Genomic DNA, 72,089 nt, shown 5'->3' on the forward strand with positions numbered 1-72,089 from the left:
AGTATTGAGTACACAATCGCAGTTCCACAATCCTGACACCTATTGCTAATAAGTAAGAGTAAATGAAAGAGTACATGAAATGAACGTGGCATCACTGCTGTTCAGTGCACGGACCACACTCACATATGCACCGCTTGCCCATACATATGCATTGTCAGATAATGATATACCCTGTAATTCTGCATATCCGATAAGGTAATGAGCCCTACTATGGCCTTCAAACTTTTTATTTATTTTATTATTCAGTAGATATTTTCTGCCTGCTTAAACCAGAAGAGCTGATGTTTATTTAACTGGCTATTATTGCAAAGTAATACAAATGTACAACACCATCCTCAGAACATGCGGAGAGCCTGCAACTGACAGCCTACCACATTCATTTTGGCAGCAAACACTGACATCCCTATCCATTAAGTGTGTTTTACCAGCTAGTTATAAAGCCAAAATGCAGAACAGTTTGTCCTTCTCAGCAATGAATAGCTTACAGTGTTAGATCACCGCAGCAGATATGGGCCTGCACGTTAATACATCTTCAAGAAATAATGTCGCCACTGCCCTGTGTTCAAATCAATATTCAGCGCTACCTAAGCAAGCCATAAATCCAGGAAAGTGATCTCCATAAGGTGAAAACATATGGAGCTAACTTACCCTATCCAAAAAGATACTCAAAATACAGATGTAGCAAACATTCTCTTGATCCCTGGAGCAATAAGATATAATACTGCACTTCTGCAGTTTAGATAAGTTTTTATAATGCATAAGGCTGTGTTCACATCTGTATTGGACCTCTGTTCGGGGAGCTACTTCCTTGAATCCGTTTAACCCCTTTCCGCCCCATGGCGTACGTGTACTGTACATCATGGGTTGGGTGAAGAAGTATGTGAAGGCTCAGTAGTCAGGTCCGTTGCATAACTGGTAATTGGATGCTGCTATCAGAAATTGACACTGGCTGGAAAATTACAGCCATCGGTGATCATGCTGATGTCTGTCATTTAACTGTTTAGATTACATCAGATTTAATCAGCAAATTCTGCACATTGTTGGTGTCTAGAGGCACCACCCACCACCCTCCCGGGACGTAATTGTGGGGTACCAATGGTTTGCCATGGCAGTCTAAGGCCTTACCTTGGTGTCCGTGTCTTCCATGACTTGACAATTGTTACGGCTTGCCTATGTCAGAAAGAGTGACGATCTGATAGATCAATGTAATACAATAGCATTACATTACATAGTAACATAGTTCATAAGGTTGAAAAAAGAACAGAGTCCATCAAGTTCAACCTATATCCCTAATGTGTCCCTACTGAGTTGATCCAGAGGAAGGCAAAAAACCCTCATACTAAAGGGAAAAATTCCTTCCCGACTCCAAATATGGCAGTCAGAATAAATCCCTGGATCAACGTTCTGTCCTTATAGATCAAGTATACATAACCAGCAATGTTATTATTCTCCAAAAAAGCATCCAGACCCCTTTTGGACTCTTTTACAGGGTTCCCCATGACCACCTCCTCTGGCAGAGAGTTCTATAGTCTCACTGCTCTTACAGTAAAGAATCCCCGTATTTGCTGGTGTAGAAACCTTCTTTCCTTTAGACGTAGAGGATGCCCCCTTGTTATAGATACAGTCCTGGATATAAATAGATCATGGGAGAGATCTCTTTACTGTTAGATCTCTTTACTGTCTCTTTACCCTGATATATTTATACATAGTTATGAGGTCTCCCCTAAACCTTCTTTTTTCTAAACTAAATAACCCCAATTCTTATAATCTTTCTGGGTACTATAGTCCTCCCATTCCCTGTATTACCCTGGCTGCCTGTCATAAAACCCTCTCCAGTTCCACTATATCCTTCTTGTACACTGAACTGGTGCCCAGTGCTGTACATGTGTGGTCTGACTAGTGATTTGTACAGTGGTAGAATTATTTCCTTTTCGTGGGCATCTATGCCCCTATTGATGCACCCCATGATTTTATTTGCCTTGGCAGCAGCTGCACAACACTGGTCACTACAGCTAAATTAACTGTTAACTAAGACTCCTAAGTACTTTTCCACGTCAGACATCTCAATTGTTCTCCCATTTAATACATAACCCCAGCCTGGATTTTTCCTCCTCATGTGCATTACATTACATTTATCAGTGTTAAACCTCATCTGCCACTTCCCAGCCCAAACCTCCAACCTATCCAGATTCATTTGTAACAGTGCACTGTCCTCTATTGTGTTGACCACTTTACAGAGTTTAGTATCATCTGCAAAGATTCCTACTTTACTATTCAACCCTTCTACAAGGTCATTAATGAAAAATATTAAATAGGACAGGACCCAAGACTGACCCCTGTGGTACCCCACTAGTAACAGTCACCCATTCAGAATAAGTACCATTAATAACCACCCTCTGTTTCCTATCACTAAGCCAGTTACTTACCCACTTACACACAGCCTCCCAAGTCCTTTTCTACATCAGTCATCCCAAGTGTGCTCCCATTTAATACATAATCCCAGCCTGGATTTTTCTTCCCCATGTGCATTACCAGTACATTTATCAGTGTTGAACCTCATCTGCCCCATCCCAGCCCAAACCTTCAACCTATCCAGATCCATTTGTAACAGTGCACTGTCCTCTATAGCGTTTACCGCTTTACAGAGTTTAGTATCATCTGCAAAGATTGCTACTTTACTATTCAACTACTATTACTTACCCACTTACACACATTCTCCCCCAGTCCCATCCTTCTTATTTTATGCACCAATCATTTATGTGGTGCCGTATCAAATGCTTTGGAAAAATCCATGTATACGACATCCAGCGATTCCCCCTGGTCCAGTCTGGAGCTCACCTCCTCACAAAAGCTGATCAGTTTAGTTTGACAGGACAAATCTCTCAGAAAGCCATGCTGATATGGGGTCATACATTTACTCCAAAATAGCATCTCTTAGAAAAACCTTAAACAATTTGGATACAACAGAGGTTAAACTAACAGGCCTCTAATTCCCGGGGTCACTTTTTGTCCCTTTTTTAAATATTGGCACCACATTTGCCATGCGCCAGTCCTGGGAACAGTCCCTGTCACTATAGAGTCTCTGAATATTAATATTAAAAATAGGGGTATGTCTATTACATTACTTAATTCCTTTAGAACAGAGGGGTGAATGCCATCTGGACCAGGTGATTTGTCAATTTTGATTTCTTGTAGACAGCACTGTATTTCTTCTTGGGTTAGACAGGTGACCTGTAAAGGGGAGTTTACCTTATCTCGCTGTATTTCACTTGGCATTTCATTTTCCTCTGTAAATACAGTGGAGAAGAATTTGTTTAATTTATTTGTTTTTCCTGATCCCCATTTATAATTTCTTCTTTACCGTTTTTTTTTTAAATCTATTATAAGCATATTATTTGCAGTTGACTTATTGCTTATGGAAGGTTCCTCCTAAAAAAAATTATAACATCCCTTTTTCAAGTTTAAAAATAAAACACTGTAAAAAAAAATATAAATAATATAAATGTATTCGTTTTTTTTTGCCGGGTACAAATTGTCCAAACTTTAAAATTATTACATTCCTAATCTTGCACGGTCAATGGTGTAGACGCCAAAAAAATTCCCACACATATATCACAAGTCTAACACTTAACACATAACTTTCCATCATGGGAGCAATAGTAAAAAGTTATTAAAACTTGGATAACCCCTTTAACCCATTCAAGATAACTATGGCTACATCTGTAAATAACATAGTTCTCCCCTAGAAGAAATAAAACTGTCTCTCTAGTGATGCCTATAGATCAATAACCAACTTTTAAAGCCTGACTTGGGTTGTCATCAAAACCAGAGATAACAATGTAGACAGTAATGTTTTGGAGTCATAGCTCTTTGTCCGTACTGAGGGCCCTAGTTGGTTGTGTCAAGAGCTGCATTCACAATTCTGCCTCTTGTTAGAAGTCTGAATAAATTTTAGATTTTTGTATTTATATTTAGAAATCTAAGGGCTAGGGTTTAAAATATTTTGGAGTCTGTTCTGGGGTAAAATAAAAATGTTCACCTCTGTGGTTTGTGGTCTTAATTTATTTTGGGGGTGGGGTCTGAATTTATTTTAGGGTTTAGAGTCTTAACTTCGAGGTCTGGGACCTAAATTAGTTTTCGCTTCTGCTGGGAGATCTACATTTATTTTGGGATCCAAACAAAGTCTGGCCCGGGTATTAATTTATATAGTAGTCTGATATGGGATCTAATTTATTTATTTGTTTATGTTTTCTAAATCTTTTTTAGTTTTCAGTACAGACAAAAGAAATACAATCATCAGCAGGACTTTGAAATGTTGAATTTACATGATATACATAAGAACAAACATATGACATGATATACACTGCTCAAAAAAATAAAGGGAACACTAAGATTACCCATCCTAGATCTGAATGAATGAACTAATCGTATAAAATACTTTCGTCTTTACATAGTTGAATGTGCTGACAACAAAATCACACAAAAATGATCAATGGAAATCAATTTTTATCAACCCATGGAGGTCTGGATATGGAGTCACACTCAAAATCAAAGTGGAAAACCACACTACAGGCTGATCCAACTTTGATGTAATGTCCTTAAAACAACTCAAAATGAGTCTCAGTAGTGTGTGTGGCCTCCACGTGCCCGTATGACCTCCCTACAATGCCTGGGCATGCTCCTGATGAGGTGGTGGATGGTCTCCTGAAGGATGTTCTCCCAGACCTGAACTAAAGCATCTGCCAACTCCTGGACAGTCTGTGGTGCAACTTGGCGTTGGTGGATAGAACGAGACATGATGTCCCAGATGTGCTCAATCGGATTCAGGTCTGGGGAAAAGGCAGGCCAGTCCATACCATCAATGCCTTCCTCTTGCAGGAACTGCTGACACACTCCAGCCACAAGGTCTAGCATTGTCTTGCATTAGGAGGAACCCAAGGCCAACTGCACCAGCATATGGTCTCACAAGGGGTCTGAGGATCTCATCTCGGTCATCTCCTTCATGTCTCCTGATGTACTGGCCTGTCTCCTGGTAGCACCTCCATGATCTGGACACTACACTGACAGACACAGCAAACCTTCTTGCCACAGCTTGAATTTATGTGCCATTCTGGATGACCTGCACTACCTGAGCCACTTGTAGACTCCGTCTCATGGGGATGTAGACTCAGTCTCATGCTACCACTAGAGTGAAAGCACCGCCAGCATTCAAAAGTGACTAAAACATCAGACAAGAAGCATAGGAACTGAGAAGTGGTCTGTGGTCACCACCTTGCCTATAATTTCCACCTGTTGTCTGTTCCATTTGCACAACAGCATTTGAAATTGATTGTCAATCAGTGTTGCTTCCTGAGTGGACAGTGTGATTTCACAGAAGTGTGATTTACTTGGAGTTACATTGTTTTGTTTAAGTGTTCCCTTTATTTTATTTCAGCAGTGTAGAAAAGACGATACCACCCAACAATGCATTTTAGGATCAAGGCCCAAAGCAACATAAACAGTCCCAACTCCCCCTCCCCCAACCCCAAATTCCACATCCATTTTAGCAATAGAACAGTATATAATCCCATTTAGCAGTCGTAATCGGGGAATGAACAGTATCTCATAATAAAATAGAGTAGTATGGCCCTCAAAAGGCCTCACACATTGCAGCCCGATTCAGATATTGGTTAATGAAAAGTCCCAGCAGCTCCCATTGCACCAGCCCAAGGTGATTATTGGGCAGCTGCAAGCGATTAATTCTTTTTTAATCTGGGCTTGGGACAAAATTCATTTAGTTGCATGGTCTGAGGTTTGAATTAATTTTTAGATCTGAAGTGGGGTCTAAATTAATGTTTTGGCGGGGATTTGTAATTATGTGGGGGAAATTGTCTTAAAGGGGTGCTCTGCCCCTAGACAACTTATGCCCTATCCAAGGTATCAGGGATAAGATGCAGTGGCGTTGCTAGGGTTGGTGTCACCCGGTGCGGTAGAAAATGGTGTCACCCCCATACCTCCCCCAGTAGGTTTTTAGCCTGTTGTGACAGACACCACGGTTGTAGCGCATTGTGAGAAATTCCAGTATAATAATCAGATATACCAGTTGCCACAGAATGGGAAAGTGTTAAATAAGTTTTCACCATTTAAATATACAGCTCCCAGAATTACTTAAAGGGGTACTCCACTGGAAAACATTTACTTTTATATCAACTGGTGCCAGAAAGTTAACCCCTTCAGGACCAAGCCCATTTTGGCCTTAAGGACCAGAGTGTTTTTTGCACATCTGACCACTGTCACTTTAAACATTAATAACTCTGGAATGCTTTTAGTTATCATTCTGATTCCGAGATTGTTTTTTCGTGACATATTCTACTTTAACATGGTGGTAAATTTTTGTGGTAACTTGCATCCTTTCCTTGTGAAAAATCCTAAAATTTGATGAAAAATTTGAAAATTTTGCATTTTTCTAACTTTGAAGCTCTCTGCTTGTAAGGAAAATGTATATTACAAATAAAAAAAAATTTTATTCACATATACAATATGTCTACTTTATGTCTGCATCATAAAAGTGACGAGTTTTTACTTTTGGAAGACACCAGAGGGCTTCAAAGTTCAGCAGCAATTTTCCAATTTTTCACAAAATTTTCAAACTCACAATTTTTCAGGGACCAGTTCAGGTTTGAAGTGGATTTGAAGGGTCTTCTTATTAGAAATACCCCACAAAAGACCCCATTATAAAAACTGCACCCCCCAAAGTATTCAAAATGACATTCAGTCATCATTTTAACCCTTTAGGTGTTTCACAGGAATAGAAGCAAAGTGAAGGAGAAAATTCACAATCTTCATTTTTTACACTCGCATGTTCTTGTAGACCCAATTTTTAAATTTTTACGAGGGGTAAAAGGAGAAAATGTATACTTATATTTGTAGCCCAATTTCTCTCGACTAAGCACATACCTCATATGTCTATGTAAAGTGTTCGGCGGGCGCAGTAGAGGGCTCAGAAGGGAAAGAGCGATAAGGGGATTTTGGAGAGTACGTTTTTCTGAAATGGTTTTTGGCGGCATGTTGCATTTAGGAAGCCCTTATGGTGCCAGAACAGCAAAAAACCCTCACATGGCATACCATTTTGGAAACTAGACCCCTTGAGGTACGTAACAAGGAATAAAGTGAGCCTTAATACCCCAGAGGTGTTTCACGACTTTTGCATATGTAAAAAAAAAATTTTTTTTTTCACTAAAATGTGTGTTTCCCCCCAAATTTCACATTTTTCCAAGGGTTAATAGCAGGAAATACCCCCCAATATTTGTAACCCCTTCTCTTCTGAGTATGGAGGTACCCCATAAGTTGACCTGAAGTGCACTATGGGTGAACTACAATGCTCAGAAGAGAAGGAGTCATATTTGGCTTTTTGAGAGCAAATTTTGCTCGGGGGGCATGTCGCATTTAGGAAGCCCCTATGGTGCCAGAACAGCAAAAAATACCCACATGGCATACCATTTGGGAAACTAGACCCCTTGAGGAATGTAATAAGGAATAAAGTGAGCCTTATTACCCCACAGGTGTTTCATGACTTTTGCATATGTAAAAAAAAAAAAAAAAATTTCCACTAAAATGTGTGTTTCCCCCCTAATTTCACCTTTTTGCAAGGGTTAATAGCAGAAAATACTCCCCAAAATTTGTAACCCCATCTCTTCTGAGTATGGAGGTACCCCATAAGTTGACCTGAAGTGCACTATGGGCGAACTACAATGCTCAGAAGAGAAGGAGTCATATTTGGCTTTTTGAGAGCAAATTTTGCTCGGGGAGCATGTCGCATTTAGGAAGCCCCTAAGGTGCCAGAACAGCAAAAAAAAACACACATGGCATACCATTTTGGAAACTAGACCCCTTGAGGAACGTAACAAGGGGTACAGTGAGCATTTGCCCCCCACTGGTGTCTGACAGATCTTTGGAACAGTGGGCTGTACAAGTTTTCATTTTCATGGAACACTGTTCCAAAGATCCGTCAGACACCTGTGGGGGGTAAATTCTCACTGCACCCCTCATTACATTCCGTGAGGGGTGTCGTTTCCGAAATGGGGTCACATGTGGGGTTTTGTTTTTTTTGCATTTGTCAAAACCGCTGTAACAATCAGCCACCCCTGTGCAAATCACCTCAAATGTACATGGTGCGCTCTCCCTTCTGGGCCTTGTTGTGCGCCCCCAGAGCACTTTGCCCTCACATATGGGGTATCTCTGTAGTCGGGAGAAATTGCGTTACAAATTTTGGGGGGCTTTTTTCCCTTTTACCTCTTGTGAAAATGTAAAGTATAGGGCAACATCAGCATGTTAGTGTAAAAAATAAAAAAATTTTACACTAACATTCTGGTGTAGACCCCAACATTTCCTTTTCATGAAGGGTTAAAGAAGAAAAAGCCCCCCAAACCTTGTAACGCAATTTCTCCCGAGTACGGCGATACCCCATATGTCGCCCTAAACTGTTGCCCTGAAATACGACAGGGCTCCAAAGTGAGAGCGCATGTGCATTTGAGGCCTAAATTAGGGATTTGCATAGGGGTGGACATAGGGGTATTCTACGCCAGTGATTCCCAAACAGGGTGCCTCCAGCTGTTGCAAAACTCCCAGCATGCCTGGACAGTCAACGGCTGTCCGACAATACTGGGAGTTGTTGTTTTTCAACAGCTGGAGGCTCTGCTTTGGAAACAGTGGTGTACCGGACGTTCTTATTGGGGGAGGGGGGCTGTGTAAGGGTATGTGTATATGTAGTGTTTTTAACTTTTTATTTTATTTTGTGTTAGTGTAGTGTAGTGTTTTTAGGGTACAGTCACATGGGCGGGGGATTACAGCGAGTTTCCCAGCGCAAAATTTGCTGCATCTCAAGATGCGAGAAACCCACTGTAAAAGCCTCGCCCATGTGAATGTACCCTGTACATTCACGGGGGTGGCGGGGCGGGGGCTTGCATCAGCTGTTGCAAAACCACAACTCCCAGCATGCATGGTCTGTTAGTGCATGCTGGGAGTCATAGTTTTGCAACAGCTGGAGGCACACAGGTTAGGAAACACTGAGTTAGAAACAGACAATGTTTCCCAACCAGTGTGTCTCCAGTTGTTGCAAAACTACAACTCCCAGCATGCCCAGACAGCTGAAGGGCATGCTGGGAGTTGTAGTACGGCAACATCTGAAGGGCCAGATGTTGCTGAACTAAAACTCCCAGCATGCCTGGACAGTCAGTGCATACTGGGAGTTGTAGTTTTGCAACAGCTGGAAGAGCACAGATTGGAGACCATTATACAATGGTCTCCAAACTGGGGCCCTCCAGATGTTGCAAAACTACAACTCCCAGCATGCATGGTCTTTTAGTGCATGCTGGGAGTTATAGTTTTGCAACAGCTGGAGGCACACAGGTTAGGAAACACTGAGTTAGAAACAATGTTTCCCAACCAGTGTGTCTCCAGCTGTTGCAAAACTACAACTCCCAGCATGCCCAGACAGCTGAAGGGCATGCTGGGAGTTGTAGTACGGCAACATCTGAAGGGCCAGATGTTGCTGAACTAAAACTCCCAGCATGCCTGGACAGTCAGTGCATGCTGGGAGTTGTAGTTTTGCAACAGCTGGAAGAGCACAGATTGGAGACCATTATACAATGGTCTCCAAACTGAGGCCCTCCAGATGTTGCAAAACTACAACTCCCAGCATGCCCAGACAGCCAAAGGCTGTCTAGGCATGCTGGGAGTTGTAGTTTTCAGACTCCTAGAAGCAGCAGTGAAGATCTTCACTGCTGCCTCTGAGGACCACATACTTACCCGTCGCTGCTCGTCCACGTGGCCGGTCCCGCGCTGCTCCTCGGTCCCGCCGCTGGATCAGGTAAGTCCGCCGGTCCCCACGTGTCCCCCCCGAATGCCGCAGGTCCCCGCGAGCCCCCGCAGTCTTCGTCCCCCGTTCTGCCCGACTTCCAGGGGTGTGCGGGGGATCTGAACTTTCACCCCAGATCACTGTGATTGGTCCACAGGGACCAATCACAGTGATCGCTGACCAGGACCATCAATTGATGGTCCTGGGGGTGAAGCAGAAGTTGTCCCCTGCTGGAAACAGCGGGACTTCTGCCAGTTAACCCGTGCGATGCTGCGCATCGCCGGGTTAACTGCATGTCATTTATAAACGCCGGGATGCGCGAACGCACTGCACAACCCGGCGTTTATATATGACATTCTGCGGGAAGGGGTTAAACAGATTTTTAAATTACTTCTATTTAAAATCTTAATACTTACAGTACTTATAAGCTGGTGTATGCTCCACAGGAAGATGTGTAGTTCTTTCCAATCTGACCACAGTGCTATTTGCTGACACCTCTGTCCATGTCAGTAACTGTCCAGAGCAGGATAGGTTTGCTATGGGGATTTGCTCCTACTATGGACAGTTCTTGACATGGACAGAGGTGTCAGCACAGAGCACTGTGGTCAGACAGAAAAGAAATTAAAAAAGAAAATAACTTCCTGTGAATCGCTTATACAGCAGCTAATAAGTACTGGAAGGATTAAGATTTTTAAATAGAAGTAATTTACAAATCTGTTTAACTTTGTAGCACCAGTTGATTAAAAAAAAATGTTTTCCAGTAGAGTACCCCTTTGAGCAGTGGTGAGGTTATGCTGGGAGTTGTAGTTTCACTGACCATAACTGTAGAACTGACAAGCGACTACAGCTCTGATAGGACATAGTGAGGAGAATGTACAATGATATCAGTGACTACAGGGGACGTCTTCTCTATAGTGAGGAGAATGTACAATGATATCAGTGACTACAGGTGACGTCTTCCCTTATCTAATTCAGATGGTACATACCGCCTGGTCCAGCTAAAACTTCTGTCTGTAGAATGTGACGCCCAGACGTCTCCTCACTATGTCAGCGCATTCTCATTCTCTATATGAAAACAAGTATTATTATAAACCTGACAGACACCGTACCCACTGAATATAATAATACCACACACTGTACATTCTGAATATAATACCATCACATATTGTACCCTCTGAATATAAATCTGCCACATACTGTACTCCTGAATATAATACTATCACATACTGTACCCTCTGAATATAATACCAACACATACTGTACACTCTGAATATATTACTACCACCCACTGCGCCCTCTGAATATAATACTTAGAGATGAGCAAACTACAGTAAATTCAACTCGTCACAAACTTCTCGGCTCGGCAGTTGATGGCTTTTCCTGCATAAATTAGTTCAGCTTTCAGGTGCTCCCGTGGGCTGGAAAAGGTGGATATTGTCCTAGGAGTATCTTTCCTATGAATGTATCCACCTTTTCCAGCCCACCGGAGCACCTGAAGGCTGAACTAATTTACGCAGGATAAGTCATCAACTGCTGAGCCGAGAAGTTCGTGACGAATCGAATTTACTGTAAGTTCGCTCATCTCTAATAATACTACCACAAACTGCGCCCTCTGAATATAATACTACCACCCACTGTGCCCTCTGAATATAATACTACCACAAACTGCGCCCTCTGAATATAACGTTGCCATACAGTGCACCCTCTGAATATAATACCACAACCGCAGTAACACCCCTCAACATCCATTAGCTGATGCTATTACCACGGGAGGGGGGTATTGGTGGTGTTGCTAGTGGATGATCGGGGTGCTACTACTGGGGGGGGGGGTGTTGCTGAAGGATGATGAGGGTGCTACTGGCCATCCCCCCTGGCAGTATCACCCCCATCATCCATCGGCAGGATCATCCTCCTGGCAGGAGCACCGCCATCATCCACCATCAGGATCTGCTGATGGAGGTGCTGCTGCTGGGGGGGGGGGTAGTTGCTGGCGGATGATGAGGGTGCTACTGCCAGGGGGGGAAGCATTAGGTAGGCAGCAGTTCCCCCACATTAGGTAGGTAGCAGTTTCCCCACATTAGGTAGCATTTTTCCCCACATTAGGCAGCATAGATTCCCCACATTTGGTACCAGTTTCCCCATGTTAAGTAGGTACCAGTTACCCCACATTAGGTAGCAATTTCCCCACATTAGGTAGCACAGATTCCCCACATTAGGTAGCAGTTTCCCCACATTCGGTAGCACAGATTCCCATTAGCTAGCATAGACTCCCCACATTAGGTAGCATAGACTCCGCACATTAGGTAGCATAGACTCCGCACATTAGGTAGCATAGACTCCCCACATTAGGTAGCATAGACTCCCCACATTAGGTAGCATAGACTCCCCACATTAGGCCGCAGGTTCCCTTGCAGGTTCCCCACAATGCGTCAAAGTCTCCCCACACACACACACACATACACACACACACACACACACATGCACACACACAAAAAAAAACACATACAACACAGAGAGACACACACACAAACACACACAGTCAGAGAGACACACTCACAGACAGACACACAGAGTCACACAGTCACACACACACAGAGTCACACACAGAGTCACACACACACACAGAGTCACACACACACAGAGTCACACAAACACACAGTCACACACAGAGTCACACACACACACAGAGTCACACAAACACACAGTCACACACAGAGTCACACAAATACACAGAGTCACACACACACACACACACACACACAGAGTCACACACACAAACATAGATAGAGACAGACACACACACTCACCCATCCAGCGCAGCGATCCTTCTCACCGGGCGCAATGCGAGTGACGTAACTGACGTCCCCCTGCGCGGCCATGCGGTGTGACGTCAGGCCGGCGCAGACGTGGGAGCGGAGGCCGGGCACAGTACTGTTGAAGGTGAGGGGGGGGGGGGGGCGTGATGACGGACGGGCGCACTGAAAGGGGGGGAGGGGTTGCTAACGGACGTGCGCACCGCACACACAGCACAGGGGGGGGGGTTTACTGACGGATGGGAGGCCGGTCGGGCACATAGGGGGGTGTCAGTGTAGCTGGGGAGGGGGTGTGGGTGCTGCGGAGCGTCTTGGTGTCACCCCATTAGGTTGGTGTCACCCGGTGCGGGCCGCACCCCCCGCACCCGGGTCGCAACGCCACTGATAAGATGTCTGATTGCGAGGGTCCCGCCACTGGGGATCTCCCTGCGGCAGCCGGCGTTCGTTTAGAGCGTCGGGTGCTGCGCCGGACGCTCGTGACGTTATGACTGCGCCCGCCCGTGTCATCACGGCCATGCCCCCTCAATGCAAGTCTATGAGAAGGGGCGTGACATTCATCAAGCCCCCTCCCATAGACTTGCCTGGAGGAAACATGGCCATGACATCATGAGCGGGTCGTGACCATGACGTCACGAGCCTCCGCCCAGCATCACCAGCCATCCAGCACGGAGCGAAGGTGGCTCCCTGCACCGGATGTCTGTGGTGCCACAGCCGAGTTTGTAGGGGTCCTTATTCTTTGGATAGAGGATGAGATGTCTAGGGGTGGAGTACCCCTTTAAGTAATTTAGAGGGTCTAGTGTGAGTTATTTACATGTTCTGGTGTCTATATTTAGTAGTCTGTAATGGGATCTGGTTAGGGTTATGAATTTATTCAGGGATTTGGTCTGAGGCCTCAATTAATTTGGGGGTATTTTCTGGAGTTTTTCACAGTCATTTCTGAATGTAGTGTCTGTATTTAGAGATCTGATTTGAGGGTTGAATTATTTTAGGATGATCCAGGGCTGAATAATTTAAAGGTCTAGCCTGGCATCTGAATTTATTTTAGGGTCTGGCTTGTTGCCTCTCATGCCCCCAACTTACTTGTATGTATGTGCATCTGGTCCTATTACTAGTTATACATTGTAACTTGTGTTTTTTCTGCAACTTGGTCAGTTTTCATATGGTTGTGGTAAATGTCAAGAGGGGAGTGGTAGACATGGTATTGTGGTGTAACAGACTTATTCCAGCCACATTGGCAGATGTAGTTTCACATTATAAACCTACTCAGCAGGGTTTATAATTTGTCTCTCTACTGAATATAGTTATTGTACCACATTTATTGACTGAGCTTGATTCTGGTACTGTATATATCCAATTGGGGGAGATTTAAAGGAAAACGGTAAGATATTTTCTCCTGCACTATCCACAGGTATTGCTGGATAGTGCGGGAGATGCTGATTCCAATGAGCCCTACCTTGCCTGGATCCGCCCAGCCGTTCGCCCGCAATTGTAGTTTTATTATATGTGGAAATCTTGCTGTAACTGGCACAGGCGGGGATTCTGCAGCTTAACTGGCACTGACCTCAGTGCCGCTTATGAATATTCATCCCCCCTCCCTCCAGTTAGGAGCTGCAAAGAGAGGGAGAGCTGGAAGGAGAGGGAATGAATATTCATAAGCGGCACTGACGTCAGTGGCAGTTAAGCTGCAGAAGCCCCGCCCGTGCTAGTTAGAGCAAGATTTCCACATATAATAAAACTAAAATTGCGGGCGAATGGCCGGGCGGATCCGGGCAAGGTAGGGCTCGTTGGAATCAGCATCTCCCGCACTATCCATCAGTACCTGTGGATAGTGCAGGATAAAATATCTGACAGTTTTCCTTTAAGAAAACTTGTGTAGAGGAAGAGTGGTGAAGTTGCCCCTTCCAAATAAAATATAAGGCCTCTGGAAAACAATCTGATTTGGCACTGCACATCTGTACTGTGCATGATTGCAGTACCATAATTATTCATTGTGCTTGGTTCTGGTACTGTAATACATTATACTCAGCTTTGTTCAGACATCATATTAGTGTTCTAAGCATGGTTGTGTTATCATCTACATTATTTGTGCTTGGTTTTGGCACTGCATAAATGTATTGAGTATGGTCCTGGTATCATATTTTTGCACAGAACCTTTTCAGTGCCATATTTATGTACAGTTTGTATCTTTTCTATATATTGAGCTTGTTTCTGGTACTGTAGATGTATGTATGAACTTTGTTATGGTACTTTGCTTATTTACTGTGCTTAGTTCTGGTACTGTATTTATTTAGTGTGCTTGCCTCTGGCCAGCCTATGTTGCAGGGAAGGGCACCAAGTTACAATACAGATTAGGTAGAAGACTGGCTAAGATGCACCCCTGCAATACATCTTTGTATATATTCATGCCGTTCTAGAAAGATGGATAGGAAAAGGAACCATTGTTATGGGTTATACCACCAAGTTTGGCTTCTGGAACAAAGATGTGATTGCAAAAAGTTCCTCCTCCTTATGAATAAAACATAGAAGGCAATGGTAAATATGACAAGTAACCTGCTTTCTAACCAAGTTATCGTCTTAAGAGCAGTCCGCTAATGGCCAGCGTGGAGATGTATATTTCATTGGCATTAATACTCTTTGTATAATTTTGTTTTAATCAGCAAAGCATAACAATTACTATACCTGAATATCAAATACATGTTCGTATGAATAAAACATTCCTGCAATAAAATATTTACATATGAAAATGTTTTATTAATGCCTTTATGACCTGGGCAGAAGTTTTCTTCACTAAGTTCTTCATGTCTCCGCTGTTTGTAGCTCATTATAGTTCCTAATGGGATGCAAATTGTAAAAGCTGCTATATTGTGGAATTAGTTTGTAATCCAATTTTGCAACCTCCCATCTACCTTAGTAATTAGGTTCCTCATACATACAAATATACTGTTCTTCATCTAAAATTATTCATATTAGTCATTTCTGAAACCATGCTATGTGGGCCAATGGAAAGCTGAGATGTGATCTTCAGTTTTAAGAATATGTACCCTGTGCTTCTGTGGCATTGTGTAGAGGGAATTGTTTGTTTAGTACTATTAAGCCACTTTTAAGTGAGCAGTGGATGGCAGTATTTATTGAGGCATTACAGGGCTCTGTTGGTGTATTTGGATATTATGTGTTGACTGAATGTTAGAATTTTCTTAAAGTAGTACTCCATCCCTAGACATCTTATGCCCTATACAAAGGATAGGGGATAAGATGCTGGATTGCAGCAGGTCCAGCTGTTGGGAACCCCCCCCCCCCACAATGTCCATGCTGGCACCAGCAATCTACACATTATGTTCAGAATGCTGGGTTTGGGCGCCTGTGGGCATGTTATAATGCCACGCCCCCTCCATTCATGTCATGGTTGGAGATGGGAGCTTGCGATCTTCAAAACCACATCATGATTCCTTTGGTTTAAATTGAGCAGTAGAGATCACATACAGGGCTGCACCATTCCTTGTCTATGAAGCTGCCGGAGATAGCTAAGTGCTAGTCAGCTATTTCCATTAGCATAGACAATAAATAGAGCAGCAATGTGCATGCCAACCCATTGCTTTATTTGGACCTAAGGAGTCAGAGCACCATTCTGAGGATGACAAAAGGAAGGGGGGTAGAGGCAGTGGTCAGAACAACGCAATCTCACACGATATATACAGTATTAAGGTATTGTGTAACTCTGCTACTTATGTACCTATCATCAAACTATTTAAATAGTCTTTAATTGTAGAGTTACTTCTTATCATTGACCTTTTCTACTTCTTCTGATACCAAAATGTCACCAGCAGATCCTTAAAGTCTTGCAAGTTTTGAGGTGCGACCTTCATGGAATTATAACTGTAGTGTCTGACTACTCTGAGCTTCTTGTAGACTGTCACCGTGGAGATGTAGGCACATAGGAGCTATTTATACAAAATGGTAAGAGTAATTTTAGATGCACTGGCTGTAACACTCACATTTCAGAAGACAGGAAACCCGCGGATGTAGATCCGCTGGACCTGTGTGTCAGATGACTCGGACCGTACCAGGGAGCGGAGTCTAAGGTGCCGCTGGTTTTCACCAGAGCCCGCCGCAAAGTGGGATATACTTGCTGTGGCAGGCAGCACCAAGGTCGCTACCCCTGGCACGGCTTGACCACACAGGCAGCTGAGGAGATGCAAGGCACAGACATAAGACAGCTCGTAGTCAGGATAGCAGGTCTGGGCAGGCGGCACAGTAGTGTAGTCAGGAACATAGCAAATGGACAGTAGGCAGGTAGCAAGGTCAGGTCACAGAGCAAAGGATCAGATACACAGCAAGGCAATAACAGGAATGCTTTCTCTCAGGCTCAAGGAAACAAATATCCGGCAGGGAAGTGAGGAGGGTGGAGGAAATTATCAATGAGCCACAGGTGAAATACACTAATGAGCACTCTGGCCCTTTAAATCTTAAAGCTCTGCCGCTCGCACGTTCTAGGGGACAGGGACACATGCACCGGAGCAGAGAGGCAGAGGCGGGGCAGGAGAAGCACCAGGTAAGTGACTGGATCTTGCATGTGGGTGCATCCTGCGATGCGAGTCTTAGCCCCGCCGGCAGCAGCAGGTCAGCATGTGCGGCTGGAGCACATAACGTAACAGTACCACCCCCCCACCCCCCTTTGGTCTCCTTCTCCTTTTATGAGTCAGAAAACTCCTGAGAAGGTCATAGTCCAGGATATTTTCCTCAGGCTCCCAAGATCTCTCCTCAGGACCGTAACCCTCCCAGTTGACCAAAAAAAAATTGTTTACCTCTCACAGTTTTTGTAGCAAGAATCTCTTTATCCTTGAAGCCAGAGACAGGTGTTTTGACAAGATTCTTATGAGAAAACCGGTTTATGACAATAGGCTTGAGGAGAGAAACATGGAAGGAATTAGGAATATGTAACATAGCAGGTAGACGGAGTTTGTAGGAGACAGGGTTGATTTTTTGTAGAATCTGGAAGGGATCAAGGTAGTGAGGACCGAGCTTGTAACAGGGGATCTTGAAGCGGATGTACTTGGATGAAAGCCACACCATGTCACCAGGAGAGAAGGATGGAGGAGGTCCTCTACTTTTATCTGCTTGCACCTTCATGCATGAAAAACAGCACACCTCGATCCGAAACGATATGCTGAGGAAGACCATGTAAATAAAAGACCTGCAGGGCAGACGGAAGACCTTGTAGAGGAATGAAATGAGCCATCTTGGAAAACCGATCTCCAACGAGCCAGATGACAGCGTTATTATGAGATGGAGGCAAATCGGTGATGAACTCCATGGGGATATGGGACCAGGGAGTCTCTGGAATGGGTAAATAGTGGAGCAATGGTCGGCACTATCTGAAAAGTGGTGGTGCACGAGGAAAAAAGTACTGTAATGTAATAACGGAGGTCCCAGCACTCACCGATGCAAGCAAATGGTATTTATTGTATATCCTAGTCACAGGACGCGTTTCGGCACTTAGCCTTCCTCTGCTGTCAACTGGTTTGCTCGCAGGCGCCAGTTATATGCACGAGGAGGCGCCCTAAAATGACGTCACTTCCACTGGCCGGCACGCCGGGAGTGACGTCACGTAGTCATAGTGACATGTCAACAAGGCATCAAAATGTAAACACAAAGCGTTACATGTACAGTGTCATGCAAAAGTGTAATTCATGCGTAGTAACAAGAAGAACAAGAAGAAGCAGTGCGCCTCTTCCCCTCGAGAGCCACAGCGGGGAAAGAAGCATCAGGTAATGTAACTGTTCTCTGCTGGACGGATGCAGTGCGCGCTCCCCCTGCAGAGGGGAGTTAGCGCAGCTAACTGTCAGAGGACGTAATAACAAGCGCCTGTGGCGGTAAGGTACTGTGATCCCAAAAGCCGCTCACGTCTGGCAGTGAACAGTATCGCATGAAGACCTGTCATTTGAGGGGGAAGCGCAGCCGCGCATCCAGCCAAAACTGGTCACCCACTGAGTGACAGTCAGGGAGGACCCACCCGAGCCTATTTGCTCATGGGACCTGATAGCACAAAGTAAATAGTGGTATGATCCCATATCTGAGAAAAGGAGAATTCAACAGTGTAAAGTAGGTATAATGTCAAGATAGCTAATAATAATAGCAGCATAGCGTCCATATAGTAACCATATGTCATCCTAGAATAAAAAATCCAACAATCAACTGGTGGTCACAGGGGAGAAAAATAATAAATAATTACGAGGTGACATTTGAGGCACAGTCACCAAGTTATATTGTAGCAAGCAATGTGGTCTAACTGAAGACCAAGTTACATACTGAGAAGGCACACGAACATGAACATAGAAAACATACCCATCAGCCGAGGGGATAGACTAAGCCAACCCACCTCCCCGATTGCCAGGATCAGACCGAGCTTGTGATAGCTAAAAGAAAAAAGATCAGAGATCAATGGGGAATTCACAGTAAGCTGGTTATTTCATATTCCCTATTGAGCCCTCTTGGCTCCAAAGTTTGTAGGGTGTGAATCCAAAAAGCTTCCCTAAATAGTAGGCGTTTCTTTATGTCACCCCCTCTTTTTGGTAAAGTGACCTGCTCGATTACCTGGAATTTTAGTTGGGAGATGGAATGATTTTTTTCTTTGAAATGGAATGGGACCGGTAACAGGTAATTACCACAGCGAATGGTTGATTTGTGTTTATTGATTCTATCCCTAATTGTCTGCATGGTTTCCCCTATGTACAGTAGTCCGCACGGGCATTTGATCGCATAGATCACGTTTTTGCTTAGACATGTGTGATATCCCTTAATTGTATATGTTCTGCCCGTGTGGGGGTGAGAAATTTTATCACCTTTTAGCACGTTGCTACATTGGGAGCATTGAAGACAGGGGAAGGTACCATTGTGTCTAGATGTAAGGAATCTTTGGGTAGATATGCCTTCATCTTGTTTGGGTAGGGCCCGTACCAGGCTGTTGGATAAGTTCGGTGCTCTTTTGTTACAAATCAGTGGTGGTAAAGTGAACTCAGGGATGTTGGGATATGCCTCCTGTAGTATGTGCCAATGTTTGCGTACGATGTTGTCTATTTTAGGCGTGCACGGGTGAAACTCGCGTACAAATGGTATGCGTTGGGTAGTCGGTTGTATTCTGATGCGTGGGGTGTCACTTCTGGCTTTTCTAAGGATATATTCGGGGTATCCTCTCTCTCTAAATTTGGACTCCATCTCGTCAAGTCTGATCTGTTGTGTATCAGGGTCACTAACGATACGCTGTACTCTCTTGAATTGGGATTTGGGAATGGCCTTTTGATGCTATGCGGATGCGCACTGCTGAAGTGTAGAAGACTATTCCTGTCTGTTGTTTTCTGATACAGGTCTGTAGTGATGTTACCCAATGTGTCTCTTTGGACTAGAGTGTCCAAGAACGGTATGGATTCCTGGCTGAGTGAGAGGGTAAATTGTAACTCTTCCCATATTGAATTGAGATAGGTCAAGAAGGACATGATGGTGTCACATGGCCCCTCCCATATGCAAAAAATATCATCAATATATCTACGCCATATCTTGGCGTGATGTTGAAAAGCCGGATGGTTGTAAATAAAGAATTCTTCAAAGAAGGCCATATAGGCATTTGCATATGGGGGGGCCACGTTTGCGCCCATCGCCGAGCCACGTATCTGTAGATAGAATTTTTCCTTGAACATAAAGTAATTGTCATATAGTACAATTTTAAGTAGTGAGATAAAAAAGTCCTTTTGGATGTCATTGTATGTACTTTTTTGTAATAACCATTCAACCGCTCTGATACCTTTTTCATGTGCTATTGAAGTATAGAGACTGACTACGTCAATTGTGACTAACCAGGTGTTGTCGGAAGTGTCCGTAATATTGTTAAGAATGGAAAGAAATTCAGATGTATCCAGCAGGAAGGATTTTGTTTGTCTAACCAAGGGTGTAAGGGTTTTCTCCAGAGTAATGGACAGGGGATTGAGAGCAGAGTCTATAGATGCCACGATGGGGCGCCCCGGAGGGTTAGTTAATGTCTTGTGAATTTTTGGTAGGATATATATCACAGGTGTGATAGGGAACTGTTTAATCAGAAAAGTCCCCAGTTTGGCATCTATAGTTCCAGCTTCCAAAAAGTGTGTGGTGAGGTCATGGATTTCTTTTTGTATTTTGGGCAAGGGGTTACTCGGAAGAAGCTTATACGTGGAGCTGTCAGAGAGCTGGCGCAGAATCTCTTTATCATAGGCTTGGGTATCCATGATAACAATGGAGCCCCCTTTATCAGCCGGTTTTATGGTAAGGTCGCCATCGCTCATCAGTTCCTGTAAAGCTTTCCTCTCTTCCCTAGATAGATTGTTCCTGGCCTCAAGTGTGTCTGACATATGTCTAGTAGTCATATTCTCAACCTCTTGCTGGACTAGTTGGATAAATGTTTCAGTAGGATGGTATGTGTGCTTGGGGATTGTATCTGCTCTTATTTCTAAGGCCGAACTGCTGAAGTGTCAGTGTCTCACTCCCCTGACTTGGTGGTGTATCAGGGATGGGATTACTGGAAAAGTGTGTTTTTAGTCTCACATTGCGGTACAGTCTATGTAAAGCCAGATCTAATTGGAATGTGTTAAATTTACCTATCGGGCAGAAGGATAAGCCCCTCTGGAGTAGGTTGAGCTGTGTGGAACTGAGGGGTTTGGATGAGATGTTGATGATAATGGATTTATCCCTACCTGAGCTCGGGTCTGTACTTGGGAGCCTCGTGTGTCTGTGGTGGCGGCCTGCCCTCCTCGTTTTTTTTGGGGGTCTGCGCCCTCCCCTGGCCTTGGGAAAAGGGTAGCGTGCTTGTTGACCGCCTGATTGGTCGCTGCTGGAGCCGGAGGAATGGTATCCACCACCGTATCTCCCCAATGGGCGGGCATTTCCTTGTGAGTCTTGCCATCTGTAGACCGTTTTGTTCAGGTAGTCCTCTGTGTCCCTTAGGAACTTCTGACGTTTAGTAGCTTCAATGTCCTTTCTGTAGGTCTCAAGTTGTTGGTCTAGGTTGTCCTTCAGGGTTTTAAAGTCCCCCTCGTCCAGACAGTCCTGTAGTTGTAGTTCCACACCCTCGATCTTAAGCTTGGAGGCGTTGATAGCTGTATGTAATTTATCCACCGTCAGGGTTATGATGTCCAATGAGCACTTGTTAATTATTCTTTCAAAATCTTTACAATAGGTGGGATCATCCACAAAAAGAGTAGGACGTAGGTTAACCCGTAGTCTTCTAGGGATCCTGCTCTGTCTGTGATACTCAGTCAGTGTCGCAGCATGTAGTTCATACGACAATAGTTTCCGTGATTCTTTTTCGAAGTCACGTTTAATGAATTCACTTGGAGGAATCTGTAAAAATTCTGTGCTGATCGTTGGTTGAGCAAAAATCCGGGCAGTCTCCTCCGTGTTGAAGGATAACGTAGTGGACATCTGGCTTGCGATTCAGGTGCACGTACAAAATAAGTCAATAGTGGAGCAATGGTCGGCACTATCTGAAAAGTGGTGGTGCACGAGGAAAAAAGTACTGTAATATAATAACGGAGGTCCCAGCACTCACCGATGCAAGCAAATGGTATTTATTGTATATCCTAGTCACAGGACGCGTTTCGGCACTTAGCCTTCCTCTGCTGTCAACTGGTTCGCTCGCAGGCGCCAGTTATATGCACGAGGAGGCGCCCTAAAATGACGTCACTTCCACTGGCCGGCACGCCGGGAGTGACGTCACGTAGTCATAGTGACATGTCAACAAGGCATCAAAATGTAAACACAAAGCGTTACATGTACAGTGTCATGCAACAATGTAATTCATGCGTAGTAACAAGAAGAACAAGAAGAAGCAGTGCGCCTCTTCCCCTCGAGAGCCACAGCGGGGAAAGAAGCATCAGGTAATGTAACTGTTCTCTGCTGGACGGATGCGGTGCGCGCTCCCCCTGCAGAGGGGAGTTAGCGCAGCTAACTGTCAGAGGACGGGTAAAGGCTGTAAGAGTCCTGCAGGTCTCTGTAGAGGAGTTTTGTCACAGGCACAAGTTTCACAGGAACAAGCAAAATCAGAAACATCACGCTCAATATGGGGCCACCAGTAGTGCTCGGAGATAAGAAGTAGAGTCTTGTGTATTCCAGGATGTCCTGCAGTCAAGGAAGAATGACCCCATTTCAGGACCTTGCATCTCAATCTGACAGGCACAAAGGATTTTCCTGGAGGAACTTTCTGAATCTCTACAGGAGCGGCAGGAATCAAACAGTCAGGAGGAATAATATGCCCAGGTGTGGAGTCCAAACCAATGACGTCAGAGGACCTGGAGAGAGCATCAGCCCTGATGTTCTTGTCTGCTGGATGGAAGTGAATGAAGAAGTTGAACCTAGAAAAAACAGTGACCACCTTGCCTGGCGGGGGTTCAAACGCTGAGCAGACTGAAGGTATAGAAGATTCTTATGGTCGGAGTAGATGCTGACCGGATAAGAAGAACCTTCCAATAAATGTCACCATCACTTTATAGCGAGGAGTTCACGATCTCCAATGGAGTAAATCCTCTCAGCAGGAGAGAAGGTTTTGGAGAAGAACCCACAAGTTACACTCTTGCCCTTGGCGTGAGAACGGCACCCACTCCAATAGATGAGGCATCAACCTCCAAAGCTAAGGGCCTCTCCGGATCAGGTCTTGAAAGCAAAGGAGCAGAGGCAAACACAGACTTTAAATGGGAGAAGGCCTCGTCAGCCTCTTGAGGTCAAGATTTAGGATTAGATGCCTTCTTAGTGAGCGCCACAATTGGAGTAACCAAGGATGAAAAATGTTGGATAAATTGACCACAATAGTTTGCAAATCCCAGAAAGCGTGGAATAGCACGTAGGCCCGAAGGACAAGGCCAATCCAATACTGCAGAAATTTATCTGGATCCATCTGCAGGCCCTGGTGAGAGACAATGTAGCCGAGAAATGGAAGACTAGATTTCTCGAACAGGCTTTTTTCCAGTTTGGCATAGAGATGATTCTTCCGTAGTCGCTGAAGAACCAGACGAAAATGAGTACGATGCTCCTCTAAGTTGGAAGGGAAGATAAGGATGTCATCTAGGTATACGACAACACAGGTTTAGAGAAGATCACGGAAGATATAATTGACAAACTTGAAAAACGGCTGGAGCACTGCAGAGACCAAAAGGCATTACAAGATACTCAAAATGTCCGTCAGTATTGAAGGCCATTTTCGATTCATCTCCCTTGCGGATATGAATAAGATTATAAGCTCCACATAAGTCCAACTTGGAGAAGACCTTGGCACCACGTAGAAGGTCACAAAGTTTTAAGATAAGAGGTAGTGGGTAACGGTTCTTGACCGTGATTTTGTCCCCTGTAGTCAATGCATGGACGGAGTGAGCCATCCTTCTTTCCCACAAAGAAGAAACCTGCTCCAGCAGGAGAAGAGGACTTACGTATAAATCCCTTTAGGAGATTCTCCGGGATATACTCAACCATAGTTTTGGTCTCAGGAACCGATAGAGGGTATATCCTTCCAGAAGAAGGAGTGGTACCAGGCAGAAGATCAATTGGGCTGTAGTAAAGACGATGTGGAGGAAGACACTGCGCTTGTTTCTTTCAGAAAACATCAGAGATATCTTGGTAAGGTGGTGGCAGGCAAGGTAAAGGAGGAAGACGAAAAACATTTTTTAGACTGAACTGATTGGAGGCAAAGATTTTGACAGGATTGTCCCCAACGAATAATCTCTCCAGTTCTCCATTCCAGTTGCGAAGAATGGCGTTGCAGCCAAGGAAGGCCAAGGAAGGCTCCATGGAGCCGGCTGAGTGCAACGAATCGTTTCACAGTAAAACTGCTTGATCACAGCGTGGTGTCTCAGAGGCAGTGGCCTTGGCGTGACAAGTGGGCTTGTTCTTTTTGATCAAAATGTATACTAACAACCTGCTAGTTTTTTAAATTATGTTGAGAAGCAAGTAGATCAAAATACAAATGGTGGATGTGCGGCTATGTTTCTCTATTTGTGTTGTACATAACTACTATAATACTGCTCTTATGTACAAGAATATAACTACTATAATACTGCCCCCATGTACAAGAATATAACTACTACACTGCTCAAAAAAATTAAGGGAACACTTAAACAAAACAATGTAACTCCAAGTCAATCACACTTCTGTGAAATCACACTGTTCACTCAGGAAGCAACACTGATTGACAATCACTTTCACATGATGTTGTGCAAATGGAACAGACAACAGGTGGAAATTATAGGCAATTAGCAAGACACCCCAATAAAGGAGTAGTTCTTCAAGTGGTGACCACAGACCACTTCTCAGTTCCTATGCTTCCTGGTTGATGTTTTGGTCACTTTTGAATGCTGGCGGTGCTTTCACTCTAGTGGTAGCATGAGATGGAGTCTACAACCCACACAAGTGTCTCAGGTAGTGCAGCTCATCTAGGATGGCACATCAATGCAAGCTGTGGCAAGAAGGTTTGCTGTGTCTGTCAGTGTAGTGTCCAGAGCATGGGGGCGCTACCAGGAGACAGTCCAGTATATCAGGAGATGTGGAGGAGGCTGTAGGAGGGCAACAACCCAGCTGCAGGACCGCTACCTCCACCTCTATGCATGGAGGAGCAGGAGGAGCACTACCAGAGCCCTGCAAAATGACCTCCAGAAGCCAACAAATGTGCATGTGTCCACTTAAATGGTCAGAAACAGACTCCATGAGGGTGGTATGAGTGTCCGACGACCACAGGTGGGGGTTGTGTTTACAGCCCAAAACCGTGCAGGACGTTTGGCATTTGCCAGAGAACACCAAGATTGGCAAATTCGCCACTGGCGCCCTGTGCTCTTTACAGATGAAAGCAGGTTCACACTGAGCACATGTGACAGATGTGACAGAATCTCGAGATGCCGTGGAGAATGTTCTGCTGCCTGCAACTTCCTCCAGCATGACCGGTTTGGCAGTGGGTCAGTAATGGTGTGGTGTGGCATTTCTTTGGGGGCCGCGCAGCCCTCCATGTGCTTTCCAGAGGTAGCCTGACTGCCATTAGGTACCGAGATGAGATCCTCAGACCCCTTGTGAGACCATATGCTGGTGCCGTTGGCCCTGGGTTCCTCCTAATGGAAGACAATGCTAGACCTCATGTGGCTGGAGTGTGTCAGCAGTTCCTGCAAGAGGAAGGCATTGATGCTATGGACTGGCCGCCCGTTCCCCAGACCTGAATTTGATTGAGCACATCTGGGACATCATGTCTTGCTCCATCCACCAACGCCACGTTCCACCACAGACTGTCCAGGAGTTCATCAGGAGCATGCCCAGGTGTTGTAGGGAGGTCATACCGGCACGTGGAGGCCACACACACTACTGAGCCTCATTTTTACTTGTTTTAAGGACATTACATCAAAGTTGGATCAGTTTGTAGTGTGGTTTTCCACTTTGATTTTGAGTGTGACGCCATATCCAGTCATCCATGAGTTGATACATTTGATTTCCATTGATAATTTTGATAATTTTTGTGTGATTTTGTTGTCAACACATTCAACTATTTAAAGATGAAAGTATTTCATACGATTAGTTCATTCATTCAGATCTAGGATGTGTTATCTTAGTGTTTCCTTTATTTTTTTTTAGCAGTGTATAATTAAAGGGGTACTCCGGTAAAAACCTTTTTTCTTTTAAATCAAATGGTGGCAGAAAGTTAAACATATTTGTAAATTACTTCTATTAAAAAATCCTAATCCTTCAAGTACTTATTAGCTGCTGAATGCTACAGAGGAAATTCCTTTCTTTTTGGAACACTGATGACATCACGAGCACAGTGCTCTCTGCTGACATCTCTGTCCATTTTAGCAACCATGCATAGCAGTTGTATGCTAAGGGCAGCATGGTGACTCAGTGGTTAGCACTGCTGCCTTGCAGTGCTGGGGACTTGGGTTCAAATCCCACTAAGGACGACAATAAATAAAGCATTATTATTATTATAACGTCAGCAGAGAGAACTGTGCTTGTGATGTCATCAGAGAGCAATCCAAAAAGAAAATAATTTCCTCTGTAGTATTCAGCAGCTAATAAGTACAGGAAGGATTAAGATTTTTTTAATAGAAGTAATTTACAAATATGTTTAACTTTCTGCCACCAGTTGATTTAAAAGAAAAAAGGTTTTCACCGGAGTACCTCTTTAAGGCTAGGTTTACATATGTCAGTTGTGTCAGGCTCAGTTTTTTTTCTTAACTGTTCACATCTGATGGCATGACTGGTGCTCAAAAAGTGCATAAATTGTCATCAGTCAAAAACCATCAGTTGCCATCAGTTTGAGCAATTACCTACCTTGAAACTAAAGCCGTGGGGAAAGGTAGGCATAGTCAATCCTGTTGGTCTAGTGGTACAAAATCTGGAAAAAAAAACTGTAATTGATCAGGCTGCCTTTAGCATTAGACAGGGTGCCTCCAGCACTAGAACTCCCAGCATGCCCGCTGGGAGCTGCAGGGAGTTGTAGTTTTGCAACAGCAGGAGGCACCCTGGTTGCGTAGTATTTATTGTACCAGTCCTTGAGATGGACTGCCGGAGGCAAAAGCCAATGCTTGCAATATGCTTTCAGTTCTGTTCGAGTCCAACCATCCAACGTCTAAACTGAGACACCGGATGATTGTGAACGGTCCCATTCAAATGAATGGGATTGGTTCTGGTTTCAATTTCCCTCCAGCGCAGCTTTTGCAGCGTCGGAGGGGACTGACAACGGACGCCGCATATATTACGGGCTAGGAAAAGAAATGCTTCTAATGTTATATGAGCTGATTCAATGGATAGTGAAAAGTTCTGCAACTTTCTAATCTATTTTGTGCTTGAATCTTGAGGCTGTTCTTGTTGAAGGTGTTGTACATAAATAGAAAAATATGGCTTACAATAAAGGGAACCACACTTGTCAACAGGTTGTGTGTGGTATTGCATCTCAGCCATGGTGGGGATTATGTAAATAAGGTCTTTCTGTGGGATGCCAAGGTCTTAAAAAATTGCAATGTCCCAGTACAGATCCTGCTTTCAAGTATTTGGTTGTTGTATGCTTGGAGTGTTGTTGTATGCTTGCGGTGCTGCCATTTTGTGGAGCCCGCGCTCATCTTGTCCTGGAGGATCCATCATTGACAGGCCCGGTAGGTCAGAGCTGCCACCAAGGTTACCCATGATTCACATATAGTACCCCGGCCGGGTATGTAGGTGCACTGAATGCATCCGACGGTGATCCTCCCAGCCAGGGCCTGTGTCTGCAGTCTGCTCTGCACTGCTATTCACATGGGGGTAAGTGTCTTCTACAGACACTGGGGTGCAATGCTCTGCACATACCCCCATGTGTATAGCAGGACTCTGCACTAGTGCAACTGCAAACACACTGCTATATACATGGAGGGGTATATGCAGACTGCAGAGCATTGCACCCTAGAGTCTTCTACAGACCCAAGTGTGCAATGATCTGCAGTCTGCACATACCCCCATGTGCATAGCAGTGTGTGTGGTGTATATTCCTATACAGGTGGGGGTATGTGCAAAGCATTGCACCCTAGTCTGTACTACAGACTAGTGTGCAATGCTCTGCATATACCCACACCTGTATAGGAATGTACACTAAACACACGGCTATACACATGGGGGGGTATGAGCAGACTGCAGAGCATTGCACCCTAGGGTCCTCTACAGACCCTAGGGTGCAATGCTGCAATCTGCACATACCCTATGGGGGTTCCCTATGGGAGCTATAACAAAAAGTAAAAAAGTGTAAAAAAAATTAAAAAAATTACCCCTTTACATTAAAGGGGTACTCCAATGGGTAACGTTCAGAACTTAATTTTCCGAAGGCTGTTTACGTGCTGTGGGAGTTGGCTGCGCCCCTCCTGACCTCATGGCCATGCTCCCCAATGAAAGTCTATGGGAGGAGGCTTGACAGCCGTCACACCACTTCGTAGACTTGCATCAAGGGGGCGTGGACCATGAAGTCCCGAGGGGCGAGGCCAACCCCAGATAAATTCTCCCAGAGGAACTCTAATCACCCTTTCCACTAAAGCTAAAAAAAAAAAAAAAATCCTTAATAAGAAAGACTGAATGGGCCAGGCCACTCCAAGCTAGGGTGCTTTACCCAATATATATAATCACAAATAACCTTCACTAAGAAAGACTGAATGAGTGAGCACTCACCACACCTGTGGGCTTCCAGTAGTTTTTTACTTCATTTCGTTCAGCTGGGAGGCCGGAAGAAGTGCACGGCTGTGCACGAAAACAGTTGTTTGCCTCTGAGTGCCCCTGCAGGTCCACGCCAGCCTCCCCACTGAACTAAACAAAGTAAAAGACTACTGGAAGCCTGCAGGTGTGGTGATTGCTCACTCATTCAGTCTTTCTTTTTTTGTGCTTTAATATATTGAGTAAAGCACCCTAGCTTGGAGTGGCCCGGAATACGTAGTATCTGTGTTCGTTGCTAGCACCTGCCCTGTACTCAGCTACTCCAGTAAGCCTTGTGCTCTCAACTCTTACCTTCTTGTGGTTGTCTAAAAAAAATAATAATAATGATAACATATCTGTCGACTAAACCCCTTGAGGATGCCTTTCTTTGCATTACTCTTTCATTTTTCCATCTACAGACCCATGAGGCTTGTTTTATGAACAACCAATTGTACTTTGTAATAACACCTTTCATTTTACCACAAAATCGATGGTGAAGCCAAAAAAAAAATTTATTTGTGCGGGGTAAGAAAAAAAAAAGAGAGGTAGTATAGCAGGATGTGCCACACACAGGCCCGTCTCACCAGATGTCAGCGCAGGAGAGGCCCTGGAGAGACAGCCTGCCTGGAAGACCAGTCCATGAGGAGGAAGTCTGGCCGTCCCGGCAACTGCATCCACGGTCGTTCTCTGCAGCTTCTGTGCTCCACAGACCCTCCAGCTCGGGGACCTACTGCTTAGTGCAATGGCCCATAGCAGTAGGTCCTTATCCTGGACCGGACAAGCAGTGGAGCACAGGGGAAAACTATCTAGATGGGCCTTCCTACAGGGGAACAACTATCTGGGAGGGTCTGCCTACAGGGGGCAGCTATCTAGGGGGGCCCGACAAGCAGTAAGCACATTTGAGTATATGGCTGCTGGAACTCAAGGGGGGAACTATCTACTGCTGACTACAGAGGGACAACTATCTAGCGGGATCTGCCTACGGGGGGCAGCTATCTAAGGGGGAGTCTACCTACCCTGGTCACCTACATAATGGGGGAATGTACAAGAAGGGACCTGTCTACCTACTGGAACTACCAATATTATCTAAGGGGGGGGGATAACTTCTCTTCCCCAACCCACTTATCTATCCACTGTCCTATGTGGGACAACAAGGGGGACAATATTACTGTTTGTGGCACTATAGGTCTTGGAAAAGTGCGGACCCTGAAATATTTTTTTTCCAGCAGATCCTGCAGAGACAATTTGTAGCTGGAAGAAATTGTCATGACAGTCTGAGCTAGTTGGAAAAGAGAAAGAACGCTTTTGAACAGAGAAGACATCTTATATGGTCTGTAGTGGTAATGCTGGTGGTTGTTGTTATCTGTGTATAAGAGGTCCTCATAAACTTAGGTGACAGACTGGCAACATTATCGCTGTTAAAGAGGTATTCCCATTCCGGATGTGTGGGCGTGGTTAAGTTCATAGTTGAAGGCGTGGTTAGAGGTGTGGCTTGCCCCTCTTTGCTCTCAGCAAAAGTTGGGAGGTATGTATGGTGCGGGCCTGGCCAGGTATGTGCAGAGCATTGCATCGGTCAGTGACCCAGGGCCTCTGAGTCTGCACAGTCACTGCTATTTACATCTGTACATACACTAGAGTGCAATGCTCTGCACATATCCCCATGTACAGCAGTGTGTGTACTGGACACACTGCTATACATAGGGAGTATGTGCAGAGCATTGCACCTTAGTGTCTGTACATTCCTATGTTAGCGGAAGCAGGCGGGACTGGACAGGCATTTTAGTGGGAGTGATTGGACACAAATGTTGCAGGTGCAGGCGGGAGTGGAGCAAACACCCTGCAGGAGCGAGCGGGATTGGTCAGACATGCATTGGGAACGGGCGGGTGCGGGATTGAAAAAACAGTCCCACGCAGGGCTCTACTCTGCATTGTACTCTACTAAGTTGTTGTGTCTGCTAGTGCGTGAAGCAGTGGTCTCCAAACTGTGGACCTCCAGATGTTGCAAACTACAACTCTTGGCATGGTGGGAGTTGTAGATTTTCAACATCTTGAGGTCCACATTTCGGAGACCTCTGGCATAGAGAGTTGATTTTCAATGCAGAATGTTGCAACATGTTTTGGTACTCAGGTACTGTGAGGATGTGAGTTCATGTGTGTATATGCTGCTTTGTAGTACTGTGATGCCTTCTTGTGGCTCTGTCTCTCAGTAGGGGTGTGTGTGTGCGTTGACTCGAGCTGTTTAGATATCAATGCTGTCTCCATCCAGAAGCAGTCCTTCCTCCCTGACTTCCCGCTGTTTGATAGACTGTCATTTGGCCGCAGTATTCAGAGGAGCCAGCTGGCGGCTGAGCACTAAAGCCAGTGACTTGCATGTGTTTTTCTGACATTTAACAAATGGGAACAGCTTGCGAAACTGCATTAAGTCGCTCAGTCACACATGTAATGATCAGCTGTGGTAGGTGCGCTTCCTGAACGTCACAACACACACAGCGCAAAAGACGCAACCAGGCTGTGATAACACAACTCAGCAGCCTCTTATGAGAGCGTGGCCGCTCCTTCCCTAATGTGAGACGATCAATGTTGTGGCCTTGTGTAGGTCCCCCTCTGCGCTGTAAGAGGCCAGAACATTGATCGGATGGACATTAACAGTGGGTGAACTATTGGCTCAGTGACCAATTTATCAAAGGTCAAGTGTTTAAGTAAACCCCTGTTATATGCTTCCTGCAGCTATAATGACGATAGTTTTTACCGTAGGGGTTTTGGCAATTACATTTCCAATTATTGGGACGGAATCCACAAGGATCTTATCATTAAATGTATAACATGTCAGGTATACAGAGTAAAGATGTAAAGATTAATAATTTATAATGAAAAGTTCTGCCAATTTCTAAAATACTTTAGCATCTAATTCCTCTCTAAGATCTCGATTTGCTGTCTATGAATGGAAATGCACCAGCCACCCATGTGAGGGGGCACCCCAGAATGCTTATCACCTCTTCAAATGATGGGGAGCAGAAAAAGTCCTATCGGTCCTACTCCCCAGTGCTATCGGTCCTACTCCCCTACTGATCCCTGGTTGTCTCGGAAGAATACTGTTCTAAGACATTAGGGGGTGGGCGCTTGTATTGTTCATCCTATTAGGGGGAAATCACGCCCACATACAATGTTGCTGCAATATTAACATTGTGCAGCTATCGGACATTGCGTGTGGGTGTGCTTTTGCCTCCACGTGATGATCAGGATAGGCCAATCTCGAGTGGGCTTCATTGGAGGCAGGTAGGACCTTTTCTGCTCCCTAGTCAAACCCTTTAAAGGGGTACTCCAGTGGAAAACATGTTTTTTTAAATCAACTGGTGCCAAAAAGATAAACAGATTTGTAAATTGCTTCTATTTAATAATCTTAATCCTTCCAGTACTTATTAGCTGCTGAATACTACAGAGGAAATTCTATTTTTTTTGGATTTCTTTTCTGTCTGTCCACAGTGCTGTCTGCTGACATCTCTGTCCGTTTCAGGAACTGTCCAGAGCAGGATATGTTTGCTATGGGGATTTTCTCCAGCTCTGGACAGTTCCTGACATGGAAAGAGGTGTCAGCAGAGAGCACTGTGGACAGACAGAAAATAAATCCAAAAAGAAAAGAATTTCCTCTGCAGTATACAGCCGCTAATAAGTACTGGAAGGATTAAGATTTTTTAATAGAAGTAATTTACAAATCTGTTTAACTTTCTGGCACCAGTTGATTGAAAAAAAAAAAAGTTTTCCACCGGAGTACCCCTTTAAAGTGTACCTTTCATGAATCTGATCGCTAGAACAGGTGGGGAGAGAAGTGCACAGCCACGTGCTTCACGTCGAGTTCCTGCATTTTGTCTTTGTGAGTGAGATGGCCTCATAGACTTGCATTATGAGACTATTTTGGGAAACTCACCAAGCGCACACTTCTCCTGGCTGGCTCTAGTGATCGGACAGGGTTTTTAATACTCAGACCTCAACAAATAAAAACTTTTGATATGTCTCTATGACAGTGTCTATTTAAACGTGTTGTCTAGCAAAAAGGGCTTTCTAAACACTGATATTCTCAACGCCCCCCTGCCTCTTGTCCCCGCCCCTCAGATATGCTTTGTCCAGCCATCAGAACGCACGGCAGCTCAATGCAGCGCTAATGGTCCTAGGAGACAGAGTGTGGCACTACATTTATTGGCTCTGATCGAGGTCTTATTTTTATAATATAAAACCACTGAATCACTGTTCCTAAGACTTACCATCTTACTGATGGTCTGTTTATTCAGCACGGTGCACGGCAAGCAAGACGGCTCCAATCTCCCTTCTCTCTGTATGCCTTGTGCTGTGCACAACAGAGAGGAAGGGAATCACAGCCTGCCTGCCGTGATTGGCTCCCTGTTCTATGCGCTCGCCCAAGCCCAAGCGCAGCATGGAACAGGGAAGGGCGGAAGTGTTACTCGGCATACTTCACTTGACGTCACGCCTGCTGGGTAACGCCCCTTCAGCCAAAAAAGCTCCCAAGCAAGTGAGCAAGCATTTAAGGGGTACTCTGCCCCTAGACATCTTAACCCTCCAAAAGGATAGTGGATAAGATACAGTGGTCCCTCAACATATGATATTAATTGGTTCCAGGAGAACCATCATATGTTGAAACCATCATATGTCGAGTAGATATGTCTATGTAAAAATGGTAATTGGTTCTGGGGCCTTGGAACCATTGTATGTTGAATACATATCTCTATGGGAAACTGCTAATTGGTTCTGGGATGACCATTGTATGTGGAGTGTATGGAGAGTGTTAAATAAACCAGGGTGACTCCAGCTGTTGCACAACTACAACTCCCAGCATGCATGAACATCCATTGACTGCCTGGGCATGCTGGGAGTTATAGTTTTGCAACAGCTGGAGGCACACTGATAGGGAAACATTGATGTATGGGGTGTATAGTGTGTATATGTATTGTATGTGATGTGTGACATCGCATACAGTACTGTACAGTTCTTTAAATACCTTCAGGGGGGACAGAATGTCCTCCATTACCATCCTGCCGACTACAGCTCTATAGGAAAGGAAGGGGAGGGCAGCCAGCAACTCATTGCATACCTGCAGCAAGATGCTACAGGCTATTGGCTATGGCGGCACTGGGGGGGGGGGGGCTTACACGGAGCTCACAGTGGAAGTCTGTATGAGTTAGCAGGACAGCATGTGAGTAACAGGAGGCAGAACGGGGCACACGGGGACATTAAACAACTATCTGTCAGTTGCTGAAGTTGTCAGCGCTGTCAGATAGCTGTTTGAACGATGGCCCCGACACACAGCAGCATCATATGTCGAGGCTGCCTTTAACATACGATGGGCTCTGAGAGGCCATCATATGTTGAAATGATCATATGTCGAGGCCATCATAAGTCGGGGGATCACTGTATCTGATCGCAGGGGTCCCACTGCCTGGGACCCCCGGGATCTCGGCTGTAGCACCCCACTGTCATTACTGCACAGAGCTAACTCTCTCCATGCGTAATGACGGACGATACAGGGGCCGGAGCACCGTGACATAATGGCTCCGCCCCCTCATGACGTCACGGACTGCCCCCTGAATGCAAGTCTATGGCAGGGGGCGTGATGGCCGCCATGCCCCCTCCAATAGACTTGTATTGAGGGGGTGAACCGTGACATCCCGAGGGGGGCGGAGCCATGATGTCACAATGTACCAGCCCCTGTGTCATTACACAGAGAGGGAGTTTGCTCTGTGCAATAATGACAGAGTGGTGCTGCAGCCGAGATCCCGGGGGTCCCCAGCGGCGGGACCCCCGCGATCAGACATACCTTTGGATAGGGGATAAGATGTCTAGGGGCTGAGTACCCCTTTAAAAGATGGAAAACAAAATAAATACTTAAAGGTGTACTCCGGTGGTTAATTTTTTTGACTATATGGCATCTTCTTTGTAAGTTTTGTTTTTCTGTAATATACATGTGTCATATGTTTTGGCAGCATGTGAGTGTTTTTCTTACCTGTTTGTTGGGCAGGAAGTTCTGTAGTTCAGAGGATTTTCTTTTACTGTTGTCCACAGTTCTGAGTCTGTTGTGGACAAGATGTCACAGCTTTTTTTTTTACACAGGAGTACACAGCTCCTCACCTCCCCTCCCCCTACTCTGTATTCTAAGGACACAGGTCTGCACAGGAGAAGGACCTCACAGAGAAGAGAAGTGTTATCTGAAGGGGAGGATGAGAAGGTGCACGGGCTGGGGATGTATGGACTGCAGGGGAATAGATCTCATACTGGGAATGATCTCTATGGGGGAGATTTATCAAAACCGGTGCAGAGGAAAACTTGCCCAGTTGCCCATAGCAACCAATCAGATTGCTTCTTTCATTTTTCACAGGCCTTCATAAAAATGAAAGAAGCAAGCTGATTGGTTGCTATGGGCAACTGGGCAAGTTTTCCTCTGCACAGGTTTTGATAAATCTCCCCCTATATGTGAAGGGGGAGGGGGGGGGACTCCTGAATGACACATGCCGGGAGTTGTAGTCCCTGTTGTGTGTGTGTGTGTGTATGCTAGTGTTTACAAACCAGTGTGCCTCCAGCTGTTGCAAAACTACAACTCCCAGCATGCCCAGACAGACTTTGGGCATGCTGGGAGTTGTAGATTTGCAACAGCTGGAGGTATACTGGTTGGGAAACACTGTTCTAGCCTATTCAGCATACACATCATGTTACACCAGTGTTTCCCAACCAGTGTGCCTCCAGCTGTTGCAAAACTACAACTCCTAGCATGCCCAAAGGCTGTCAAGGCATGCTGGGAGTTGTAGTTTTGCAACACCTGGAGGCACCCTGGTTGGGAAACACTGGTGTATGCCCTACAGAGGTGTGGTGAACTACAACCCCCAGGAGACTACAGAGGCAGCATGCTGGTGTTATACCACAGACTGAAGACTCCTGAATGACACATGCTGGGAGTTGTAGTCCCTTTTGTGTGTGTGTGTGTGTGTGTGTATGCCAGTGTATCCCAACCAAGGCTGATTATATTAGTGTGCTGTGTATAAGGGGGCTGACCTGGGAAAATAGTAGGGTGGGTAAAGTGCGGAACAAACAAACAAAAAAAAAAAGGAGCCGCCCCAAACCAGCAAGGCATGTGGCATGCTGGGATTTGTAGTTTTCAGCACAGCAAGAAACAGGAAATAGAAGCAAAGATAGGAAACAAAGACAACAAAAAAAGGAAATAGAGTAGGCTAACCAACAAGAATAGAAATGAAACAAAACAAATAAGGTAAGTCAAAAACGGAAAAACACGTTGACCACCGGAGTACCCCTTTTAATGAAAGTGAAAAAGGAAAACTGCGGGGGATACCTAATAAGAGGGAAACATACCAGCAACAGAATATACAGTCTTCACATGGTGGCAGGTGCTCTTTAACTGTGTCAACACATCACATTGCTGCTCAGCCAATCACTGGGACACAGCTGTGGCCAGAGATTGGCTGGGCGGCATTGTGAGGCATTGACCACAGCAATAGGAGGTAAAGCGCGGCATAGACTGGACACCACAATAATGGAGACTGTGGAGGAGTGTGGGAGGTAAGTATGTTTTTTTATTTTGTTTTATCAGACAGCCTAGGCACATTAGAAAAAAAATGTTTTTTGCTGGACAACACCCACCTTTAAAGGACAACTGCAGCGCAATATACACTTATCCCCTATCTACAAGATAGGGGATAAGTGTTTGATTGAGGGGGGTCCGACCGCTGGGACCCCCCTCGATATCCCTAACAGGGCGCCGCCATTAGCGCTCATTGTGACGTAGCGTCGACCTAGAGGTCGATGGTGACGCCCCGTCTCCTCCCCGTCCCCATACAATTCTATGGGGGAGGCACGAACGCTGCCTCCCCGCCTCTCCCATAGAGATGTATGGAGGAGGTGTGCCGGCTACAACGTCATGCTGCGGCTGGCACGCCCCCTGCATGGGACAGCCGCGGCCCCGTACAGGAGATCAGAGGGAGTCCCAGCAGTCGGACCCCCCGCGATCAAACACTTATCCCCTATCCTGTGGATAGGGGATAAGTGTTAATCACGCTGCAGATTTCCTTTAAGAATAAATGTATAGTACTGTTATTAGGTTACATTTTAAATATACTGAAGCATTTTTGGTGATGTTTTTTCTCATTTTCTATCTCACACTTTCTGTTCTGTAGAGAAAACATTTTAGCAGTCTCCTCCTTATCATCCCAGACTGAATTACAATGAAAGGTGACACCAGTAAATAAATGAGACAGTATCAGGTCATTTACACTAGGTGATGGTCAAAACTCCTCTCTTCCTGCTAACTGATCCCTGCACTGGTTACAGAGCATACCTAGAAAACTATAGGAGTTAATAAGGTCCTATAGAAGTTAAAAAGGTCCCCTCCAGTCAAATGTTTACTATATCCATGAAGCTGCTGTAAAGCATATTTCTAAATGCTGTTAATAGAGCAGAGCATAAGCTCAGACAATTTGGCTGCCCATGTAATATGGTAACAAAAATAAAAAATTTAATAAAATATTTACAATCAGAAAATAGAAACAATAAAAACACAATTGTTCCTATTCCCAACAACTTAACCCTTATGTTGCCAGGAATGTGAGAATTTAGGTTCTATTCTCGATATTTATTGAGGTTGCCCCAAAATCTTCACCATCTGGAAGCAGGTCTGGTGAATTACCACTTCTTTGACTGATTTTCAACTCCCATTTGCGAGTTTCTGGCCTACGACATTTGGTGAATGCTACTAGGGCTTGTATTGCTGCACTGTGGAGATGCCTGAAGGCCATGTCCTTGAAACTCTGGATACATGTAGAAAGTTCAGGGTATCATCACATCTGATGAATATAAAACATCATAAGTGACTACACTGCTACACTCTCCTCTTTCCATTGGGTTTGATGTTTTTTTTTGTTTGTTTGTTTGCTTTTTTCCCTTATTGCTTTCCCTTCCTTTTCTTTTCTGGTCATTTTTAGGCTATGAACAGACAACTTTTGTAAAACACATGAAAAACCATTCCTATCATTAGGGACATTTTACAATGCTGTGCTCTACACAACCATCCATGCACTAGGTGTGTTAAAGATCCCTGGAGCAAACAACAGTAAGTGTATTCTTAAAGGGAATTTGCCATCAATTTGTATTTATTTTTATTATATTTGTAATAACATTTTAACATGCATGTAAATACTATTTTATTGTTCAGTGTCATAGTTCTCCGTTTATTATTAATAAAAACTTATACTGGGGGCTGCCATGTCTAATAGCATATGTGCTTGTGCCACAGCACAACACGGGCACAGATGCTTTACGGCAGACACAGCACATAGGGCATAATGTACGGCCACTGTCAGGCTTAGTTACATTGTAAGCACGCTTGTAGTGCAATGTGCATGATTCTCAGCTGGGCAGGTCACTTACTCTCTGAAGTAGAGTGAGCCCAGCACCATGTTTATGGAGCCCAGAAGACCCATGGAAGGTTGCTCTTCCCCTGCAGCATGACGACGCTGCCTCATGCAGGCGGGCACTTTAAATTCTTCAAACCTAGTACAGCAGCCACTGCCTCATATGCCAGCTCTCCGATCTGCACCTTCACTGCCAGGTACTGGAGCAGCATTGTGTTGTGCTGTATGTGACATGTAGTCTGCACAGCGTGATGCTGCTCCATCTTCTGCCCGATCGCTATAAACACTTGGTGAGCATTAAAATAACTGAAGCTTCAGCTCTATGCCCCCTCCCATCCCTATCACAGGGGGCCCTCGCAGATATGTAGTGGTCAGAGGAGTAGGAGTCCACAGTGCAGGATTCAAGTACGGTACAGCAGACAAGGAGGCTGAAGCAGATACCGGCTTTATTAAACAATAGAATATAACGGCCGGAGAATGAGGTTAACAGTATTAACAGTTTACATAAGTTTACAGGAAAGCTAATTGAAACATGATACATAAAATGGCGCTCCTGCCAGCACACACACAGAAATACAGGCTACTCTCCTCTATTAGGGTCTTATCTGATTTCCGCTAACCAGGACACGTTTCTACAATGCTCTGCCTAAAAGAAGCCTGCTCTATGCCCTACCACAGCTTAGCACCAGTGAACACTAACAGTTCTGTATGTAGCTGGAGAGCTGCTTATCTTGGTCTGGTATGTGGAAGCAGGAGCAGTCTGTTTTTTGGATCTGTAGCTTGCTTGTCTTCGTCTGGTATGTGGAAGCAGGTGTAGTCTGGAGCACTACAGTTCAGCTCTGCCTAGGATCCCCGTCCTTTGGAACGGTCCTGCTGCTCAATCTCTGACTTACACGATGTTTATCTCTCTCAGGGCCACATTACAGTCTCTTCCCTTAGCTCAGCACAGCCATGAAGATTCACACACACCACAGACCCCTGGAACTTCCTGCTCCTCCTCCTCTGAGACAAACTTTTTATTCTCTCTTAAAGCAACTTTCTATATAGTCCATGGGGAAGAAAAGGATTAATATAACCTTTAACAGCAGCACAACATTGTCCACAATACATACAGGTGGACCAAATCAACTGATCGGCAGCATACCTGTTTGGTGGAACCCCTGCAATAGACCTACAAGATCTCCAGAGGTCTTCACTATCTGGTAAGACTTGACTCTCCCCACTGGGAGCTGGCAGTGGTTCTGTATCAGGAGCTTCATCACTTGCGGCCTGGGTACCTTCCGCAGTGTCAGGAACGGTCCACCAGTCTTCACTATCGTTTTCATAGGGGACAATAAGTTCTGAAGAAGAGACAGGAGGTGGTGTCCTCTGAGCAGGTGTGGGATCTTCAGACAGACATAATTGTCGCATATTCCTATGTAGAATCCTTAAGCAAAACTCATTTTCAACCCCTCACTTTGTACAGCTGTACCTCCCAACGCTTACTCAACTTGCCTCGTGGACATTTCTCTCGCACCAGTACCCGGTCTGCAGGTTGCAGCAGAACCTCCTGGATGGGAAGACATTCCGTATGAGTTCTCTCTTGTAACCGCTGGCCTGCTAACCGGCAGATGGTCTGGAGCCGCTGACTGTGTTCTTTCACCCATGAGGTGGTCGATCATTCAATTAGGTCCTCTGGTTGTTATAAATTCAATTCAACAATTTCCCGGCCAGCTCTACCAAACAGTAGCATGTATAGGGTATAACCGGTGGTGGTGTGGACCCGATTATTGTAAGCCCAGACTAATTCAGGCAGATATTCTGGCCAGTGTGTCTTTTTGTCTTCCTCTAAAGTCCTCTGCATATGAAGCAGAGTCTGATTAAAGCGCTTGCAGGCCCCATTCCCTTAGGGATGCTATGTAGTCATCCAGGATTTTTCAATGCCATACAGGCGGTGTAGCTCCTCCATCACTTTCCCTTGAAAGCACGCTCCTTGATCTGAGTGATTCCCGAATGAAGTTTTTGACAGACGGCCCGAGCTACGGACTCACCCTTCTGGTCCCGCGTTGGGGTGACCACTGCAAACTTAGAGAAGTGGTCAATCATGACCAGGCAGTATTGTGGACCTCTGGCTGATTTTCCCACAAGGAGATAGTCTATTAGCAATGCTTCCAGCGGTTCTTTGGTCTGTTTGGGCTGTATGGGTGCACTCTGTTCCATGCTTTTAGTGAGTTCATACACTTGACACTGTCGGCAGTCTTCCTCAACCGTGGCCTCCAGTCGCTGACAATATACATAACGCTGCAGCCACTGGTAGGTCATGACTGGCCCGATGTGAGCTCCAAGCTCATAAGCCTCCTTGGCTATCTCTCGTGCCACGCTTCTGGGTATTACTACCTGCCACCTTGCCACTAGATCGGCAGGTTGCTGCCACTTGTGGTACAAAACAGCTCCGTGAACTTCCAGTCTGTCCCAATGATGTAGAATGGATTTCATGTCGGCATCAAGGTCAGTCCTTTCTTCTCTTTCTGGTTTTCTTCGCTGGAACACCCAGCCTTTCATCTGCCAAAGTTCGACGTCTTCATCTTGTATTCGGCCCCATTCCTCATTAGTTCTCCCTAATGCCTTGGGTAGGGCATAGGCCTCCCCACTTGTCTGTGCCACGACTGCTGGAGTTGCGAACCTGCGGATGTCTGGAGTTTCATCCTCTTCTTTTTGTTCATCAAGATCTTCTCCTGGAATTTCAAAAGTAACCCTGGACAGACCATCGGCATTAGTGTTCTCTGTAGTGGATTGAGAAGTCATACTTTGCAAGGGGAGCTGCCCAACGTTGCTCCATGGCTCCCTGCTTGGTAGTATCCAGATGGGCCAGGGGGTTGTTTCCGTACAAAGATCTTAGCACCTCAGATAGCCCACAAACTTCTCTCTCATAGCCCACACCAAGGCAAGGAGTTCCAGCTGGAAGGAACTGTAGTTGTGAGGGTTTCGCTCTGTATCCTGCAACGACCAACTGGCATAGGCGATAACTCTTTCACGTCCATCTTGTACCTGCGACAGAACCGCCCCGAATCTGTAGAGACTGCCATCAGCGGATAAGAGGAATGGTTTGTTGAAATCGCATAAGCCAAGATGGGGGCCGATGTCAGGACCTCTTTCAGGGCCTGGAAGGCCTCCCCCTGCTTCTGTCCCCAGGGGACACTTTGACTCTTGGGTCTCCCAGCTGTTCCTCTCAACAGCTCATTGAGAGGTCCCACTATCTTTGCGTAGACCTTGATGAACCGCCGGTAGTACCTGGGCAGTCCAACGAAGGCCTTCAACTCCTGCAGCATTCTGGGCTCTGGCCATTGTCATATGGCAGCCACCTTGTCTTGGGATGGCAGCACCCCATCTTGGGACACCATATGGCCTAAGTAATCGATCTCCTTCTTGAAAATATGACACTACTTTGGCTTTATCTTCAGGCCATGGGATCGCAATCGCTCGAGTACCTGTACTAGTCGGTCCAGGTGTTCTTGGTGGCTTCAAAATTTAGGTCTCACAGACATTTATCCATCAGCTGCTGGAAGGTGCCCAGGGCATTAGACAGCCCAAATGGCATCCTGTTGAATTCAAATAGGCCCATGGGAAGTATGAATGCTGTCTTTGCCCTGTCCTGCTCGGCCACCAGTACCTGCCAGTACCTGCTTGCTAGATCCAGGGTGGAGAAGTATTTAGCCTGCCCTAGGGCTGTACGGGACTCCTCGATGTGAGGCAGAGGGTATGAGTCCTGCGCGGAGCACGCATTCAACTGCCGGTAATCCACACAAAATCGAATAGTGCCGTCCTTCTTGACACTGGGGCTGCCCAAGGACTTTGGCTACCCAGAACCACTCCTGAAGCTATCATCTGTTTCAACAATGTCTTCACTTCCTGGTACAACTTGGGTGGAATCTGTCGATATCTCTCCTGGATTGGGGGAGTGTCCCAGGTCGGTATCTCATGTGTAATAGCATCTGTGCAGCCAGAGTCATCAGCATGGCGGGCAAATGTAGCCTGATTCTCCCACAGCCTGGTTTCAACTGCCTGCAAACGTTTCAGACTGAGAGTCTTCACATCTATCTCCATTTGGTCCAAGATGGTTCTTCCATTCTATTCTGGGGTCAGCACCTCTTCGGTTCTGGCAGTAACTGCCAAGGTCCAGGCAGCATCGCCTGTCGGAGCCTGAGTCACTTCTCCCCAGTTCAGCACTTCTCCCTGATGTAGGTACACACGAGCCAGTTCCACTCCTGGCGCCAAAGAGACTTCCAGATGTCCCACATTCTCTTATGGGTACTAGTCCATTCTGGACCCCTGTCAGTGTCCAGGCCACTAGGGCATCCTGCCCTAACTCTCCTAGCCCCCCCCCCCCCCCGGCTCAATGATCCCTTCCATACTGTCAGGGTTGAGGAAGGTTCCCATGGGCAGTGTCAATATAGTCTCCTGACCAGGAGGGAAGTGGGAGGGTGGCCATTCCCAGCACTTGGATAGTTCCCCAAAACTGATGTGCTGGGATACTCTTCTGTGTCCCATAGAATCGGATCAACTGTTTAAATGCTATTTGCAGGGGTTTGTGGTTTGTGCGGAATGGCTTGCTTGCAATAGCTCGTTCCACGTTTAATGATCATGATCTGGTCCAACTCTCACAGAATATTCATGCCCATCATCACCGGTACATCCCCTTTGAATGCCTCGAGGACCAGCAGGATCCCTTTTCTCCCGACTTCCTGTCCACATAGCCGTACATTCATCCACACAACTCCCGTGAAAGGGATCTGTTGCTGATTAGCCGCGTAACCCGGATCAATGTCTCTTGTTCTGGCTTGGCCAGTGCTAGAAAGTAACGGATGAAGTATGACTCAGGCATAGTCATTACCTGTGACCCGGTATCCACTAAGCAGTTAGTAGAATGCCTTCAAATTTGGCTCGTATGATGGGACACCCTACAACCAGGTGTTCAGGGCTGTGCTGGGTGGCTTGACTCTCTACCTCCCCCGCAGTGAGAAATACTACTGTGGGGGCCGAAAGTTTAAAGCCGGCTTTGGACGTCTAGATAGATCACTCCGACACTCTCTGGTGAAGTGTCCTTTTTCTCCACACCGCCAGCACTGTGTCTCTGGGTGATATTCTCTTTGCCTGCGTGTGGGAGGTGACCTTAGGACTAGACTGGCTGGCCTCAGTGGAGGATATTGAGGAACTTGGTGGAAAGATAAATTTGGGTAAGGATGCTCTGGTGTAAGAACCATCGGGGCAGCCTGATAGCTTTGTTGTTGAGCCGGATAGGCAGCCTCAGGGGGATAGCTCGACTTTATCAGCCATTCCATTTACGTCAACTTCTCGTGCATAACACTCAGGGAGCTCTGCAGGTCCTGCACCATTTTAACTAGGGCCTCTTCTTTCCTCGCAATCCCGAAGGGTGTGGTGGTCTGGGTCCGTACCACTCTGGAGGCATAACTTTCTTCTTTACTTCGTCGTGCCACAGCCTCAGCCAATATTTCCTGAAAGTTCAGGGTAGGGTCCACTCTAACACGTTCCCGCATGGCCTGTCTCAGGGGAGAGCTAAGAAGTCCCAGAATAAATTGTTCTTGCAATATCCGGTCTGTGGATCCCATGCCGGTTACTCCGTCTGCCTCTTTTTTCTGTACCTCGGCCAATACTTCCTGTAGAGCCGTTGCATATTGTGAGACCCCCTTCGTTTTCCTGCTGGACCTGGTAGAAGAACCGGGTTTGCGCGGAGGTGGCCCGCACTAGCTGCTTCACCGCATATATCTTCCAGAAATCGCACACTCTCTTTCAAAGTACTGCACATGGTTTCTGGTTGAAGAAAACATTTTTCCGGGTCTCCCCTCCAGGGCAGCCAAAGCAATTTCCACCTGTAGCTCCGGGCTGACATTGTAAATTCTAGCAACGCTCTGTAACCTTGTCACCCAGTCTGACAGTGATATGTTCTGGCCATCAAATTTTGGCAGCAAGTTAAACAGCATGCCCATAGGGAGGGCCCTTGCAGGGGTTCCACCATTGCCTGAGGTACTCACATTAGCATCATGCACATTGCCTTCAGACGCCTCCATCTCCATAACAGTACGCTGCTCGCATCACCATTTGTAGTGGTCAGAGGAGTAGGAGACCGCAGTGCAGGATTAAAGTACGGTACAGCAGACAAGGAGGCTGAAGCAGATACTGGCTTTATTAAACAACAGAATATAACGGCCAGAGAATGAGGTTAACAGTATTAACAGTTCACATAAGTTTACTGGAAAGCTAATTGAAACATGATACATAAAATGGCGCTCCTGCCAGCGCTCACACAAAAATACAGGCTACTCTCCTCTATTATGATGGACGTATGCCTTTTATTCAACCATACTAACTATGATTCTATCTGATTCCCGCGAACCGGGACACGTTTCTACAATGCTTTGCCTAAAAGAAGCCTGCTCTACCACAGCTTAGCACCAATGCACACTCACAGTTCGGTATGTAGCCGAAGAGCTGCTTATCTTGGTCTGGTATGTGGAAGCAGGAGCACTCTGGTTTTTGGATCTGTAGCTTGCTTGTCTTAGGGTGCATGCACACCACTTTCTGCTATACAGTTCCCATATACGGTTTCAAGTTAAAACCCATACGGAACCGTATAGAAAACCGTATGCCTTGACTTAACTATGTAAACCGTATGTCAAATGCATCATCCGGTTTAGTCCGGTTTGCGTCTTATACGATTTTGTTCATTTTTTTAACCCGTACCCAAAACCGTAGTCTACCACGTTTTTTGGTCCGGGTGAATAACCGTATTAAACCATGTACGTTTTTTTAACATGGGAGTCAATGGAAACTGTACAGAATTATATGTGCGTAAAGTTCCATACGGTTTTTGACTTTGCAGAGTTTTTTTTTCTTGGAATTTCAATCAAAGTGAAGCTTTATTCAAAAAGCTAAAAACTTATGTTTTTTTCTTAAAAAAACTGATGCAACCGGGCATTATTTTTCAAACCGTATACGGTTTTTAACCGTATATGGGTTGAAATTTGTATACACGTTTTGATACAGTTTAGTCAGGTTTTGAGGAATCCGTTTTTCATCAAAAACCTGATACGGGAACTGCATTGCAAAAAAGTGGTGTGCATGCACCCATAGTCTTGTATGTGGAAGCAGGTGCAGTCTGGTTTTTAGATCTGTAACTTGCTTGTCTTATATATGGAAGCAGGTGTAGTCTGGTTTTTAGATCTGTAACTTGCTTGTCTTATGTATGGAAGCAGGTGTAGTCTGGTTTTTAGATCTGTAACTTGCTTGTCTTATATATGGAAGCAGGTGTAGTCTGGTTTTTAGATCTGTAACTTGCTTGTCTTATGTATGGAAGCAGGTGTAGTCTGGTTTTTAGATCTGTAACTTGCTTGTCTTATGTATGGAAGCAGGTGTAGTCTGGTTTTTAGATCTGTAACTTGCTTGTCTTATATATGGAAGCAGGTGTAGTCTGGTTTTTAGATCTGTAACTTGCTTGTCTTATATATGGAAGCAGGTGTAGTCTGGTTTCTAGATCTGTAACTTGCTTGTCTTATGTATGGAAGCAGGTGTAGTCTGGAGCACTACAGTTCAGCTTTGACTAGGATCCCTGTCCTCTGGAACGGTCCTGCTGCTCAATCTCTGAATTACACGATGTATATCTCTCTCAGGGCCACATTAGTCTCTTCCCTCAGTCATGAAGACTCACACACACCACAGACCCCTGGAACTTCCTGCTCCTCCTCCTCTGAGACAAACTTTTCATTTTCTCTTAAAGCAACAGCGACATCTTGTGACTGGAAGAAGCATGGCAGTCTGTGTGGAACATTATCACTTGAAATACAGTGCAAGGTAGTTTGGTAATTCTAGGGGCTGACCCCTACAGACAGTCCTTGCTTACCACCAGGCTGCAGAAACTATATCCACTATATACAAGTACACAGTCACAGCTGCGAGGTCTGCTCACATCTATACAGAGGAGGAGTGTATACAGACTGTGCTGCCTGAGGAGCCGATTCCATCTGCAGCTGTAGGAGCTCAGGTATGATAGAATACACTGCACACAGTCCTCCTGTCCTTATCTTCCTAACCAGGGGTCAAGTCCTGGGAAAAAAAGTGAGGGAACTCACCCAAGATTTCCACTCAAGGACTGGTCCGGCAGGACTCTTGCTAATGGGGTTCAGGGGAAGACGTGGTTTGGATTAAAATGATTTATTTATAATAAATAAAACTGTTTTCAAAAAGCATGCAAGCAATGACGCGTTGCTTGCATGCTTTTTGAAAACAGTTTTATTTATTATAAATAAATCATTTTAATCCAAACCACGTCTTCCCCTGAACCTCTTCTGGACCGAGCAGTGCCGGACGTAAGGGCCTCCCTTTTTTTCTTCCACAATCCAGCACCATACGGGTTCCTGCACACGATACCAGTCCAGGCACCTTCGGCTGCAGCACGGACATCACCAATACCCTTTAAATGGGGAGATACGCATAACCCTCAAGAGGGTCACCAGGTGAGAGTACACCCTGCTGGGGGATCCACCTGGGTTCACTTGTTTTTCGGTATCACACGAGGCGCTGTCCTCTCTTTCTTTTTTTCCTCATTCTCTCTTGCTAATTGGAACAGTGTTCCTGCTGTGAAAAAATTGCAGGAACTCCATTCCCATGCGTTCCTGCAGGACTTTAGCCCTGTTCCTAACCCTGCCAGAAGTCCTGTACTTGTCCTGACCTTTCTCTGACCTCTCCCACCACACACCAGGACTCCATCCCCCCTTCTCTCCATTAGAAAACAAGGGAGTTGTCAGGCAATTAACCATTGAGGGTCCAGTGCTGTGTGCCTAGTGCTGTTTTTGCAGTTACCCCCCCCCCCCTCTCCCTCTCTCTTCCCCATAGGTATAGGCAGTTATCACACACACACACACTGGCCGACAGACACACAAACACTGACTGACAGATACACAAACACTGACACACACATAGTAACAGACACACACAGACACACTTACCTACTACCGCAGCACCTCTCCAGTCTCCTCTCAGTCTTGGGCCGGCGAGTGATGTGACGTCCTGCGCGGGTCTGCGGAGTGACATCACTTCCGCAACGTCCCTCCGCAGATCCAGCCGCCCGGCCGCACAGCATTGCACAGTGCCAGGTAAGGTTTTAGACTGGGACAGCCTCAGAGTCAGACAGGGTGCTGTGCTGAGCGGCATGGTGTGGGCGTGCGGCTCAACCTTTTTAGGTTAGTGTGTGATGACAGTGAATGAAATATACCGGCCATTGCATGGCCAGTATTTTTCATCCAAACTTACCGGCACAGCCCGGAATCTGAATGAAAATACCGGTTGTGCCGGTAAAATACCGGCAGGGTGGCAACCCTACTTACAAGCTGAGACCATACTAGCAGTACAGGGCAGCTGCTGAGCTCCAGGAAAAGTGCCATGATCCTGGAAAGGAGGGAGAGTGAGGCCGGAGATGATTCCCCTCCCCTCCCTGTCATCTGCCAACTAAGGGTGCATTCACATCGCAATTTTACCATCCTACTTCTTCTCACGATTTTTAACATTGAAATCGTACAAATCTGCATGCCAAGTCGTATCCATTGACTTCCATTCATTAATGATACAGTAGACAACAAATGCATCAGTTTTGATCCACATCTGATTTTGCACGATTTAAGATCGGAGATAAAATCGTGATTTAAAATCGTCCAGATTCAAAATCGGATCGAAATCGTGTCCGTTTTTTTTTTATTATTGATGTCTATGTAAATCGCATGGAATCGTGTGACTGTGCGATTCTATCAGATTAATTGCACACAATTTTTTTGTACACATGCGCAGTAGACTTCAAAACACATACACTTCAAATATATAAAACTTTATTGCCATTGGCATACATATTAATTTAAAAAATAGGATCAGATTTTTATTGAAAATCGTATGGAATTTTCATCTGTATGATTTTTGGATACGATTTTAAAATCGGATAGCAAATAGATTTTTACATACGATTGTATACGATTTTTTGCAATCCGATTTCGTCCGATTTTACGAGCCGATGATCTGATGGTTAAATCGTGATGTGAACCTAGCCTAAGGCTACATTCACACTACGGTTATGATGCTCCTTTCACACTGCCATTAGAACCCGGCAGAGTGACGGCCGTTTGGAGAGCCGGGCAGAATAGCAGGAGAAATATTACGGCTTGTGCCGTCTTTTTCTCCTGCTATTCATAACAGTGCCCAGCGGCCCCCATAATAGTAAATGGGAGCCGTCGTGAACTGTTGTTGCCCGTTGCTCCCCGTCATGAGAAGAGACTTTACCGGCCATTCTTGACAGTGAACAAAGGCAGTGTGAAAGGGGCCTAACAGAGCGCACGGCGGGAGATAAGGAGAGCTCCTTACACCATGGCCCAGACAGCAGACACAGTGACAGTAATGAATGTGAGTAGTAAAACCTTTCACTGTCACTGTTTTCCTGCTGTATTGGGAGGGGAGTTGAAGTTGTGTGCCTCCAGCTGTTGCAGAACTACAACTCCCAGCATGTCCTTCAGCTGTCAGTACATGCTGGGAGTTGTAGTTTTGCAACAGCCGGAGGCACACTGGTGGGGAAACTGAGTTAGCCTGTTACCTAACTCGGTGTTTCCCACCAATGTGCCTCCAGCTGTTGCAAAACTACAACTCCCAGCATGCACATTCTGTCAGTACATGCTGAGAGTTGTAGTTGGAGGTCAGTGCCCCCCCCCCCCCAAAAAAAAAAAAAAAAGTACAGGGTCCATACACAAGGGGAGGTGATTACAGTGAGTTTCCCAATTTGAGTCTGAGCTGCGGCAAACTTTCCACCAAATCTCAAACTCCTAGCGGGAAACTCGCTGTAAACCTCCTCCCATGTGAATGCACCCTAAAAACACTACACTACACCTACACTAAACAAAATAAAGAGTAAAACAGTACATATTCACACACCCATACACAGTTACCCCCCCCCCCCTCATAAAAATTAAAAACATCTCGCAGTGTTTCCTAAATGGTGCCTCCAGCTGTTGCATTGCCTGTCCAGGCATGCTGGGAGTTTTGCAACAGCTGGAGGCACCCTATATGGGAAAAACTGCTGTAGGGTATTTTTGGTGGAGGAGACAAGACCTGACTGTTCTGAGTGTGCATGTGTCTCTTACTGAGCGTACCTAACTGTACTGAGTATACGTCCCTTATTGTACTCTGTGTATATGTGTACCTGTCTGCACTGAACATGCATATGTGTGTACATTCATGAACACACAGTACACAGTCTGCATGTGTCTCTACAATGAGTGCGCGTATGTCCCTAACTATGTCTGTCCCTTACTGGGTCACTGCAGACTGACTGTAGGGTGAGATGTTTACACTAGACTATGAACCATGGTATAGATCTGTTAAAATGTCATCCACTGGTATTGTAATATGCTGCAGATTTTTTTTTTACCTAGAAAATCTGCAGCAGATTTTTCCTGTGCGAATATACCATTAGTCTGTAGCAGCTGTCCTTTACCACTATTCAGTCACCAACAAGATGGCGTGGTACAGTGGAATTTCTCCCCCTCCTCTTGCACAGACACAGGAGGAAGGGAGGTGTCAGGTCATCAATAGGGAGAGGGGTAGGTCAACTTTGCAGCAGCCAAGTTTCAAGTTACTTTCTCTTCACATTATCATTTTAGTTCCCTCTACTGATCAACAGTGGGGAAAAAGAAAACTTTATTAATTATTTTTCATATTTTCTAACATGTTTTTTTTTAAGATTTCCAAAAATATTTAAAACAAATTTATTTAAGCTCTAACAAAAAAAATTATAATTTGGTGACACATTCCCTTTAATCAGAAATGCTGGAAGATTTAATGCAGAAAACGTTCCTTTCGACAACAGGACTGTGAAATTACAGCGCGCGCTCATAGCATTGGCTTTCAATACACCAGAGTGTGCAGCCCCCCAAGCTGATGCCTCCAGGCAGAGGGTTTGAAGGAGATAAGTAATGGAGATGATGGCTGCTTCTCAAATAGCCATTTCAAGGGAGCAGCATCATTTCTGAAGTGTAGGACGCATTTGTATGGTGAACTTAGATAAGCCGTAACACCAAGGTATTATTTTAATGAGGATAGCCATGCTGAGCATGCATGCATAAGGCTGCCTGGAGTAAGTCGTCTGAATACCGAGCGTTGGTGTAGTTTAAGGAGCTTATTGGAAATTAAAATAGATTACACAAAGTAAATAATGCCGTATTGTGGGGGGGGGGGGGGGGGTTATTGTAGAGACAGATTTTGTTGCTATGCAAAATAATAAGAATATCCTAAGGCTTTTGATTATGCCTCCAAATCTTCACCTAGAATAAAAAAAAAAAATATTTGCAATAATAATATGCCCACTGACAAAGAAATGATCAGTCTATAATTTTTATGATTTGTTTATTAGACCAGTGAGTGACAGAATAACAACTCCAAAATTCCAGAAAAATGAATTTTAGGTAAATTATGAATTAATTTGCATTTTAATGAGCTGAGATTCGGAGCACTCTCTTAAAGGGATGGAGGGGTGGAAAAATCCCCAGCCACTGGCAGGTGATTCAGATCAGAGGTGCTCCCCCTCAAAAAAAGGTAACATGAGTGTCAATGCAATGCATTGCCACTCAGTACTATAAAGAAGCAGGGAACATGAATCCCTGCTCCAGTACTGTACCTTGGCAGCGCTTACCCTGAAAAACATACTATAAGATGATGTCATCACGTATTGCGTGCAGCTTAAGCAGAGTGCTGTGCAGCATGGCAGAGGAGGCTCTGGTGTCAGCAGAGAGAAGGTGAGTGGGGTTTTTATTTGGTGGGAAGGGGGACTGCCTGCCCTATATACCTACCTACCTTTCCTATATACCTTTTATGTCCTTACCTACCTGCCATATATACCTTCCTACCTACCTTCCTCATATATTTCCCTACCTACATGCTCTATATACCTTCCTCCCTATATACCTACCTACCTGCCCCATATACCTACCTACAATATATACATACCTACGTGAAGTATATACCTACCTGCACTATATACCAACCTACCTGTACTATGTACCTGTCTACTTAACTGTCTGCCTACTTGCCTGCACTTTTTGCCTACCTACCTGCATTATCTATCTACCTACCTTCACTATCTACCTACCAGGGGCACTATGTACCTACCAGGGGCCATTATCTATTTATCTACCATGGTCTACTATCTATTCACCAGGGAGATTACCTAATTTCTGCCTAATGAGGTGAGGGGAATGAACTATCTATTTCCATACTGGGGGGGGGGGGGTAGGATTATCTACTGACTTACTGAGGGGACTCCATACCTACCTAGTGGGGACATCTACCTCATGGGGCAAATAACTTACTCACCATCAGCCAATCCCCCGGCTCTCCCCTTAACACACGCACCTATTCCTTCATACTATGCAGCGCACCAAGTGAGGCAGTATTTGGGGCACTGAGGGTAGGGAAAATTTGGGAAATTTGCTTGAAATGTGCGGAGCCTAACAAGTTTTTATGGCAGATTGTGCGGTGAAAAGTCATGGTTGGACAAAGAAAGAGAACAACTGCACAAAGAGGAAGACATCCATGTGAGTCACTATACTTAATCCCTAACTGCACTGTAATCTGTTATATGGTCTGCAAAGCCTGTGTGGAGCCGGGGTCACCACTATATGGGCTCTGTATGAGGGATATTGGTTTGTGTACAATGTTGTTCTTCAGTATCAGTATGGTAGTATTATCCCGTCAATATATGGTGGTAATAGTAGTTATTATTTTATGTTTCTAAACTTCAACCCATATGAAAATCCTGTGTTTGTCCCTGGTGAGGGGTGATGCATACACTGTATACCTTATTTTATTCTATATAATGTGTTGCCCCAGTTATATAGGGTAAAATTTGGTGAAAGGACCAGTGGCAGCCTGTCTGCCAAGTCAGGTAGGATTTCCCTGGATACACTTCTCTCTGTCTTGGGCCTCTTCCCTCCTATATTTTGGTCTATCTTTAGTGTGGTTTGGGGACTGAACTTACATATTGAATTTTAATTGAGCACTTTATATGTTTTCTTCAATGGGTAGCAAAATCAGCTGCAGAAAATATGCAGCAGATCCTGTACGTGTGAACGCGTGAATACAGGTTATTTAGCTCTCTTTATTGCTTTTACTACTTGACATTATATTGACATAATATTGTGTGTTGATGTTGAACTGCCTCACTTACTATTATTGGGACATTTATTATAGTTTATTTTTATACATTTGTGCCTATTTAATATAGCCCTGCAGTTATTGTGGTTTCTAGGAGGGTGTGATATAGTTTATACTTGCTATATCTATTGTTCTATATATGTTTTTATTTTTTTGTCTGGTCTTTTACTTGATGTATTTGTATTTAAGGCTATTTCATTCTTTTACATGTATACTTGAGGTTGTGCACTTTTTTTGTAATCTTTGCTGTCTTTCTCTTTTTACTACTTTTTTTTACTTTTTCTCTTTTTTTAATAAATTGTGGTTGCAAGGTTGTCACATCTGAACTTAACCTCTTCAGGACATAGGGCGTATGGATACGCCCTGAATCCCGAGTCCTTAAGGACCGAGGGCGTATCCATACGCCCGTGGGAATTCCGGCCCCCACCGCTAGCCGGTTGGGGACCGGAGCCGGATGCCTGCTGAAATCGTTCAGCAGGCATCCCGGCATATCGCCCAGGGGGGTCATTATGCCCCCCCCATGTCGGCGATCGCCGCAGATCGCTGGACAATTCAGTCCAGCGATCTGCGGCGATTCCGGGTCAATCGGGTCTCCGGTGACCCGGTGACCCGGAATTACTGGCTGTTCGGGGCCGTCTCTGACGGCCCCGAACAGCCAGAGCCTGCAGGGGTGAGGTGGCACTGGTGCCACCTCACGATCGCCCTGATTCGTCGGCCGGATTACCGGCCGACCAATCAGGGCGCCTGCTGCGGGTGTCACTCCCGCACCCGCTCCGCCCCTCTTCTGGAGGACGTGAGCGGGTGCGGGAAGACGACCCCCGGTGCTGGGGACCCCGATCCCCGGCGCCCCTGTTGGGATCGGGGCCCCAGGAGCAGCGGCGGCGGCGGGACTGACCTGCAGCGTCTGGATCGTTGGAGGTGAGTGACAGCCTCCTGCTGTTGCTTAGCAACAGCTCCCAGCATGCAAAAAGGGCATGCTGGGAGCTGTAGTTATGCAACAGCAGGAGGCAGACCACCACAACTCCAAGCATTCCCTTATGGGCATGCTGGGACTTATGGTTTTGCAACAGCTGGAGGCACATTCTTTCTATGGAAAAGTGTACCTTCAGCTGTTGTATAACTACAACTCCCAGCTTGCACAAACAGCTAAAGTGCATGCTGGGAGTTGTAGTGGTACATCTGCTGGTTGCATAACTACAACTCCCAGCATGCCCGTTGGCTGTCGGTGACTGCTGAGAGTTGTAGTTTTGCAACAGCTGAAGGCACACTGGTTGTGAAACTCAGAGTTTTTTTTTACCTAACTCAGTGTTTCACGACCGGTGTGCCTCCAGCTGTTGCAAACTACAACTCAGCAGTCACCGTACACCATGCACCGTACATGCTGGGAGTTGTAGTTTTGCAACAGCTGGAGGCACACTGGTTGTGAAACACTGAGTTAGGTCACAAACTCAGTGATACATAACCAGTGTGCCTACAGTTGTTGCAAAACTGCAACTCTCAGCAGTCACCGACAGCCAACGGGCATGCTGGGAGTTGTAGTTATGCAACAGCTGGATGTCCCCCCCCCCCCCCCCAATGTGAACGTACAGGGTACACTCACATGGGCGGAGGATTACAGTAAGTATCTGGCTGCAAATTTGAGCTGCCGCAAACTTTCTGCTGCAGCTCAAATTGCCAGCGAGAAACTACTGTGAACCCCCGCCTGTGCGACTGTACCCTAAAAACACTACACTACACTAACACAAAAAATAAAATAAAAAGTAAAAAACACTACATAAACACATACCCCTACACAGCCCCCCTCCCCTCCCCAATAAAAATGAAAAACGTCTGGTACACCACTGTTTCCAGAACGGAGCCTCCAGCTGTTGCAAAACAACTCCCAGTATTGTCGGACAGCCGTTGACTGTCCAGGCATGCTGGGAGTTTTGCAACAGCTGGAGGCACCCTGTTTGGGAATCACTGGCGTAGAATACCCCTATGTCCACCCCTATGCAATCCCTAATTTAGGCCTCAAATGCACATGGCGCTCTCACTTTGGAGCCCTGTCGTATTTCAAGGCAACAGTTTAGGGCCACATATGGGGTATCGCCGTACTCGGGAGAAATTGTGTTACAAATTTTGGGGGGTATTTTCTGCTTTTACCCTTTTTAAAAATGTAAAATTTTTGGGAAAACAAGCATTTTAGGTAAAAAAAAATAAAAAATTTTACATATGCAAAAGTCGTGAAACACCTGTGGGGTATAAAGGTTCACTTAACCCCTTGTTACGTTCCCCGAGGGGTCTAGTTTCCAAAATGGTATGCCATGTGGTTTTTTTTTGCTATCCTGGCACCATAGGGGCTTCCTAAATGCGGCATGCCCCCAGAGCAAAATTTGCGTTCAAAAAGCCAAATGTGACTCCTTCTCTTCTGAGACCTGTAGTGCGCCAGCAGAGCACTTTTCACCCCCATATGGGGTGTTTTCTGAATCGGGAGAAATTGGGCTTCAAATTTTTAGGGGTATTTTCTGCTATTACCCTTTTTAAAAATAAAATTTTTTGGGGAAAACAAGCATTTTAGGTAAAATTTTTTTTTTTTTTTTTACATTTGCAAAAGTCGTGAAACACCTGTGGGGTATTAAGGTTCACTTTATCCCATGTTACATTCCCCGAGGGGTCTAGTTTCCAAAATGGTATGCCATGTGTTTTTTTTTTGCTGTTCTGGCACCATAAGGGCTTCCTAAAGGTAACATGCCCCCCAAAAACCATTTCAGAAAAACGTACTCTCCAAAATCCCCTTGTCGCTCCTTCCCTTCTGAGCCCTCTACTGCGCCCGCCGAACACTTTACATAGACATATGAGGTATGTGCTTACTCGAGAGAAATTGGGCTACAAATACAAGTAAAAATTTTGTCCTTTTACCCCTTGTAAAAATTCAAAAATTGGGTCTACAAGAACATGTGAGTGTAAAAAATGAAGATTGTGAATTTTCTCCTTCACATTGCTGCTATTCGTGTGAAACACCTAAAGGGTTAAAACGCTGACTGAATGTCATTTTGAATACTTTGGGGGGTGTAGTTTTTATAATGGGGTCATTTATGGGGTATTTCTAATATGAAGACCCTTCAAATCCACTTCAAACCTGAACTGGTCCCTGAAAAATACTGAGTTTGAAAATTTTGTGAAAAATCGGAAAATTGCTGCTGACCGTTGAAGCCCTCTGGTGTCTTCCAAAAGTAAAAACTCATCAATTTTATGATGCAAATATAAAGTAGACATATTGTATATGTGAACCAAAAAAAAATGTATTCGTAATATCCATTTTCCTTACAAGCAGAAAGCTTCAAAGTTAGAAAAATGCTAAATTTTCAAATTTTTCATCAAATTTACGGATTTTTCACCAAGAAAGGATGCAAGTATCGACAAAAATTTACCACTATGTTAAAGTAGAATATGTCACGAAAAAACTATCTCGGAATCAGAATGATAACTAAAAGCATTCCAGAGTTATTAATGTTTAAAGTGACAGTGGTCAGATGTGCAAAAAACGCTCCGATCCTTAAGGCCAAAATGGGCTCCGTCCTGAAGGGGTTAAAGCATATTTTTTTGGGTGGTGCATAGACTCTTGTTGGTTGTAAACCAGTATGTGAATGATCTGTTTTATATGTGTGTAAGTGATCTGTGTGTAATTTTACTGGAGTTTGGCGGAGAAAATTGTGCTTGCCCAATTTTTTACTCTGCTAAACTTGACGGAACTGCATTGCCGATGGAGTTCCACCTAATGGAGCCCAACAGCAGTGTGAATGAGGCCTGATATCTGTGTTTGTGATGTGTGTGGGTAAGTGATGTCTGTGTTTAGCATTTCTACTAACAAAAGTCACCTCGAGAGCTGCACCCACTATTCTGCTGCTACATCATGGCCTATACACTGCCAGCAGTAGAGCAATGGTCGGCACTATCTGAAAAGTGGTGGTGCACGAGGAAAAGAGTACTGTAATATAATAAAGGAGGTCCCAGCACTCACCGATGCAAGCAATTGGTATTTATTGTATATCCAAGTCACAGGACGCGTTTTGGCACTTAGCCTTCCTCTGCTGTCAACTGGTTCGCTCGCAGGCGCCAGTTATATGCACGAGGAGGCGCCCTAAAATGACGTCACTTCAACCTACTCCAGAGGGGCCTATACTTCTGTCCGCAAATTTAACACATTCCAATTAGATCTGGCTTTACATAGACTGTACCGCAATGTTAGACTAAAAACACACTTTTCCAGTAATCTTATCCCAGATACACCACCAAGTCAGGGGAGTGAGACACTGACACTTCAGCAGTTCGGCCTTAGAAATAAGAGCAGATACAATCCCCCGCACACATACCATCCTACTGAAACATTTATCCAACTAGTCCAGCAAGAGGTTGAGAATATGACTACCAGACATATGTCAAACACACTGGAGGCCAGGAATAATTTATCTAGGGAAGAGAGGAAAGCTTTACAGGAACTGATGAGCGATGGCGAGCTTACTATAAAACCGGCTGACAAAGGGGGCTCCATTGTTATCATGGATACCCAAGCCTATGATAAAGAGATTCTGCACCAGCTCTCTGACAGCTCCACGTATAAGCTTCTTCCGAGTAATCCTTTGCCCAAAATACAAAAAGAAATCCATGACCTTACCACACACTTTTTGGAAGCCGGGACTATAGATGCCAAGCTGGGGACCTTTCTGATTAAACAGTTTCCCATCACACCTGTGATATGTATCCTACCAAAAATTCACAAGACATTAACTAACCCTCCGGGGCGCCCCATCGTGGCATCTATAGACTCTGCTCTCAATCCCTTGTCCATTACCCTGGAGAAAACCCTTACACCTTTGGTTAGACAAACGAAATCCTTCTTGCTGGATACATCTGAATTTCTTTCTATTCTTAATAATATCACTGACACTTCCGACAACACCTGGTTAGTCACAATTGACATAGTCAGTCTCTATACTTCAATAGCACATGAAAAAGGTATCATAGCGGTAGAATGGTTATTACAAAAAAGTACAAACAATGACATCCAAAAGGACTTCTTTATCTCATTACTTAAAATTGTACTATATGACAATTACTTCATGTTCAAGGAAAAATTCTATCTACAGATACGTGGCTCGGCGATGGGCGCAAACGTGGCCCCCCATATGCAAATGCCTATAAGGCTTTCTTTGAAGAATTCTTTGTTTACAACCATCCGGCTTTTCAACATCACGCCAAGATATGGCGTAGATATATTGATGATATTTTTTTGCATATCTCAATTCAATATGGGAAGAGTTACAATTTACCCTCTCACTCAGCCAGGAATCCATCCCTTTCTTGGATACTCTGGTCCAAAGAGACACACTGGGTAACATCACTACAGACCTGTATCAGAAAACAACAGACAGGAATAGTCTTTTACATTTCAGCAGTGCGCATCCACATAGCATTAAATAGGCGATTCCCAAATCCCAATTTAAGAGAGTACAGCGTATCGTTAGTGACCCTGACATACAACTGACCAGACTTGACGAGATGGAGTCCAGATTTAGAGAGAGAGGATACCCCGAATATATCCTTAGAGAAGCCAGAAGTGACACCCCACGTACCAGAATACAACCTACTACCCAACGCATACCATTTGTACGCGGGTTTCACCCGTGTACGCCCAAAATAGACAACATCGTACGTAAACATTGGCACATACTGCAGGAGGCATATCCCAACATCCCTGAGTTCACTTTACCACCACTGATTTGTAACAAAAGAGCACCGAACTTATCCAACAGCCTGGTACGGGCCTTACCCAAACAAGATGAATGCATATCTACACAGAGATTCTTTACATCTAGGCACAACGGTACCTTCCCCTGTCTTCAATGCTCCCAATGTAGCAACGTGTTAAAGGGTGATAACATTTCTCACCCCCACACGGGCAAAACATATAAAATTAAGGGATATCACACATGTCTAAGCAAAAACGTGATCTATGCGATTAAATGCCCGTGCGGACTACTGTACATAGGGGAAACCATGCAGACAATTAGGGATAGAATCAATAAACACAAATCAACCATCCGCTGTGGTAATTGCCTGTTACCTGTCCCATTCCATTTCAAAGAGAAAGGTCACTCCATCTCCCAACTTAAATTCCAGGTAATCGAGCAAGTCACTTTACCTAAAAGAGGGGGTGACATAAAGAAACGCCTATTATTTAGGGAAGCTTTTTGGATTCACACCCTGCAAACTTTAGAGCCAAGATGGCTCAATAGGGAATATGAAATAACCAGCTTACTGTGAATTCCTTACTGACCTCTGTTCTTTTCCTTTTAGCTATCACAAGCTTGGTCTGATCCTGGCAATCGGGGAGGTGGATTGGCTTAGTCTATCCCCTCGGCTGATGGGTATGTTTTCTATGTCTAAGTTCGTATGCTTTCTCAGTATATAACTTGGTCTCCTTTTAGACCATATGGTTTTGCTACACTGTAGCGAGGTGACTATTACTACTATGTTACGTGCCACAATGTCACCTCGTTATTACTTATTTCTCCCTGTGACCACCAGTTGATTGTTGGATTTTTATTCTAGGATGACATATGGATGCTATATGGACGCTATGCTGCTATTACTAGCTATCTGCCCTGTCTGACATTATACCTACCTTGCACTGTTGAATTCTCCTTTTTTCAGATATGGGATCATACCACCATTACTCTTTGCGACCAGGTCCCATGAGCAAATATGCTCTGGTGGGTCCACCCTGACTGTCACTCAGTGGGTGACCAGCTTCGGCTGGATGCGCGGCTGCGCTCCCCCCTTAAATGACAGGATTTTATTGCACCACTGTTCACTGCCAGACGTGAGCGGCCTTTGGGGTCAAAGTACCTTACCGCCATAGGCGTTTTGCAATACGTTCTCGGACAGCTAGCTGCGCCAACTCCCCCCTGCAGGGGGAGCGCGCACCGCGTCCGTCCAGCAGTGAACAGTTACATGACTGTTATTACCTGATGTTTCTTTCCCCGCTGTTGCTCCTGAGGGGATGAGGTGCACTGTTTCTTCTTGTTCTTCTTGTTACTATGTATGAATTACACTGCTACATGACACTGTACATGTAACGCTCTATGTTTACATATGACGCCTTGTTGATATGTTACTATGACAACGTGACGTCACTCCCGGCGTGCCGGCTAGTGGAAGTGACGTCATTTTAGGGTGCCTCCTCGTGCATATAACTGGCGCCTGCGAGTGAACCAGTTGACAGCAGAGGAAGGCTAAGTGCCGAAATGCGTTCTGTGACTTGGATGTATACACTGCCAGCCACTGTCCAGTGCTAGATTTATTAAACAGGTACTCTGGTGGAAAACATTTATTTTCTAATCGACTGGTGCCACAAAGTTAAACAGATTTTTTAATTACTTCTATATAAAAATCTGGACCCTTCCAGTACTTATCAGCTGCTGTATGCTGCAAAAGAAATTGTGTAGTTCTTTCCAGTCTGACCACAGTGCTCTCTGCAGACACCTCTGTCCATCTCAGGAATTGTCCAGAGCAGGAGAGGTTTGCTATGGGGAATTGTTTCTGCTCTGGACAGTTCCTGACATGGACAGTGGTGTCAGCAGAGAGCACTGTGGTCAGACTGGAAAGAACTACACAGCTTCCTCTGGAGCATACAGCAACTGATAAGTGCTGGAAGGATTAAGATTTTTAAATAGAAGTAATTCACAAATCTGTATAATTTTTTGGCATCAGTTGATTTAAAAAAAAAAAATTTCCACCGAAGTACCCCTTTAACCCCTCAAGGATTCAGGGTTTTTCAGTTTTTGCACTTTCGTTTTTTCCTCCTTACCTTTTAAAAATCATAACCCTTTCAAATTTCCACCTAAAAATTCCATATCATGGCTTATTTTTTGCGTCACCAATTCTACTTTGCAGTGACAGTCATTTTACCCAAAAATTCAGGTCGAAACGGAAAAAAAATCATTGTGCGACAAAATCGAAGAAAAAACGCCATTTTGTAACTTTTGGGGGCTTCCGTTTCTACGCAGTGCATATGACTGTAAAAATGACACCTTATCATTATTCTGTAGGTCCATACGGTTAAAATGATCCCCTGCTTATATAGATTTGATTTTGTCGTACTTCTGGAAAAAATCATAATTACATGCAGGAAAATGTATACGTTTAAAAATGTCATCTTCTGACCCCTATAACTTTTTTTATTTTTCCACGTACAGGGCGTTATGAGGCGCCATGATTTGAAGTTTTTATCGGTATGATTTTTGTTTTGATCGGACTTTTTGATCACTTTTTATTCATTTTTTAATGATATAAAAAGTGACCAAAATACGCTTTTTTGGACTTTGGAATTTTGTTACGTGTACGCCATTGACCGTGCGGTTTAATTAACAATATATTTTTATAGATCGGACATTTACGCAAGTGGCGATACCACATATGTTTATTTTTATTTTTTTATTTACACTGTTTTATTTTTTTTCATGGGAAAAGGGGGTGATTCAAACTTTTATTAGGGAAGGGGTTAAATGACCTTTATTAACACTTTTTTTTTAAACTTTTTTTATGCAGTGTTATAGGTCCCATAGGGACCTATAACACTGCACACACTGATCTTTTACACAGATCACAGGCGTGGATCTCAGGCACGGAGCAGTCATTTGTCGATCAGACACCGAGGAGGCAGATAAGGGCCCTCCCGGTGTCCTGTAAGCTATTCAGGATGCCGCGATTTCACCGCGGCGGTCCCGACCAGCCCGACTGAGCAGCCGGATACTTTCTCTTTCACTTTAGAAGCGGTGGTCAGCTTTGACCGCCGCTTCTAAAGGGTTAATACCGCACATTGCTGCGATCAGCGATGTGTGGTATTAGCCGCGGGTCCCGGCCATTGATGAGCGCCGGGACCGACGCGATGTGATGTGGGGTCGCAGCGCGACCCCGCTTCATATCACGGGTGCCAGCGCAGGACGTAAATATACATCCTGCGTCGTTAAGGGGTTAAAGGGTAGCTCTCACCATCCTTTTTTTTCTGTCCCTGCCTATCGCTTATCTATTCCTAACCCCCTACCTGCCTTTAAATTTTTTTTTCTACTATCTTAGAAATGGCTTTTTGTCAACCTAGTAGTGTGCTCACTTACACAGGCAGACTTCCCCAGCAGGCGCAATGTAACTGATGCCTGCTGGGGGTCGACTTCTGCCCTTAGCTCATCTATACACCCTTAGCTTCTCTATACAGGCCATGATTATACAGGCCTAACAGTGTACCTCCAGCTGTTTCACAACTACAACTCCCAGCTTGCCCTGACTTCTATTGGCTGTCAGGGCATGCTGGGAGCTGTAGTGGTGAAACAACTGGAGGCACGATGTGTTGAAAACAATCTATCTTTGTTACGGCCACAGCGCAACTCACCTACCATGCCAGGCCAGGGTCAGTCCAAATTCAGCTGTGATGTTACAGCAGGCTGCAGCTGGCAAATAGGAAGGAGACCCCTAGTGGCCGGATTTTCAACAGTAAATTAAAGGGGTATTCCGGCACTTAGACATCTTATCCCCTATCCAAAGGATAGGGGATAAGATGCCTGATCGTGGGGGTCCCACCCCAGTTAAAATCAGTCCCCGGAGCATGTTCGCTCCGGGTCTGATTACCGGCGACCAAAGGGCCGGCGGTCTGTGACGTCACTCCTCTGCCCCCGTGTGACGTCACGCTCCGCCCCTCAATGCAAGCCTATGGGAGGGGGCGTGACAGCTGTTTTTAACTTTGGTGCTGCGTGCACGATCACGGGGGTCCCGAGCGGCGGGACCCCCGCAATCAGGCATCTTATCCCCTATCCTTTGGATAGGGGATAAGATGTCTAAGCGCCGGAGTACCCCTTTAAAATAATTTACACAAAGAAAAAATGAAAGAAGTATATTAGACGTATGTTGTAGTACATAAGTACTACAACATATATTTTTTTTAAAGATGATGACAGTGCCCATTTAAAGGATCTGCACCTCATATTTCTGCGCAGGTCCCTTAATAGCAGTGTAAATTTTTTTAAGGGTTAGTCCAGCCTCTTAAAAAAAAAAAAAATTATATAGTGATGAGAAAAATCTAAAACCCTGGTCCCCCATAGCTCCTGTTCACCTCTTTCTGGTCTGCTGATTCTCTCTCTGCTTCCTAGACGAGTGCTCTGAGTAGGACTCACCTAGGTGGTTGCCCATTCTGCTGATCCCTCATTCCACCTCTGTTCTGGTTTCAAGTAAAAAAAAGGGGCATAATCCATGCCAGAAACCTCTTCAGCTATGCCAAAGCAACACATACAGAAGCAGACATTGCCTTACACTGAGCATATCTCTTATAGACAAAACATATTATACGTTACATAGATGACTATTCCTAAAAGTACCAGTTTTGTGCCAATGCGGATCTACCGCTGTTTATTGATTTCTGCCTCCACGTGAGAGAACCAGTTCAAAACGTATTGAATAAATGCCTCCATCAAATGATATTGAATGAGCTCCTCTATCTTTCTCCACTAAAATATTATCTGAATTCTCATTTAAGCAAAGTCATTTTTAATGTTTGAATAAGGTTTGCAGCCAACGCTGTACATTGAGCACCACCCAGTGTCCACTTGCTGCTACTGCTTCCTAGTTCGATTATTTTGTTGTTATTCCCTTTTACTTCTTTCCAAGATACATAGATTTATCTTTATGGGTTACAAGGAAGTATAGCGTTCAGCAAACCTATGAAAGAACACACACAAATCACCACGGTAAATAATGTTTTAATTCTGCCCAATTTAGAGAAGGAGATTTTATAATGTGGTCTAATAAACTGCATCAAAAGTGGCAAAGTGACAAAGACAAAAATGGGTGGTGAGAAGTTACTTGCTCTAGACCTTTGGTAATCAGCTAAATGATCATAGAAAGGGATTGAGGGGCATAAAGAGCCCTGAGGTCCCAATTATTGGAGACTTGTTGCAAATCTAGTAGAGGCCAACTCTACTCTAATATACCCCATTGTTACACTTTCAACCTCCCATCTCTATACTCCACCTACAGTGGGGCGAAAAAGTATTTAGTCAGCCACCAATTGTGCAAGTTCTCCCACTTAAAAAGATGAAAGGCCTGTAATTGTCATCATAGGTATACCTCAACTATGAGAAACATAATGAGAAAAAAATCCATAAAAACACATTGTCTGATTTCTAAAGAATTTAGTATTTGGTCACCTACAAACAAGCAGGATTTCTGGCTCTCACAGATCTGTAACTTCTTCAAGAGTCTCCTCTGTCCTCCACTCATTACCTGTATTAATGGCACCTGTTTGAACTTGCTATGAGTATAAAAGACACCTGTCCACAACCTCAAACAGTCACACTCCAAACTCCACTATGACAAAGACCAAAGAGCTGTTGAAGGACACCAGAAACAAAATTGTAGCCCTGCACCAGGCTGGGAAGACTGAATCTGCAATAGGCAAGCAGCTTGGTGTTAATAAATCAACTGTGGGAGCAATTATTAGAAAATGGAAGACATACAAGACCACTGATAATCTCCCTCGGTCTGGGGCTCCATGCAAAATCTCACCCCGTGGTGTCAAAATGATCACAAGAACGATGAGCAAAAATCCCAGAACTGCAAGGGGGGACCCAGTGAATGACCTGTAGAGAGCTGGGACCAAAGTAACAAAGGCTACCATCTGTAACACACTGTGCGACCAGTGACTCAAATCATGCAGTGCCAGACATGCCCCCCTGCTTAAGCAAGTACATGTCTGGGCCCTTCTGAAGTTTGCTAGAGAGCATTTGGATGATCCAGAAGAGGATTGGGAGAATGTCAGATGGTCAGATGAAACCAAAGTAGAACTCAACTCGTCATGTTTGGAGGAGAAAGAATGCTGAGTTTCATCCAAAGAACTTCATACCTAATGTTAAGCATGGGGGTGGAAACAGTGTGTGAAAACCTTGTGAAGACTTACAGAAAATGTTTGACCTCTGTCATTGGCAACAAATGCTATATAACAAAGTATTGAGATGAACTTTTGTTATTGACCAAATACTTATTTTCCACCAGAATTTGCAAATAAATTCTTTAAAAATCAGACAATGTGATTTTATGGATTTTTTTTTCTCATTATGCCTCTCATAGTTGAGGTATACCTATGATGAAAATTACAGGACTCTATCATCTTTTTAAGTGGGAGAACTTGCACAATTGGTGGCTGACTAAATACATTTTTGCCCCACTTGTATGTACCACCTATGTTCTCCCTCTCTGCTTTATGCCTCTTTTGCAATGCTCTGCATGCTCCTATCCTGGTTCTCCTTGGGTCTCCTAAAGCAAAGGTCCCTAAAGGTGGTTATCAGACTCGGCCTGCCCCGACCTACTGCCTGCTACCCATGACTACTGATCTCGGCCTGCCCTGACCAACTGCTTGTTGCCCATAACTACAGAACTCTGTCTGCTTTGACCTACTGCTTGTCTCCCATAACTACAGAACTCTGCCTGCACTGACCTACTGCCTGCTACCCATGACTACTGATCTCTGCCTGCCCTGACCTACTGCTTGTCGCCCATAACTACAGAACTCTGCCTGCCTTGACCTACTGCTTGTCACAAATAACTACAGAACTCTGCCTGCCCTGACCTACTGCCTGTTACCCATCTGTTTCCCATGACTACTGATCTCTGCCTGCCCTGACCTACTGCTTGTTACCCATGACCACTGAACTCTGCCTGCTCTGATTTACTACCCGATACCCATGACTACTGAACTCTGCCTGCCCTGACCTACAGCCTGTTACCAATGACTATTGAATTTTGCCTGTCATGACCTAGTGCCTGTTTTCCCATGACTATTGATCTCTGTCTGCTCTGACCTACAACATGTTACCATTGGTGATCAGACTCAGCTTGCCCTGATCTACTGCTTGTTACCCATGACTAATGATCTCTGCCTGTTAGCCATGACTGAACTGTTCCAGCTCTAACCTACTGCTTATCAACTGTGATCACTAAAATCTGCCAGCCCTGGCTTACTTCCTGTTACCCATGATGACTGAACTCTGCCTGCTGTGACCTTTGCATGTATGACTTTGTCTTTTTCCTTTGCCTACAGTGTCACACCTACATATGTCAGCCATTGCTTTCAGAGGCTACACTGAGGGTAGTGATCAGAATCCTAGTAAAAAGAAGTCCACACATTAAAGCGTTAGTCTTACTTCACTCGGGTGGCAGGTTACATTTAAAACTCCTGGGCAATCTCCTAGCCCTAGAATTGCTCCAAGACTCACGTGATCAGACAAATTCCCGGAGGTCTGATGCTGGAGATCCTATAGAGTTCCATGGGAACAACTGCATCAGAGTTCCAGGAATCCGTCATGTGAGTCTAAATGTATCCTGCCGCCCAAACTAAGGGAGACTAACACTTTAAGTGTGAAGTTCCACATACTTCCTAAAGTTAGCCATATTGGGCAACAGCTACGTCTCCCAATTTTTCCCTACACATCTTGGCTGTATGAAGAAATGCAGAATTGGGGATTGGGGTGTAAAAGGGGTACTCAGCTGAAAACATCTTATCCCCTATCCAAAGTATAGGGCAGTAATCGCGAACCTATGGCACGCGTGCCACAGGTGGCACGCTGAGCCCCCTCTGTGGCCACACGGCCACAGGCCCCCGTCACATTCCGGACATCCCTGTGTCCGGAAAGGTCATTTTGGGATACAGGGATGTCCCAGCTACCTCTCTGCGGCCCCGCGTTAGCTTTAAAAATGCAGGGACCACCGGGAGGTAGAGCACGCAGGGACGTCACTGACGTCCCGTGCGTGCGCCCGTAAAGCAGAGAAGAGCGGAGCATCGAGGAGGACCGAGGATGACGTGTGCATGGTAAATGACCATCTTTGGTGTTCCGTCACAGATATACAGCCTCACGCCATACACTGTATATGGCTGGAGGCTGTTTGTCTGTGGAGGAACACTGTCTGCCTAATGTGGGGGAACACTGCCTGCCTGATGTGGGGGAACACTGCCTGCCTAATGTGGGGGAACACTGCTTGCCTAATGTGGGGGAACACTGCTTGCCTAATGTGGGGGAACACTGCCTACCTAATGTGGGGGAACACTGCCTGCATAATGTGGGGGAACACTGCCTGCCTAATGTGGGGGGAACTTTACTGCCAACCTTGTGGGGGGAATTATACTGCCAACCTTGTGGGGGGGAATTATACTGCCAACCCTAATGTGGGGGAACTAAACTGCCAACCTAATGTAGGGGAACTATACTGCCAACCCTAATGTGTATTCTGATTTAATTGCTGTGCTGGCACTTTGAGGGGAAAAAAGTTGGCGTGCATTACGGTTTGGGCACTCGGGCTCAAAAAGGTTCGCCATTACTGGTATAGGGGATAAGATGTTAGACCACGATCTCCAGGTCGGCAGTGGCGGCGTCCGGTATACAGAAGCTTGCAGCTTCCGCATTCATGACTTCATGCCATGCACCCTCCATTCATGTCTATTGGAGGGGGTGTGATGGCTAGTACATAACCGTCACGCTTCCTCCTATAGACGTGAATGGAGGAGGCATGGTGGCTGGCATCACCAGTCATCTGGCACGGAGTGGAGTGCCGCATGCAGAGATCATGAGATTGTGATGTAATCTTATCCCCTTTCCTTTGTTTTCAGCAGAGTACCCCTTTAAGCCAGTGCTAGGCTTCTAGCACTGGCTTATATATCAAAGAACAAAAAGATTGGGCATGCCAAAAATTCAACATGCCCAATATTTCTCTCCCCAACATCATCTGTATGGTAAGAGTCAAGATGACCTCATACATATTGGATGGATGGTCAACCAGTTTCTCCAAAATGGGCAGATGTGTAATGTTCATGGGGGCTTTCAGAATCCGCTCTTTGGTGTAGCCAAATGGTAAATCCCAAAGTGACCCAGTGGATTCATGACCACCACTACCAGGTAGGCTTCAGGTCATCCTTGCTTCCAATAATGGAGGATATGCTTACCCACGGCCAACATACTGTACATCAGTGCTCTCCAAACTGTGGACCTTCAGTTGTTGCAAAATTACAACTCGCCAACGGCTGTCCGTCCATGCTGGGAGTTATAGTTTTAAAAACATCCGAAGATTTGGAGACCACTGCAATACATCCTTGTAGAAGCTAATTGTGGCCTGTAATCCGAGATATTTTTAATATAGGGGAAAATGCGATTTAATTGGCGTTTATATTCCATAAAGCAACATAAGGAGATTTTGCCTTTAAGCAGGTTTTACTTCTCATAAATTACCTGCGCAGACAAAACAATTACGGCACGTCTTGTCGCCCTAAGGCGATGTTCCGAAAGGTCCACTTGTACCCCTGGATACATTAAAAGGTTAAGCAGATAAATAAATGGAGCATTAAAATAGATGCCATACACGGAAAAGAATCTGGGAGATATAAATTCACGGTGTCAGGCACGCTAATATATTGTGTTTAACCAAACTGTATTGCTGAAGAACTCATCGAGCAAAACAATGTCAGATTAAATGCGGAGGGAAAATGTCACAGCGGAGCCGCGCGGCTGGGGGATCTTGATAAAAAAAAAAAAAAAAAGTCCTGAGGGTCTCTGCATCCGGCGCCTGCCATTTTTAAAAGGAGAGGAGATAAGCGAGGCATCATCATATATAAGCATAGCTAATAAACAGTATTCCAGCTAGTAAAACAGATTACAAATGAAATGGCATGACATTTGCAATGAGGGGGATCGGTTCTAGTGCCGGAGTTTGTCAACGGCCTTCTACAAACCTGTAGGTTAATCTAAAGCAGAAGTCTCGGCTTATCTCGGAAGCATGCACAAAACCACCCAATTACTCATGTCATTGCTTTTTCTATTGTCTGTCAAAGTACAGGCAGCCAGAAAGTTTGTGAACACATTTGAAGTTATTAAAAGGATCCATTATTTAACTGGGTGGTCTTCAAACCGGACATGCCGGGAGTTGTAGTTTCACAACATCTAGAGGTCCACAATTTGAAGACCACTGATTTGAATCCTTCCAGCATTATCGCTTTTCAATGTATATGATGGCAGCTCTTTAGGAGACATAGGCTATGATGAATGGACACCTACTAGAGACCAGCTGCCCTTTACTACATATGGTTAGCCTCGGATAAAACTTGGATCCCAGACATTTCTACACCATGTCCTATTCAGATCACGATGTTGAAAAGAGATCACCACCAATTGTGATCATAGTTTTAAACTACCAACTTAGGTCTTAAAGGAATACTGTAGTGCAAAATAACTTTTCCCCTATCCGAAAGATAGGAGATAAGTAATAGATTGCGGGGAGGTCTGACCGCTAGGACCCCCCGCAATCTCCTGTACTGGGCCCTAGCAGTCAGCAGGAAGGGTGCTTTCCGTCCCTGCATGACACGGCGGCATGTCGGCCACTGTATCATGCATCCTAATGGTGGGACCCCCGCGATCTATAGCTTATCCCCAATCTTTCGGATAAGGGATAAGTTATTTTCTACTCCAATAGTACCATTTTGGCCTTAAAGGGGTACTCCCGTGGAAAACTTTTTTTTTTTTTTTAAATCAACTGGTGCCAGAAAGTTAAACAGATTTGTAAATCACTTCTATTAAAAAATCTTAATCCTTCCAGTACTTTTTAGGGGCTGTATACTAAAGAGAAATCCAAAAAAGAAATGCATTTCCTATGATGTCCTGACCACAGTGCTCTCTGCTGTCCATTTTAGGAACGGTCCAGAGAAGCATATGTTTGCTATGGGGATTTTCTTCTCTGGTCAGTTCCTAAAATGGACAGCAGAGGTCAGCACAGAGCACTGTGGTCAGGACATCACAGGCCCATTTTGGCCTTAAGGACCAGACCAATTTTATTTTTGCATTTTCCTTTTTTCCTCCTCTCCTTCTAAAAATCATAACTTTTTTATATTTCCATCCACAGACCCATATGAGGGCTTGTTTTTTGCGTCACCAATTGTACTTTGTAATGACATCACTTATTTTACCATAAAATGTACGGCACAACCAAACAAATTATTTATGTGGGAAAATTCAAAAGAAAACCGCAATTTAGCAAATTTTGGAAGGTTTTGTTTTCACGCTGTACACTTTCCGGTAAAAATGACATGTTTTCTTTATTCTGTGGGTCAATACGATTAAAATTATACCCATGTTATATGCTTTTCTATAATTGTACTGCTTAAAAAAAATCTCAAACTATTTTAACAAAATTAGTATGTTCGAAATTGCCCACCCAAGTTTGACCACCCATAACTTTCTAATTTTTCCGTATATGGGGCTGTATGAGTGCTAATTTTTTTGCACCATGATCTGTAGTTTTTTATCGGTACCACTTTTTCTTAGGTTTTACTTTTTATTAATTTTTTTTAATAAAATGTGACAAAATAGCAGCAATTTTGGACTTTAAAAAAAAAAAAAATTACGTTTACACCGTTCAACGTACGGGATAATTAATAATATATTTTAATAGTTCAGACTTTTACACACACTGCAATACCAAATATGTGTATTAATTTTTTTTTACGCTTTTTGGGGGGTAAAATCGGAAAAACTGACGTTTTACCTTTTTATTGGGGGAGGGGATTTATCAAATTTTTTAAACTTTTTTATTAAAATTTTTTTTTTACTTTTTTTTTTTTTATATTTTAATAGCCCCCATAGGGGACTATTTATAGCAACCATTTGATTACTAATACTGTTCAGTGCCAAGCATAGGACATAGCACTGATTAGTGCTATTGGTGATCTTTTGCTCTGGTCTGCTCGATCTCAGATCAGAGCAGAAGACCCCAGGAGACAGCCGGAGACAGGTGAGGGGACCTCGGGCTGCCATGCTGGATGATCACAGCACCATGACGTACATTTACGTCCATTGTCGTTAAGGGGTTAAATGCTCACCAATGTTTCAAGAAACGTTGCATGAACCAAGAGCACCAATGAATATGAGAAACCTTATAACAGAAGGAAATGTATTTTTTTTGCTACACTTATCAGACTACTCCCCCTACTCAAAGTTATCATTCACTCTGAAAAATACTTCTGAAGTTTATTATGATTACACAATCAGTTTACTGAAGGATCCGGTTACATGCTGCCCATATAGGTCTATGAAAAGTGGAGGAGGGAAGTGGGAGAGGTAGACAGAGAGACTGCAAACTTATATTAAACATTAAAGGGGTACTGCAGCAATAATTAACATATCCCCCTATCCACAGGAGATCATCTACTGTGGATAGGGGATAAGTTAATTTTGGATGCAGTATCGCTTTAAATCTTATAGCGGTACCCCTATTCACAGAATAGGGAATGTATGTGATTGCAGGAAATGGAGGGCAGTCCGACCTCTAGAAGCCCCATGATCTGAAGAATGGGGCCCAAAACTCCCGGGTGCATGATCGGCATATGCTCCATGCATTCACTATAGAGAATACATGGAGCGCACGCTGACCCTGTGCTCTATACAGCTGGGAGATTCAGGACCCTGTTTTGGAGATCACGGGCGGTCCCAGAGGTCACAGCCCCCACCTTCCAGAAAGACACTTATCCCCATCCTGGAGTTCCCCTTTAACCCCTTAAGGACCAGGCCCATTTTGGCCTTAAGGACCAGACCAATTTTATTTTTGCATTTTTGTTTTTTCCTCCTCGCCTTCTAAAAATCATAACTCCCTTATATTTCCATCCACAGACCCATATGAGGGCTTGTTTATTGCGTACCCAATTGTACTTTGTAATTACATCACTTATTTTATCATAAAATGTATAGCGCAACCAAACAAATATTATTTATGTGGGAAAATTTAAAAGAAAACTGCAATTTAGTAAATTTTGGAAGGTTTTGTTTTCACTCTGTACACTTTCTGTAAAAATGACATGTTTTCTGTATTCTGTGGGTCAATACGATTAAAATGATGTGTATAGATGTGTGTAGCTCAACCAATATTTTTGCACCGCTTAAAAAAAATCTCAAACCATTTTAACAAAATTTGTATGTTTGAAATTGCCCTATTTTGACCACCTATAACTTTAAATATTTTCCGTATATGGGGCGATATGAGGGCTCAATTTTTGCGCCAGGATCTATAGTTTTTATCAGCACCACTTTTGCTTAGGTTTTTCTTTTTATAAATTTTTGATACATTTTTTTGGGAATAAAATATGACAAAAAAGCAGCAATTTTGGACTTATTAAAAAATGTTTACGTTTACACCGTTCACCGTATGTGATAATTAACAATATATTTTAAAAGTTCAGACTTTTACGCACGCGCCGATAACATATATGTGTATTAATTATTTTTTTTTACACTTTTTGGTGAATAAAATGGGAAAAACAGGCGTTTTCCTTTTTTTATTGGGGAGGGGATTTTTCAATTTTTTTTTACTTTTTTATTTTAAACTTTTTTACTTTTTCTTTTACACTTTTTATGTCCCCATAGGGGACTATTCATAGCAATTAGTTGATTGCTAATACTGTTCTGTGCTATATATAGGACATAGCACTAATCAGGATTATCGGTGATCTTCTGCTCTGGTCTGCTCGAT

The 72,089-nt window shown here is 44.6% G+C and overlaps 1 long non-coding RNA gene across 1 annotated transcript; it reads right to left on the reverse strand.

The window, feature by feature from the left end:
* Positions 1-3,248: 3,248 nt before the first annotated feature.
* On the reverse strand, positions 3,249-34,989 carry LOC130311673 (uncharacterized). The gene is made up of 3 exons (XR_008859996.1): positions 34,856-34,989; positions 10,822-10,900; positions 3,249-3,287 (listed from the first exon to the last, which is right to left on the reverse strand). It is a non-coding gene; the product is annotated as an uncharacterized LOC130311673 (long non-coding RNA).
* Between the last annotated feature and the right edge of the window lie 37,100 nt (positions 34,990-72,089).

The sequence above is a fragment of the Hyla sarda genome, chromosome 1 (genome assembly GCF_029499605.1).
Source record: "Hyla sarda isolate aHylSar1 chromosome 1, aHylSar1.hap1, whole genome shotgun sequence".
Taxonomy (NCBI): domain Eukaryota; kingdom Metazoa; phylum Chordata; class Amphibia; order Anura; family Hylidae; genus Hyla; species Hyla sarda.